The sequence below is a fragment of the Grus americana genome, chromosome 11, assembly GCF_028858705.1.
Source record: "Grus americana isolate bGruAme1 chromosome 11, bGruAme1.mat, whole genome shotgun sequence".
NCBI classification, from domain to species: Eukaryota; Metazoa; Chordata; class Aves; order Gruiformes; family Gruidae; genus Grus; species Grus americana.
In genome coordinates this window covers 11,773,939-11,827,684 of record NC_072862.1, presented here as the reverse complement: position 1 = coordinate 11,827,684, position 53,746 = coordinate 11,773,939, and the positions used below count along the sequence as shown (strand labels likewise).

Genomic DNA, 53,746 nt, shown 5'->3' with positions numbered 1-53,746 from the left:
TACAACAAATCCTACATCCACTTACCCTTCACATCATTGTTGTGGCATCTGCGTTAATCTGCGATGTGCAATCGCTACAGATCTTCCTGTGCTCTTTGTTTTGGCCATAACAGGCCCTATGAGCTGTCTGCTCATAGATATATCAATGTGAATTTGTAATAAGCTCTTTGTAAAACAAACCAACCAACCCCCCAAAAGAAACAGCAGCAAAAACACTGTTTGTTTTAGAGATTGCTCCCGCCCCCTGACCCCCCCAGCTACTGACTGTAGTTTATGCTAAGAACATAGAATTCATTGGAGGAAATACACACACACACAAAAATTAATAGAGGAAAAGTCCAAGGATTCTTGTGGAAAGTAAAGTCAGTAACAGACAGGAAAAAAATCACAGCCCTACATTAAGCAGCCATGGCCATACATTCCACTTCTGACACCACTGTGTGAAACTTTCCACCTCAAGTTTATTCTCCTTGAATTACAAAAAGGTTTTTTTGTATATCAAGCAGCAAACACTGCATTCTCCACAAGCAGGACAAAGTATTTAATAATTTCAATTAAATTAGCAAATGGCAGAAAAATAAGCAATATTCCAAGCATTTCAGTATGTTTTATAGGGCTACTTGCAGTGGATCTAAATGTATGAAAAGGCTGTTCCAGCTTGAACCACTGGATGAACGCACAGGGTACTCTCATCATAAACCCTTGTGCTTCTGGCAGTGATGAGCACAAGACCCATTGCAAGCTTTTACTAAATGCTATTAACACGTTAATAGCAGCAGTCTGAACTGCTCAGGGTGTCTTCGTAGAAAGAGTTATGTATTACATTTACTAGCATTTCAGTATTTTAGCAGTCTTTGACCTATTTCTTGGCCGTTATAGTATCAAGATATGTCAATATTTGAGAGAGATAAGCTGCTGCTTCTTCCATGTTCAGATACAAATCCCTAAGTCTTGAACTAGAATTCTAGTCATCTTACCCTATGCAGTCAGAACTAGCCTACAGTGAAGAACACTTAAAAAAAGCCTAACATCTTACTGTTTCAGGCCTTGAGAACCTCATGCTCTAGCTGTGAATTCACCACCAAATTAATAAGTTTGACATTTTAAATAACTTCACACTGATCCATGAACCATATCAGGTAATATCTTGCATTTATGGGAAATAATTCTAACACCAGTGTTATAATTATTGATGCACTTCTCCATTCTTCCCCTATTCTGTAGGTCTTCTCTCAAGTTCTCAGTATCACTAACAAAACGTCAGCTCCAGAGGGGTTAAAAGCAGTTGAAAAACAACTGCAGACAGGCTGGTGCTGTTCAACAAAATGAAGTCATGTCCAATGAATAGAGCTGATTAAGAATAAATGACAAACTGCTGGTAGCTTCTCAACACTGTCCCACACTAACACTGCCAGAATTTTAATGAGAAGTTAAACAAGAGTCTAAGAAGCATATAATATCCTTTTTTTCTTTCCTAGGAATAAGAAAGTAGGTTCTACCTATTTAGGTAACAACTTTCCTCAAAGAGATTCATTGACGCATGATCAGATAAGTGCCTTAGATGAACAGGAGACATCGCTGTAAGGTTTAACAAGGACGTTCTCAATAAGAACTGCATAGGATATAGATCTTCTTTCCAACATGGCCCTGCCAGATCCCCAGATCTAACAATCCTTAGAACAAACTGCAAGATACACATCTCCCTCTAGACACCCTTGTTTACATCATTCCTGTTGCAGGGAAGAAGGGGGGGAAAAAAGGTCATTTTCGCACTTGAAGCAAGTCGAGTCTCTAGGAAAATTACTAAACACGAGTTAAACCTGGGTCTTTGAAATGCAGGTAGGCTGTACTGCAGAGAAAAACAGAAAAAATGAGTAACTTTTAAACACATTTGGAAAATGCATTTTAATCTAATTTTAACAATTTTTCAATAGTTAACTACATTTTAGAACATATTTTATGTTAAAACATTCACCTGTAAGAGACGGGTTTTACTGGCAATCTTTATCCTCATCAGGAGATGTGACACATGCTGCACTGATTCGAATTTAATTTGATTGCAGGAACACCCTCATCCTAACGAGGAAGTTATTTATGAATTTGTGGCCTGTTGATAACAGTCGTACCTAGCCTTCAAAACTATGACTGTTTTCACCACTGCTTTAATTCCAGAATTACAAGGGTGTGCAACAACTGAAGAAGGACTAAAACTGAAAAAAATGAAGTATTACATAGCAATGTTGTACAAGGCAGTATATTAGGAGCAATGATAAAAGTCTGTATGACAAATACAATGAAGACCACCTTTTTTTATTCTAAAAACTAAATGGATAAAATCCAGTTGGGATTATATCTGTACATAACTATTTGGGCTAAGTAATTTGTATTAACATATTCTATTACATCTAGAAGCAATTAATGCCTCATTAAGAGTTCCTTTTAGCTAAACTGTAATAAACATTTAATCACACTCAGCACGTCAGGTTTTATGGGACAGAGATCAACTAAAAGGCACAGAATTAAATAAAGAGCATTATCACATAATGAAAGTCTTCCTTCTCCCCATCAATGACTACTTTTGACTTGACATACAAAAGCACCTAATACACCACGCATAAAATCATTACAAAATGACTGCATGCAAGCAATTTCTCAAAAGCATTTGAATCTACTACTTCCCCCCACCCCTGCAAAAAAAAGAATCAGTAGCTCACTGATGACAGATAGAGAACCAAGTCATTATTTATCCAGAAAATAACACATTAGAACATGACAGCAATATGCAGCTCTAAGTTTTGTATTCAGACAATAAAAATACAACTTATTATCATCTGCTTATTTCACAATAAGCTTGCCACATATTGCCAGGGATCATTTTATCATCTTCATTACATACTAAAATAACCACTGATTGATTTTAGATTTAAAATGGGAGCATGCAGCTTTAAGAGGAAAATCACGTACACAAAGCAATGCTGGGAAACATAATAGAAACAAGGAGTTAGACAAATGCATTAGTTTACATAGCAAAAAAAGAAATTCCAGACAATTTATTTTTTGCCATTCATCTAGAGTTAAAAACAAGTCTACTACTAGAGATGGAAAAGAAATCTCTACATAAGTTCTGCAATACTTTCAAGGGATATATAATGGTCAAGAAATACAACTTGACTCTAAAATTGCATCATCAAAATCAGCTGCAGAGTCTACGCTGAACTCTCTTTCTTTTCCCTAATGGGTCCAAGGAAGTGGCAATATGTATTTACTGTTGATCTGCTTTCTAATTCCTAATCTTTCACTGAAGTGCAAGCTATACAACTACATAGTTTTCGCAAACTTAAAATCCAGAAGGAATTCTGACTGCATTTTACTTCTCTTAACACAGCAAGACATAAATTCCATGGCAGGAAGTGTACTCTAAGAACTAAACCAGACAACAGGAGCTGTATCAACATACAACTCTAATTCTTTCTCATGCAAATCTTTATTACTGTTTTAAGTTTTTAATGGTGGGGAAAAAAAAAAATCAGTCAAAAATAGAACAGGCTGGCACTCACAGCAGTCACAGAAGCTGGGAGGTGGGGATGGAAGAGTAGGTGAGAAGAATGAGAGACTATTTTTTTTAGTCCAAGTTACATCACTTCCACTTTTAAGAGATTATCCAGAATGCAAATGCAGTGAATTGATGACAGTTATGCTAGTTTCTAATTTCACAAGGATAGGAAGACAAGAAAGCGATAATTTCCACAAAGGATTAGAGCTATGGCTTCCTTTCTCAAAGCACCTCAAACACATTACATAGTGGTTTTCAGTTTCTGATGTAAGGCCCTTACACATATTCCATATTTGTACTGGATCTAGCACAACAGGTTACCAAGCAACAGCAGAGTCAGAAACAAGTAACTCCATCCCAAACAAACCTTCAAATACATTAGATTATATGCTGCAAGTTCCCTCTGTCAGTATTAGGTTCAGGTCCCAAGCTACTGTAGGACCAGGATTCCTGCATTTTATGTTTTGTACACAGATGTCATAAATATTGTTATAGACAATAAATCCAAACCAACGTAGAGTATTGAGGCAACATGGGAAAGAAAAGCACAACAGAAAAAAATAGGAGGCAAACTGTTCCCAGAACAGAGCACCCCTTCACAAACAGCTCTTGCTTCTTCACGAATAACGCATTTGATTTCCATTTGAACAACCAAAAGCTTGGGTGCATGTGATTTTTTTTTTTTGTAATTTGGTGCCCAGTGTTTATCTGATTGCCTAAGATTTCATTTTCATGGTCCAATTGCTTAAGTGCCAAGGTTTATCACTGCTGCTTTTGTGCCCATTTACTCAGGTTAACTTGGCACTTGTCTTGCTATGCCTGAAAGAGTCACACTGAGAAGCTCTGTCACACTTTGTTTCCTTTAAAAGCAGAAAGATGCTGAGAGTACCTGCTATCCATGCCCAGAACTGAGTAGTTGTCAGCCACTTAATTGCTTACAATTTTTTTGAGGATCCAACAGCTGTACTGTAATGTAAACAGCTCAAACACATTGTAAAGTTTAACAGAAATTCCCCTCAAAACTTCAGAAGCATCATCACTAACACTGAAATAACTTACACAAACAAGATACTAAAACATTATATGGAAGCAATGTTGCTGAGCACTCAAGACTGCTGCCCACAGAGACAGGCAAGTGTTTACACATCATTACTCACTGGGCTGCATTATTGCCACTACAACTTTTTATGCTTTGGTTAAGTTAACCAACACATAAGGAGAGAGAAAAAAAAACCCAAACAACCCTGCAATGAACAGTTACTGAAGCCACAGGTAGAACTTATTTTGTAATACAATTCTCACAGCCTACATTTTGTTAGGAAAGAAAAAAACAATGTAGCATTCCCTTATCCCACAGGTATTGAACTCTAGTGAATTACTACTAAATTATTAGCACCTCCAAGTAATTTTCAAATATTTTAATAGCTGTTCAGGTCCTCTGTAGTGCTGGTTCATGAACCACAGTCTATTATAGCTACTGAAAATGCTTTACATTTTTTATGCCTTCCTGCCTGGGGCTGAGAAAGGAATGGGAAAAGAATAAAAATCTATCAAGCTGGAGCAACTGATCTTCACAACCCACAAATTCATTCAAAGTCTGCTTACAGCACAGAATAGTATCTCAAATCCAAAAAAACCACACCACACAGAAACAGGAGTTTTCAATGAAGGTAAAAAGTATTTGCTTTTTAATATGCACTTAAGTCACAGTATCCGTTTTGAGATCATTACACCAGGTAACATTTTCATTGTATTCTCAAAGTATTTTACAAGAGCCTGTCTATACACCAAAGGAGCAGGTACTAACTAAAGGATCCCAGAACCTGTGGTTTTAGAGCAAAAAATAAAGCCTGTGACCAACATTCTTTCCATTCATCTTTATCAATGGTTATACAACACATCTGTGTTTAAAAATGCAAAAGCCATCACAGTAAGTAAATGATATCAAAGGAGATACACATTTCAACATTTTTCAGACAGTCCTTACCTGATGCTGGTAGTAAAATGCAACCATAATCTAATAAGACCATTCAAAATTATTTTACAAATTCTAGATTTAGGCCATTTTCAGTGTCCTGTATCACTCTGGGAAAAAAAAAGTCTTTAAGGAAAAACAATCATTTAATGTAATTTCTATTAATAGAACAGAATACATTAAAAAAGAGCAGCTATTGATCAGAACATAGTGAAATGAAGACAGACCTGGTGTGCTAGTGGAATTTTAGTTGAAATCTATACATATTTAAAGACATTATTCAAGTCAAAACTCAAGGAAAACTTGAGAGTAAAAACCAGCTGTTAAAGCATTAACTCTGTCTGATAGCAGGTTACACAATACATACACATACTCGTTCTTTTTTCTGTATTTATTTGCAAGGCTGTAGTACCGAGATTTCTCCTTCAGCAATAAATTATTTACTATGATACAGTGTATAGAACAATGATGAAACATTTCTTGACGACTCAAAAGACAGACATACTGCAGAAGTCCATGTCTCTGAAAATGAGAAATGGAGACAATGGCCTCCTTGCATCTTCATTAGCTAGATCCCTTCTCCTCTTTGGCAGCAGAAGCCTCTAAAGGAGTAGCTTCCAAATCTTTGCTTGACTTCTCTTTTTCTTCATTTTCATCCTCTTGAGGGTAAAGATCTGGGTATTTTTGCATGCATTCCTGCATGGCACGGAATTGGTCCACACAGTCTGATCCCTTTATTTCTTCTGTGCTATAGTGGAAACAAGAAAAGGCTGACTTGAACTGTTCCCCACAGGGACCACTAGCCATTCCGCCCAGACATGGGCAATTCCAATTGATATCTCCATTGGGCAATATCAATCCTGAACAAACAAGAGAGAAGAAAAGTTAAGCGCTCCTTCCAAAAATTGATTTCCTTCAGTGAAAGCTGCTAGGTTGCAGGTCTAAGCTGAAGTACTAACAATGCTATATTAGTTCTGTAGCTTCAAGGGTGCTAAACACCTTTCACTTCCTGGCCAGTCTGTTTCTACCTCTGATGTGTATGATCCTTTACTAAGCAGAAGTGAGATTAGTTCTATATCCATGCCTGAATTAAGTCTTTCTCCCTGGACTACAGACCACTGAAAATAAGGGGAACAAGCAAGCAATAAGAGTCTTGTAAAATATCTGTAAAAATCATTGTACTGAGAAGATATATGTAGTCCAGTGCATCATGGCATCTCTAGCTGCCTGGAAGAAAAGCAGAACTTCCGAGACAAGGAAATGGATGGCTGGTGCCAGATTCCTTATTACCAAGGATGACATAAAGCAGAAAGATGTTGATCATACCGTGTAGAAGAAATATGGCTTGCTTTGTAAACCAAATTTTGAAGTCCTATATTCCTCTTCACTAACATCAACCAGTCATTTTAAAGCAGTCATTTTTCTAATACTTCAAAAAGAAAAAATATATTAAGAGTTTTGAAATGTTCCTGAAGACACCATCACAATAAAATTACTTGTAAATTAATTCTCTTAAAATAAATTGTTCCTTTTAGAACTAGAACTGCCTTGTAAGCACACAAGTTTTAACAATGTAAGAGTTATCGCATAAACAGTACATTCTGGTATATCACGAGCATTGATTTTCATCTATTTGATCACTGAAGTAGCATCAGTTTCAGATGTTATATGCACAGAAACCATGCTTTTAAAAAAACAAAACAAAAATACAGATTAAGAAGGCAAGCATTTCCTCACTGGTAACAACAGCAGAATGCACACTTCAATGAGTAAGTGCATCAGCTAGCTTAGAACACAATTAAAAGGGAAGCAGATTTCATCCATCAATCTCCCTGAACTGCAAGTCTGCAACAGACGGGATTACTATTTTTAATTAAAACTGAATTCAAACTACTTTTAAATGCAGTCTGAACCACACTATCTAGTGTGTTATAATCTACTTGACCCTGCACTTGGGTAAGAAAAAACCCAGTATACATCATAGCAGATCAAGGCTTGTGTTAGCAATGACTGCTGACATCACACAAGCTAATCTGTCTTAGCTCATGGGATCTGTTAACATCATGGATGAAGGCAGGCTCATCTGCATTTATGTCAACACCTATCTTTGTATTTGCTGTAATGAAGTCTCATTTTTGTTCTGAGAAAAGTTTCTTCCCTGTTTTATGACAAACATTCCAATAACAAGTTTGTCTGCCAATGATTCACAATGTAAGATGACAGACACACAGGAAGCAGGATTGAAAAGGACATCAGTCAAAAACAGTCCTGTACATCTGATCATTCATCAAGTTCTTTCTCAAAAGAATTAGAGGTTTTGCTACATCTATATAATAAATGTATTCTTTCCCAGAAATGACTGTTCTGTGCAATACACAGCAGAAAAGATGAAAAGAGTCATTATAGTTAATTATGCCACAGAAGTTGAACACTGGAAACCAAGTCTTCTATTCAACGTAGAGGCTAAATTAGAAAAACCTGCATGTTACTTTAAGTACAGCAAAGCCGTTTCCAATCACCTTTTAAACTAAAAACCACACAAGCCAGAGCTTCTGCACTTCAACATATTCCAAAACATTTTGCCCATGTTGTTCCATCTTCCATCCTGGTCAAGGCAGTAACAGGTATACATGCCATGTAGATTTTATTGCCTCTGAGAGTCTCTTATTGAAATCTTTAGGGGCTGAAGCACCACTCCCATGGTGAAGATGATGACAAAACCCAAAGTATAGATTGTTTCCACCAAATAGGCAGTTTGGGTATTGGATCTTAGCCAGCAAAACAACCTACCTGAAAGTATGAGGTAGAAGAATTCCTGATAGATACTAAATTGCAGTTTTTAAACATCTTTCTGAAACTGAAATTCTCTCATTGTTCTCATCTGAGTCATTATAAAACTGAATGGACTCATCACCACTGATGAGCAAAACTTTTAGATGTATCTACTGATTACATCCAATTGTAATGAAGCCAAGAGCAACTAAATGCAAAATCATTTCAACACAAATCTATGTATGAAAAAAGTTATTTCAACGACATAGGAAGATACAGTTCAAATTACACTACATACTATATCAGCTAACAAAGCCACCCTGTGTGCTCCAGCTGGTAAACAGTGCTTAAATACTGCCCTCTAAAGGTCACAGAGCCACTTGCATAACTTTTATTTTCTAACAAAATTTCAAAAAGGGTGAAGCATTTACTTCCATCTCAGCTGAGCTGAAAGCAATGAGATGACTTCACACAAAGTGAAGAGGCTAAAAGGCCTGTAAGCATAAAGGCAAACCCAAATTCACAGATGTTCATGATACTTTATTAGCCTAGGGTAAAATGTATTTAATCATCGTGATAGGAAGATTATTTCATTTACCCATTAGAAACAACCTAAAACACGCTCTGTGCAATCAGAATATTACAAGTCTTGATCTCAGAAATATTCTGCTCTCTTAAAATCTCCATTTGTAGGTTAGATCTATTTCATACAAGAACTGTAATCTTCAGTGAAAACTTTAATTTACATCTTTCCAAGGCAAGATGGTTACAGTTGAAAACTGAGTAATTTGAACTTACCTGTGTGCTGGTTTTGGCTGGGATAGAGTTAATTTTTTTTATAGTAGCTAATATGGGGGTCTGTTTTGGATTTATGCTAAAAACAGTGTTGATAACACAGGGATGTTTTCGTTACTGCTGAGCAGTGCTCACACAGAGTCAAGGCCTTTTCTGCCTCTAACACCCTCCACCAGTGAGTGGGCTGGGGGTGCACAAGGAGTTTGGAAGGGACACCATCAGGACAACTGACCAAAGGGATATTCCATACCATATGATGTCATGCTCAGCACATAAAGCTGAGGGAAGAAGGAGGAAAGGGGGGGTGGTGGGGTGGGGTGTGTGGGTGTGTTCAGAGTGATGGCGTTTGTTTTCCCAGTAACCATTATGCATGATGGAGCCCTGCTTTCCTGGAGATGGCTGAACACCTGCCTGCCGATGGGAAGTGGTGAATGAATTCCTTGTTTTGCTTTGCTTGCATGTGCAGCTTTTGCTTTACGTATTAAACTGTCTTTGTCTCAACCCACGAGTTTTTTCACTTTCACTTTCCCTACTCTCTCCCCCTTGGAAGATATTACTACTAGTTATTTACTATATTGCTACTAGTATAGTACAGGATTAGTGAGATAGAATTTATATTAAATCAAATATTCAGAGTTTGACAAATTAGGCAATTTCAGCTGCACACAGGCAGGTGAGCAACTCACATCAATGACAGCGGTATGTAACGCACTTCAGCTTCTCTAAAAATTACACTTCATTTAGAACAGTAAAGAAACAGCCATAATTTTCAGTAGTTAAGCTCTAACTTTGTTAATAAAAGAAAGGAAGGAAAAGTTTTTTCTGGATATCTGGCTATTAACTAAAACTATAAACCATCAAGTGATGTATTTGAACAGGCCACGTTGAAAGATCATTAAAAGCAGAGAAAAGCCACCACTATAAGGAAAACATCATTTGTGATGTTCTGTTTATCTACTGAATAACCAGCTGCCCTCAGTCTTTAAAAATGAATGAATAATTTGTCCTACTTCATACAACATTTGTTTTTTGTCGTTCTTGTGTTTTTAAGATTGATAGAATGTGATATATGTGATTAACTCCTTACTTCTGCCTACTACTGACCTTGTTCTTCGTAAGGGTCATCTGGGTCATCTGCAACCAGCTCAGCACTGCTTGGCGTCTCATGGTCCTCCTTGGTCGCAAATATAATTCTGTCTTTTCCTACCATATAGGAGACAACAAGCAAAATTTCAGAGAAAGCTGAGACAGAAGGAGTCATTTACGAAGCTGCTGAACACCACAAGGTAATGAGGTATTCAACATGATGTATTAATGTTAATAATGAATTAATTCTGTTGTACTTACCAATCACCTTCAATTAGAACAGTTGTTAGTTCAAGGAACACATACACAACTAAAATTCTGTTCTTCTAAAGTTACAATTTTCACAGCAACATACTGTAATGGCTGCAAATCACTGAACTGTGAAGTTAAAAAGCTGTTTTAAAACTGGCTCAAACTACTCTGTTACCAGGACTAACCCAGATGAAGGTGTTAGACACAAAAAAAAAAAAGGAAGTATGAAAGAAAAGCTATATTAAATTACAGGAAAGAGTTCAACAGGATACTTATTAATAACAGTAGTCTCCATTAAAGACTGGTGTAATATTTTACAGTAATAATCTAAATTAAATAATGAAGAGCATCTTAACAGTGTAGAACCAACTATATTGAAAAGGTGCTACAAACATTACCAAGGATAGAAAAACAACATAGCATACTTCCTACTCTTGATTTAACAAAAAGATTCTGTAGAGGGAGGCTTGGCTGGAAACCTGAGCAGAGTTTTCTAACAACTCTGTAAAATTATAAGAAACACTAAAGCAGACACAAGCAGAAAAGAACAGCTAGCTGAAACTCTTCTGAACACACAACTGAGTATCCATTGAGTGGAAAGAAAATGTTAAGTTCCCCAAAAAAACTTCCTTTCATTCTCCAAATTCATAAAGGCTACTACAGTGGCTCAGCATATTAGAATTAGTAACTTCTTGCCCCTCAATGTGACCTCACCTAGCAAATGTTTAGCAACTCCCTTTACTTTGCTCAATAACCAACATGCATTTAACCATGCCTGAGAAACAGATAAAACCAAACCCTTTTTAAGAGGGAAAGAGTTTTCTGTCAACTTGGCATTGTACTTCAGCAAACTTTATGATGTAGAATGGCCAGTCGTTTCTTATATAAAACAAACTAGAAACACATGAACTCTAACCCCGTCACTGTAATTTGGTAGGATGCCATAAGACAACTTACAGATCTTGCAAAGATCCAAGATGTTAAAATAAATTAAAGACATAAAGCAAAGAGGTCCATAGGTTATGACTACCTCACCAGTTTATAATCTGCGTTCAGTGTGCCAAAGTTTATAATTTCAAAATGGCATTTAGAACTACAGAATGGCACTTTTTTCCAGTTTGAAACTTTACATTTAGTCACTGCCCATTACTTAAAGGTGGAAGGGAAGAATATATCCCCCAGAATATGACGTGGCCAAGCCTCACAAATACCACAACCTGTACAGCATAATACCTTGTACAGATACAGAAACATAAAGCTCGCACTCTACCCACCTGTCCATCCCCCGTGTTTTCCTTAAAAAGATCCCACCTCTGGCCACTTTAGCTAAGCTGATAGGAATCTCACCCCTACGGGAGGACACCATTCCGCGCCGCGACAGGGAGCATGCCCACACGCCTCAGCCACTCCACAGCAAAGCCTGGCGAGCTAAAATAACAGCCCCGAGGCGCACACACGCCCAGCTCTGACCATTTCGCGGGTATGTTTCAACAACTAGCTGCATGGCGGCACCTTCTTACCGCTACCTGCCGCCGGGAAGCGCGTCCCGCACAGCGCCTCGCCCCGGGGCGCCGCCGGAGCCAGCCGGGTGTGGGTACTCGCCAGCCCGCAGAGGCCCCCGCAACGGAGGCCGGCCTACAGGGCGGCGGAGGCCCTCAGCGCCCTCTCCCGCCTCATGGCCAACCGCCCCGCCGCGGCTTCCCGCCTACCGTGAGGAGAAAGATCGGAAGAGGGAAGCGAAGCAACCCTGCCCCCGCCGCCACACACAGCCCACGGGCGGCTTTCGCGCCTCTTCTCTCCTCAGGCTTCCCTTCACGGGCTGAGGTGAGCGGACAGCCACCCCCCGGCCGCCTCAAGGCGAGCCCGCCCGGCCTGCCCCGGCGGCGTGACATTGGGATGACACCCGTGCGCACCTTCTTGCCGGCAGTAGGACATGGCGGAGCCGTCCTGTGTTTTCCCCTGCAGCGTGCGCGCAGACTGACCCCGCCGGCGCCCCGCCGCCCCGGCGCTCCCTCCGCTCCCCCTCTACCACCGCCACAGCAACGGGCAGCAGTTCGCTGCTCCACGCTATGACCTCCCGCCTCCGGAAGCGCCTTCCCTGCCCGCCGGCGGCCGCTGACGCACCTCCTGGCGACCGCAAACCGAGGGAGGGAGCAGCCGGCTCCGTCAGGCTCGGCCTCGGCGCCGGACTACATCTCCCAGCTTGCCCCGCGCCCGGCGGGAGGGAGTAATTTCATAGGCGGGAACTACGTGTCCCGGCATGCATTGTGGCGGCGCCCCGGGCGGGGAGCGGCCCGGAGGCGGGAGGGCCGGGTGAGCGCTGAGGGGGAGGAGGGCGCGGCTGTGTGTGGCTGTCGGTGCGCGGCTCTTGCGGCGGTGCCTGCGGCCTCTTCGGGTTGGTGCCCGGCGAGTGCAAGAGGCTCAAGATGTCGAGGAATGTAAGTGCTGCTTGGACCGGTCCTACCGTTACTTCGCGCTGCGTGGGGCGGCCGCTTCTCCGGGGTGGCCTGTCTGAGGTGAGGCGCCCTGTGTGGCGCCTGGTGCAGCGGAGGGGCCGCTGTCACATCCCGCCTGGCATCCCGAGATGAGCAAAAGCCTCACCTCCTCTCTTGGCTACGTGTGCTAATCTGAAGTTGCTTCTTGGTTATTCCCCAGAGCCAGCGTACATACAGATAAACCCCTGGGCTTTCATGCTTTCATGTGGCACTGGCTAGGACAGAAATAGCAATTTTGTTTTAAGCTATCTGTTTTTGTTGCTCTAGATGCAATTATTTTTAAGTATGCTGGCACTTAGCACTCGTGAGGTAAAATGTAGTGTTATTTATAGCTATGTTTTAGTTGGTCTGGAATTCAGGAGTATTACTCAATTTGTCATGGCCCGAATGCAGGGTGTGGACACCAAATAGGGAACATAGAGACAGACTGAAGAAAGCTTGAAGGAACATGTTGAACTGTTATAATAACAATTGTTCTTTCCATTAGTCTTGAGTTTTATTTATTGACTGTGTTTCTGATATCTAAAGTGTGATAAGGCATTTAATAAGTGTGGGAAAGTTTTGGTCCAAGGCGAGAAGTGCTATTCTGTAGAGCAGCAGTATTAACAAAGCTGAAAGACTTATTTTGAAACAGAATGCCTTCCCCTGTTACACCAATATTGCATTTTTTTGATTTATCTCCAACAGTTCTCTGACACAGGCAGCAGAAAAGAACATGTTAAAATCACAAGTGAGTCCAAACCGGGGTTCCTGGAGAGGCTCAGCGAGACTTCTGGAGGCATGTTGATGGGACTTGTGACATTTCTTCTGTCTTTCTACCTTCTTTTTACCAATGAAGTAAGTGAAATACCATCACTGTTTATACACAGCTTTAAAACATCACAGCTGAGGTGACATTTAACTAGTTTTGCATTTGCAGGCTTACTAAAATGATCATGTTAAAGCTTTATTCATCCATGAGAAGAGAACTTTATGTCTGGAGAGTCTGATGCTTATCCTTTGGGATATAACAGAAAAGTAAAATCACTGGACCACAGACAGTCTTTCTATAGAACTGAGTGTGGTAGAGACGATAGCAGTGTGTGATGAGAGATAAGAACCAAAACCTGTGAGCTGGTGCAGAAACAGGCTGTAATGTTATTGAAAGAGGGTTGTATGAGCCAGCCACGCTCCCCCTCCTTCTGCACTGACCTTGGTGTCTGCAAAGTGTCTCACATCTTCTCACTCCTCTCTCTCGCTGCAAAAGCTGGTGCTAGGTTGTTTTTTTCCTTCTTAAATATGTTATCACAGAGGCGCTACCACTGTCACTGATTGCCTTGGCCTTGGCCAGCGGCGGGTCCATCTTGGAGCCAGCTGGTATTGGCTCTGTTGGACCTAGGGGGAGATTCTAGCAACTTCTTCCAGAAGCCACCCCTGTAGCCCCCCCACCCGCTACCAAAATCTTGCCATGGAAACCAAATACACAGTCTTATCTCTTTTCTGGGGATAACATAAGGTCCTCACTTCTAATGTTGTTATAATTACGTTATTCTGTTATTTTATGTCTTGCTTTTATACTGAAAAAATAATTAAAGTAAGTAGGGAATCCTAACATCCTACCGCTGCAAACATACATGTTCTTGGCAGTTTGGGAGTGGGGAGCAGAATTCTGTGAATTTTCACCTAAGACTTCCTTTTGTACCTCTACAAGAGGAAAGAGAACTAGTCCAAATTTCAGTGGCTTTGCAGGAAAAAGCACACCGTAAGATGATAGTAAGATAAGGAAAACTTCTGCCAAGTAGTTGTATGGGCCTGTGGAAAAAGGACCATAATTGGCATAATTTTTGCAGTTATTTGTGAACCATGAACAACGTTAGAGGTGAAGAGCAATAACTTTGGACCCTTGTAGGAATAATCTGTGTTTGAGGAGTTTAGTCAATGTTAATGGTCCTGCTGCATGGGTAAGAAGTACTGTCCCAAACTGTGCCAGACACAGAGAAAGAGAGAGTGGAGAAGTACAAGTGTGTATTGAGAATATGCCTTTACGCTGAGTATACATCATTCTTTGTGGTCTTCAGATCACTCGTCTGCTAACCTTTTTCACAAAATACTACTGCACCATTGATTCTCCACAACTTGATTTTGGTTTTCTTGATTGCAGGGAAGAGCTTTAAGGACAGCCAGATCTCTTGATGAGGGACTTTCTCTTGTGATCCCTCTTGATAGCATCCACAGTGTGTCTCAGCAGAATGAAGGGAGATTGGTGCACTTAGCTGGCGCTCTGAGTACATCTAAGGTAAATAAAGTAGTATCTTGACATTTTCCGTGGTCAGGTTGCATTGCAGAAGGTAACATGTCACAGTAGCTTTCAGCAAAATAGAATCTCCCCCTGGTTTAAACACTTAAGCCTGCATATCATTAGTCGGCATTTCTGGTTTTCTTCTTCACTATGGCAATAAATTTTGATGATGATTCTTTAGGTCAGATTTATCAGTCATATAAAGCGATGCTCCTTTTTGTCCTTCATGACATTTATTCTATATTCACGTATGTAACATAGTACTAACTATGTACACTGAGGTACGTAAATGGGTTTGATAATAACAGTACGGTGTTTCAAGTTTGTGAGGTACAGCATTTATACTGACTTGTATTTTCTTTCATTTTTAAATAGCCTTTGTTTGATCCCAGCTATGGGCTCTCCATTCAGGCTGTCAAACTTAAGCGTAACGTGGAAATGTACCAATGGGTAGAATATGAAGATTCCACGTAAGTGAAAGAAATCTTTAAAAGTTGTTTATAAAGCTGTTGTATTAACAGGATCCCATCACATTCTTTTTTCTTTCTCCCCACCCCCAAAGGAAAAAACCCAACAAGCCTTTAGAGCAGGAGAATTATAGAGCTCTTGGGTTTTTTTTTAGAGAGTCACTTTAATTTCCTTGGGGATGCCAGGTCTTGTAGATGGTCAATGCTGCAGAATTTGCATCTGATAAAATTTGGGTAACATCCAAGGCCTTTTATCAAATGTTTTCACTTCCTGATTTTGTGTAAGTTCATATGGGGTTTCTTGACCTCCATGCTGAAGCTGTAGGTTTTTGTTTTCATTATTTTTGTTTGATGCTGGGCCACCTCAGACCCTGTTTTCTGTCATATGTGTTGTCAACAGAATTTAAAGATCTTTACCAATTCATGAAAAACACAAAACAAAACACTTGTGTTTTTCCCAAAGACTCAATTGATTTCTATCCTTTCTAATGTTCCTAAAGCTTCTTTTATTTATTCATGTACTTTCTGCCCATCAGGATTTCAGTAACTCCACCCCCATAATACTCCCTGCCTGCTAGTTGATTAGCAGAATCAAAACCATAGTGCCAAAATACTTGATCCTGAATTTTTTCAAATAAAACTTTATAATCCTCTTTTTCTATGCATCTGCTAGGCCTTTCCTGCTGCCATTCTCTAAAACTTGATCATGGACCCTCAAGCCAATTTTTTTTCCTGTCCTCAAAAAGGAAATACAAAAAGATTTTTGCTGAATCCAGAAACTTCATCATATTTTCCCTTGGCTTTCTTCCTTTCTTCCATAATGACAATTATTTACTTGTTGGGTTTTTTGGTTGGTTGGTTGTTGTGGGGTTTTTTAAATATCCCAGAGGGGTTTTAACTTCTGTTAGAAAAGTAAGTGAACCCAACAATTTCAGTTATGGATTCCAGAATAAACTCTGATGAACCCATTGACCCAAAACCTGCCTGGTTGATACCTGCAGCCTAAGATACACTAGAATATTTCAAAGCAATTAAAAAACCCCATTGTATCCAATTGAATCTAGCAGTCAGATTCATTTCTCAGACTTGTGGACACTTGAGACTTCTTAATTTCTTTGGTACTTCATATGTGTGCAAATTGAAGTACTTAATTAAAGCAAGACACAATTTCTTGATTTTTTAGAGAACTTTGCTACCCCTTATCTGTAATAATCAAAAGCCAACATTAATTTCTAGCTGTGAAAATAAACTGAAAATTTTAGTTGCTTGAGAGACCCTCCGATTAATTTATAACAGGCAATACTGCAGTCTAGGTACCTTTTCAAGGGGATTTACGAAACTGTAATGAGATGTTAGCTACTCTGCTAATAGTTGCAAGCAGAAGGGAAAAATGTTTCTGTTAATAATAATAAATCCACTGGCAATAGTATAAAAGTTATTTGCTATTATGTGGGTCTGACTCTACAGAACTCACGTTCCAAATGTCTTTTGTGTCATACAAAAAAAAATGTGTAAGAGGTTGTGAATAGATGGTTATGGTGCAGCATCTGTAAAACACTTGTTGATTTAGGTCAGCTTGTCTCACTGTCTTTAATACTGATTGTTCCACATCGATCTAGTCAACACCTTCTTGTTGGCAACATGGGAATAAAAAGGTTGTGGTTGTTTAGCATTTGTCTGTAGTTTTCTCCTTGTACAGAGAATCTATGTCTTCAGAATAGGTAGTTCAGAGAAGAGTTAGTTTACTTGTAAAGATAAGTTTGTGTTGCCAGCGAGTTGTCTGTGCATTTTATTTTGTAAAGTGTGTTCTGCCCTGGGCAGGGGTGTGTGTGCACTGTTTTGGTTCTCATCCTACTCCTTTACTCTGCAGGGAATATGAAGAGAATGGTGAGATTAAGAAAGAGACAAAGTATTCATATAGTAAGTTGGTCAACAGAAAGTCCCTGTTCTTTTATGCATTTAACTTTGGACTTTTATCTGTTTGTATTTTGATATTTGTTGTAAATCCTGTATTTTCTTCTTGGGAAAGAAAGGAAAGGAATGTGAAGAAATAAGCAAAAATTCTGTTTCCTAAACAAATGGCAGGACCTCCCTTTCTTGAGGTAACTGAAGTGAAAGGAGGTGTTGTATTAGCAATCATCGACTACAGAAAGTCTTGTCTTGGCATTCCTAAAGGTTCAGAGCAGCATCCAGGGATAGGATGCTCCAGAGATAGGACCCATAAGGTCCTCAGTGACAGGAGATGGGCAGAGATGGGAGTGTGTTAAAAGCTATGCCTGAGATTACTCTTTAGAAGTGGAGTAATTGGGCATATGTCAGGCTTGAGCAGAAGAGAATAGACAGGGAAGAACAGCATAGCTCCAGCCTGTAAGACAGCCTTTTGTGAGTCTGTCGAGGTGTTGATACCAGGTAATAAAAACCATCAGCACCTTCTGATGTGCACTGAGGCTTTTGCCAAATGCTTTTTTGGCAGGAGCAGAACTGAGAAGATTATTCTGAACTACCCAGCGGCAGAAAAATACTCTGAGTCATCATGTGTCTGGAGATTGGTCTCTGTGCTTCATTTATCTCTGATTAAAGCACATGGATATGTAACGTGGGTGTACAGTAGTTTCTGGGTGTGATCATAAAAGTAGCTCAGCTCAGTGAAGCATGGGACCCTGCAGCATGGAGATACAAAAGGAGCAAAGCTAGTGGTTGTGAGCTGTAAAAAAGCACTTTACATTGGCAGGGAACAAAAAGAAATGCCATTTAAAAAACCAGCTGCTCTCTCAAGATTGATGGATTCATCCAGGAAAAGTCTATATATTACTAGATGTGGTGGGTTAGCTTTGGCCAGCAGCCAAGGACCCACACAGCCGCTTGCATACTCTCCCCCTCAGTGGGACTGGCGAAGAGATTGGGAAGAACTGGAATGAGAGAGTTTGTGGGTGGAAATAAAGATAGGGAGATCGCTTACCAATTTTGCGATCGTGGGCAAAACAGACTTGGGGAAAATTAACTTAATTTATTGTCAATTAAAATAAATATTTAATTACCGATTTGGGTGTTGGGTAAACACATTTTGCTGTCACCCTTTCCCAGGCTCAACTTCTCTCCAGCCTCCTCTCCCCTTGCCCCACCCCCCCCTTGTTATTGCCACAGGTTCTGCTCACTCCCTTTAGTGAAGCAGCGAGCCGGGGGGGGGGGATAGTAGATTTTACAATCTGTACATAGTGGTTTCTCTCTGCCGCTCTTCCCTTCTTACACTTTTCCCATGGACTCTCCCCATGCCACAGTGAATATCTGCTCTGCTGTGGAGCACCTCCTCCTCTGACTTTGGTGTTCCCTCTGTTGTTTCTCACTCCCTTTTGTTCCCTCCCTTCCCTATTTGTTTTCTGCACTTTCTTTGCTGTTGATTGCACTGAAATTTGTTAGTTCCAGCAGAGCTCACAGCTCAGCTTTTCCTCGCAAAACCAGATTATTCCCAAAGAGGAGCCAGGAATCAAACCCAACAGCAAAGCTCCCACTGAGCAAAATTTATTAAAATCCCTTTTTTCTAAATCCTGCCATCCCTCATTAATATGCTAAGAAGATGGATTTAAGTATCAGTACAGACTATCACATACATACTTTTGATGTAAACACTATTACTGCAAGTGTAACTTAGAATTGATTCGTTGATTGAAAGGTGTCTTCAATAACTAAAATCTGTGGCAACTTTTTCCTGTTTTCTCCTCACTCTTCATATCATTTTCTTTAGATACCGAATGGAAATCAGAAGTTGTGAACAGCAGAAACTTTGATCGAGAAATTGGACACAAAAACCCTAGGTAATTTACCATCTAGCCCAGTCCCTCTAGATTCTGTCACTGTGTCTCATCAAAGATGAAAGCTAAATGACTAATCTTCGTGACACAGTGAAGTAGATGGAAATTGTTGGTCTTTTGGTAGTTGGGAGAACTAAGGCACAGAGAGATTAGAGAGCAGTTCAAAGCTGCCTGGTGGAACCATAATTAAGCTATTTATTAGTAATGGCTGGATGTCAGGCAATTATTATATTACCTCTGGACCATGTGGTCTGCATGTAGAAGAACTTGAATGGGTTCCTTTCTGACTTTTATTGTCTGTTAGTGCAGTCTATTACTAATTCTTTCCTCTATTACAAGTACAGGGTTAGAATAGCAGCATCCCATGAGCTTGTCATGCCACTTGCATACTGCTTTTTCTAAGCTAGCATGCATGAGCTCACCGGCTTATTTGTGGCAATCTTCTATATATAATTTGTTTCATATATCTCTCATCTGTGGCATTTTAGTTACACTACAATGTGCCATTTTTAATGCTAAGTTTTAGCTTGCTTGTCATTCTCACAGCACCTGCTTGGTTCCTTAGGATGCAGGATGCCATTTAGCAAAAACCATCATGTGTGAGTGAAAAATACAGCTGGAGAGATAGTAGGACCAGGATTTCAACAAAATTTTGAACTTTGCAAAATCTCTAGAACTTTGTTTTGGTTCTGTGGGCTCATCCAAATACACTGTACTTTATTTGGAAGTACTACTTCAGGAGGGAAAATTAAGATCTATGTGTTTTTGATATAAGTCCAAACTAGCAGACTTGTATAGATGAGAGATAATGGAAAAAAGGATGCACAGATGACACACCTTCTTTGTCTCTCTTCCCCATGCATACCTTTTTGTTAATGAAAATTCTCCAAGCATTCTCCAGTAAACACAAATCTCCAATTGAGAGTAAGAAACCCCATTTCAGCCCATTGTAGGTTTAGTACAGAGAAAAACTAGTGAAATCCTATAGTGTGAATGGAAGTTCAGGCCAGGGGATGAGACAGTCATATCTTGTCTTAACTTATTTTAATGGCTCCAGCACTATGAAGTCTGGACACAGTTTCTTGATGGATTTGTTTTCATATCATGACAGCCATTTAGCTATTTGAGTTTCTCCTGATGTTTGACATAGTACCTTTTATGTTCGGTATACTACATACTGCAAATCAAGAGTTTGATCATAATTCTGTGACTAATCAGAGACTGTCTCTGTTCCTCAGTGCCATGGCTGTGGAGTCTTTCACTGCTGTGTCTCCTAATGTCCAGGTTGGCAGCTTTGTTCTTTCCAAGGGTAAGGATTGCTTTGTCTCGGCTTTGTGTCTGCTGTTGCATCAGCAGTGGACTTTGGTTCTTTCCACAACGGCAGTAATTTCAAGTGATGATCAGGAAGCCAGCCAGCAAATTGGCTGTTCCAAGTTAGACACTGGACCTGAGCTTGTTTCTTTATTCTGCTTAGGTCTTGTGGATAAAATAGATGACTTCAAGCAGTTGAGCTTGTCAAACCTTGAGGATCCACATGCTGATGTTACCCGAGGAGGAGATTACTTTTACCACAGTGAGAACCCCAGGCGTCCAGAAGTAAGATGAGAAAGATAAACCAAAGCAGCGATTACTATTATGTGAAAAAGAAAGTCGGGGCATGTCCCATTTCTATTTAAATATGTAGATATTGGAGTGCAGGCCATCACATAGGATGACGCCCTTAGTACAGTCCTTCAGCATGAGTGCTTCTCTTGCAGGAAGCTTCTGATCCTGCTTCTTTGTCTTCTGTTTTCTTGAGTCTGCCATGCTTTTAAATGGAAAGACATGGGATGGTGCTGGGAGGTGGGTTCTACCTCTGCCTTGTACTGAACAGAGTACAATGAAATAGCTTGTTGTCAGCTTGTGCTGCCTGCCCTCCTCTGCCAAAAGATGAAATGACAAGGGATGAACATAGGATCTCATTGGTGTTAATGTGCTCATGCAGCTAAATCAGAGGGGGTATTGCAAAACAGCATTTGAGCTATCCTGTTTCGACTGTCAGCTAGGCCTGAAAAAAACTACAGCTTGGAAATCATTCTGGGTATCCTCTGGCTTGACATAAATGTTCAGAAAAAGTGTTGATACATGAAGGATGTTCCCATGCAGAGTAGTCTTTCCTGTGATTCTCCTTTGTAAAGAAATCTTTCTTGACTTCCAATATTCTCTTGTTTGTAGGTAGGAGACCTTCGTGTCTCATTCTTCTATGCAGGTCTGAGCGGAGATGACCCCCATTTGGGCTCTGCTGATAAGGTGAGTCTTCAGCTGTTTCTGTATTTTGCAAACTGTTCCCAATTCAGTATCCAGTAAATATTTTTCCCTTTCTTCCAAGGTGACTGTGATTGCTCGCCAGCGAGACAATCAACTGGTTGCATATCATACCAAGTCTGGAGATGTCCTGCAGATTTTGTACCCTGGGGATCTCTCTGTGGAGGTGAGATACCATGCTGGACTAGCGAAGGGGTAAAATTGGAGATGGTAGTGCTGCAGAAGCAGCAGGGGAGTAAGTTCTCATTCTCCTTCAGACCTGCTCTAGAGGAGACGGTCTATGTAAACATTGGCTTTTCTCTCTCCTTTTTCTAGGACAATGCATGTTTCCCCTCTAGATTTCTGCACGTTCTTTGTGTTGCAGCAAAATGCTGTGCTTTGCCCACTAGCAGTACATAATTTGGCTGCAGTTATTCCTGATGATTTTTTTATTTTAAAAAGGAACCGTGGCTAAAGTAGCTATATATTTATTTTTTTTAAAATCCCCTTGCGTTGCTGCTGAACATCCTTTGCTTTGAAGGCTGTTTCTGTGCCTTCTCATTTTGCTTTTATTTGCTCTTTGGTAGTTTCCCACTTATACATGCAAGCACATGCTTTTGAAAAGGTCGTATGTAAAAATAGTAAAAATCAGGCTTTAATTAAGCAAACCGTAGGAGCTATCCTTTCTGCAGCTTCTAATAACAGGCGTTTAGGCTTGTTTGAAATGTTTATTGCTATTCTGGCTGAGAAAGAACCTTCAGGCAGAGCATTATGCTCCAATAAATCCTGCATGCTCCAACAATTTGGTGATTCATTTACTCCTTTTAGTAGATTTGTTTCCATTAATGATTGTTTCATGCCCTGCTGCAAAAATCCCAGATGTCAAGAATTTCCAGGAGCTCCCAAAAGAAGTTAAAAAGGCTTTTGTTTTGAGTTGAAAGAGAGCAGCAGTAGAATCAGCTCTCTGTTGTGAGCTCTGAATCTTCATGAGACGAAATTTTAGTTTATTGGAAATTAATTCACTACAAATGAATAATTCGTAGAGTCCTCGTATGTACAAGTAGTCAATCAGTCATACACGTCTTTTCCCATTAAGTGCTTTATTATGTCTCAGTGATCTTCATGTGTATGTTTTATAGAGCCAGAGGGGCACACAACCCATTTTGAAAAAAAATCTTACTCAGAATTCTTGCAAATAGATGCTTTGCTTTGCCTGATGCAATATACACGTACCTTTTATCTTTTCTGCCCTGCATACTGCTTGCTTTCTTTCATATACCTTTCCTTTAGCCATTAGTGGATATTGTTGCCTTTTCTCTCTTCCTCCAACCATAGCGAAGTCAGATCATTCTTCCTTATTACATTTTCTTACTAGCATCTTATTTTCCACAGTAATGTTGAATGTATCCATTTGCAGCAAAACCCCTGTGCTTTCTGCCTGTGATTATAGTGTGTCGAACGGTGCTTGTTTAGCTGTCTTAATTTAGAAAAATGCTGGTTTCCCTTGTGCTGCACTTTGAAATCTATTGTAGCATGCAGCAGTACTGTGCAAAAAGACGCTACAGAATGAGCTGCAATATAACTTCTATGAGAGAATTTGTACTCCTAAACTGCTGTCAGCTCTGATTTGCTCATAATACACTGGAATCAAGAGGATCTCAAAAGAAATTGAGGTTGCATATAACGGTGTTTGCTTTCAGGAAGTGTTTCAGAAAGAGCATGAGAGTAACACCATGAAGACCTGGGCTCTCCGTGCAGCAGGCTGGCTGGCAATGTTTGTAGGCATCAGCCTAATGACCCGAATTTTTTACACTTTGGGTAAGTTTTTTACAAAAAGGTAAAATGATTTAGAAACAGGATCCTAATCCCTAGAGAGGGCCTCTCTTCCTGATGTGCAATTAATTAATTTGGAGGTCAGGAGGAATCAGATTGGATTTGATCTGAAAGTCACTGTAGGCAATTGCAGGGAAATGGGATCCCAGAACCAGATGGTTGCTTTGTGAACATTAAAAAAAATATGCAAACATCTAGTGCCAGTCTCAGAAGATCCAAGCCCAGGGCTTACCAAAATCAGAAGCTGAAGCACACGTTGAGCTGGTTCTTTCAAGTCTGACTCAAGGTGCTGCAATTCAAGTACTTTCTATACTCATACACAAGTCGTGTAGTTTTATAGTAATGTCTTTGTGTCTGGTTAATCTACACTACTGTGAACACACAGCAAAAAAAGGTTTTAGTTCATCCTTTTAGCATAGGAAAATGTTGGAATAAAAACTTAGAGAAAAGCAGGACGGTGCCTCCAACTTGTATAAACTTAAAACATCAAAACTATTATTTGCTATGTGGCGGTGTGCGCTCTTTTTTTTTTTTTCATATTTACTTACTCATATGTGTGCTACTGCAAGATTTATTGTTGCCAGAAATAATTTTTTGTGCTAGCATATTGTATCAGTTGCCCTAGACTTGTTCCATAGCTGCAAGGCTATCAGTCTACTCTGCCTCTCAATCCTTGGATGAGACTTCAGACTTAAATTTGGATTACTTCCTGTCTGAAGAGATGAGGATACCATTGTTGTAGATGTTTAGCTGTTGCTTAATTATTGAATGCCTTGAGGATACTCTGCTGGAATGCCTTATCCAGTGCTCTTATAAATAATTCGAGTCTGTCTTTTGATTGTAATAGTGTGCAAATCCTAGGCATGCATAAGACTTCCTTTTAAACTATCATCTTCTCAACTGCTTTATCACTTGTTTGATTCTTTCTGCAGTGGACTGGTTTCCTGTTGTGAGAGATCTGGTTAACATTGGATTAAAAGCATTTGCCTTCTGCGTAGCCAGTTCGCTGTCACTCCTGACCATCTCCGTGGGCTGGCTCTTCTACCGCCCTCTCTGGGCTTTGCTGATTGGGTTGCTTTCTGTAGTTCCAATTGTGGTTGCAAAATCTCATGTTCCCCCAAAGAAGCAGCAGTGAGAAGGAGGTGGCTGGGTTTTGTGCTGAATCCTGGGTAGAAATTTCTCAAGTGCATTTCTGTCCCAGTTACTGCAGCATGCTTACAGCATATCACAGTTCAGCAGTGTGCACCAAGAGTTGGAGAGGGGGCTCAAATGTGCTTGTTGAGACATGTTATCCATGAAAAATATGAGTATAGGTTGTTGTTGGTAGGAAGTCAATGCCATTGACTTTGGGGAAATTTTGGAGTGTCTGTATTGATTGTAAGTCAGTGAACAAGCAGATTTGTTCCTCTTACCACTTACTAATTGCCCCTGATCTGAGAAGTGGCAAGTCCTCACTGACAGGTGGGGCACCTTGTGTATTGCGGATAAAGTGCCATCTATATCATGTGGTCCATATCCTTAGGAAATACATGTGTGTACCTGTCTCTGACAAACCCTCCCTCTGCTGCCTTTTCCTGTATGCACAGTCACGTACACTTCTTTGGCTGATGCATTTCAAAGTGTATGTGTTCAAAGGAAAACCACAACTTCGTCAAATTTCACACAATACTCATGGAAAATGTATGCTTTTGGACTGAGGATTTTCAAAGTTACTTGAAATAATGAGTGGCCAGGTTAGCAGTGCTCTGAGGTAGGGCGGGTTTGTCAGAAAGCATTGATTTCCCACAACTTTTAAAAGTCTCTGAAGTTGTTCTTGGTTAAGCATCCAAAATGGTAGCATGGACTATACCATTGCATAACTATTTCAAAAATTTAACTTTGAATTGCACTTATTTAAGGGGAGACTCAGAGGTCACGAACCTTTAAAAATAAAACCTGCTGCCTTGAAACAAAATCAACTTTTATAATTGAATGTATATTCTTGAAAATATTTGGGGTTGTTTTGCCGTGTATACTGTGTCTTTCTTGAATTTCACATAGTAAGGACAATGAACATACTCCATGAAATTAAATAATGAAAACATTTTTGCCTGATTAGATTTAATAGAGTTTAGTAGCCTGAATTTTGAGCTTTTTATCATGTTAGAGGAGTGCCTTCTTGTAGTGTTGTGATGGCTCACGTTTACATATTTCTGCTGTAACTAGTACTTGAGATTACAGACTATCTGGTACTGTTTTTAAGTCTCTCTCCACCTAGCTAGTCTGGCTTCCAGATGTGCCCCCCTTACACTACAGTGGGTTTTTTCTCCTGTAAGTATACACAATTAAGTACAAAAATAATGTCTTCATTTATGAAATGCAGTTACAACCATCAGGAGAAACATGTTTCCCGTACCGAAGGAACTTAACTTGAACATACAGAGAAGCAAATGTTTGCTACAAATGGTACTGAAATAGAGTTCTGAGTTATAAATGGTTTGAGAAATAGCAATTACTTTATTAGTCTTAAATCTTTTCATTCTTCTGGTATTTTAATGTTATCAATTCAGTCTCCTGGCTCGGTCCCTCTGGTAAAAGCAGTAGCAGTGAATGAAAGGTTGTAGGAAGCGCAAGTAGTGTCATGCGTGCAGCTGGCAGGCGTTAGCCATGCTGTGCAGTCTTTCTGCTGCTCGCTAACACCAACTTTTGCTCCATCAATTAAGAATTGCACTCCACTGGGTAGAAGAACAGGTGTTGGACTGCTGTTTTACCAGTGATGCAGGAACTAACCAGCATTACTATATTGGAGATGAAGATACAATTTTCTACAGAAGTGCTGAGCTTTTGTACATTTAATAAAAGACAATTTTCAAAAGGTTGGTCTGTAGGCTGCTTTTTTATTTTCAGTATCGCACGTTTCACGTCCAGGAAGTGTCTGGGTACGTGGAGGATTAGTTCCACATGAACTAGTTTTCTGTTGTTGGTTGAGATAAATGTGCAGTGGGGTCTTGTTTAGCCTGCAAATATTTCCCCATTTTGGGAAGCAAGCTCCTAGTAACAGCACAGCTGCTCTCTGGTCTATACACTCTGTGTGATGAATGGCTGATTCCAGCCTACCCTGGCTTTACTCCCCATTGCTTACTACTTTAGTAACTTCCTTGCCTCCGTAAGATTATTTTAAAAACATGATGGTTCAAGCTGACTGGATCCAGCCTCTTGTACTTCTACAGAGGCTGGGGGTTTACGTATGCATTCACCAGCTTTAAATACTTTTGTCTTCCATACTAGTGCACAGGAATGATGCAAAATAAAGACTAAGAACTATCTTTCCCAGGCCATGTGTGCTGGGGAGCCAAGGCTCACTTTCATTGCACGTACACAAACAACGTTTCTATAGAAACAACTGCAGTGTGTTTCGCTTGCTTCCTTACCACCATCTGACAGACTGTGTACTGATCTGTCAGTCATCTTCCCTCTCTACTGTGGTCTCCCTTAAAGCAGATGTACTCCTTCACCCGTTGCACGCTTAAGTTAGGAGAGCTGGCTGCCTACGTGCCTGAACAGCAGGATCCTGACATCTGAAGATGTTCTCGTCCTTCCCTGCCGACTATAAATGTCACTGGACTCATAACTTCGTGTATCTCTGCTGAGCGTCCCAAGTTAGGACGTAGGGAGTCGCTTTGGCACAGCTGGCACCAGCTCCCTTTTTAAGCAGATGAAAAATGACAGATACCAGCTGGAGGTGGGCCCTCACGTCCGACGAGCTCATCCCAGGGTGTATCCTGCATGTTGGCACCATGACTAATGGGAGGAATTATGTCCTCTGTGCTCTCTGCAGTTTTACCAGTTCATGCAAGATGTAGAACTTTTCTTGAAGCCTTGTATACAGGTTGTATCTACTCTCCAAGCCTCCAACTTAGGTTGGTCTTTGTTTGGAATTTGGTAGTAAAAATGAAAGACTCAGAGTGAAGACCCTTAACACTAAAACAATTCACAAGCAGCCAGCTCTGGAACATCCTGGGACCCCATTTGTGACTTCTGGAAATACTACCATGTGCTCTTATCCTCGCGTGAGAGTCCCTCCAGGGAAACAGAAGAATGAGCTGGCTGGAGGGGAGGTGTAACGGGCAACATACTCTTTTTCCATACTTTATTTTCTTCTACAAATACAGTACAAAAATAGATTATTTTTTAACATAATTAAATGTAAGCCATTTTCTTGCATTTCAATCTTTCCTCTGTGACCACCAATGACTAGACTGTATTTCTCCCTATTTTTAAAGAGACAGTGTCAGTGTGATTTAATTATAAAGATACTGCAAAAGACAGATCAGCATTTCTATTACACAACTGCAGGAAAAGCTTGTGTAGATCTAACATTCCTCTCAACAGTTTTTAAATGCTTAGGTACCAGATAACATTTACAAGAGTTCTCTGCTTTCAGTGAATTTTGTCTCCGACAATGACACTCAGCCAGTTTTACATATTTTGCTGCAAAACATATCCACATGTCTTGATAAAACTGAAATATGTATAAATTCAAATTGCTTAGGAAGACATATTTAACCTTAAGTTTGAAATGAGGATGGGGCTTCTCCCTTCTAATGCACAAGATTTCTGAAAGTAAAGGAAGATTGGAGGCTGAAAAGCCAAAACTGAGTTTTCACACAAGGCAGGTATTCTTCAGAAAGTAAATTTTCAAATTCCTCTGAATCCTGATTGTGTGTTTCTTTACACCTTAGAGGAAGTATTTCCCCCTCTGTAACAATGAGACAGTAAGACCAGAACTCTACCTCACGGCTGGTTTGGATGAGCTATGAATCAAAGAGGGCATTAGCAGTCCTTTGGCCAGCTCACCACAGACTGTCACAGAGCAGCTGCGTGCTTTAGTTCTGGGCAAGCAGGAAAAATTGGAAAGGAGAAAAGTGGAAAAAAGAGAGTGCTAATGAAAGGAATGCCTCAGAAAACAGAATTATCAATGCTGAGTGATACAAAAGAGAGCAAAAACCCCAACAGCACAAAGTGATCTTCTCAGAAGGTACAACTACACATCTGCTTCTCATAAGTCGAAGGATAAAAGGATGAACCTAATTACCTGTGATAGCAAAAGAAACTCTTGATACTGCATTAGGTTGGTCCCTGATAGCTCAGAAACCGAAGAGCAGAGAAGACTAGGTTCTTAACTGGCAAAGGATACTTTTGTTGTGATTACTGTTCTTGCATCTGGAAAGAGCCAAGAAATGCTTGTTCTGATCACAGTTTCTCAAAAGGGAACAACTGTGCTGCTTCTCCTTTCTTTTCTCGCTTGCTCTTTCTGGTTGTCTTCTCTTCTTTTTTTTTCTCTAACTGGCGATTTTGGGGCCAAGAAACAGCCATATTCCCTACTGTAGTCTCTGAACTCGGACCTCCTTCTTCATCAGAAGAGAATCCTGCTCCTTTCTCTGTCACAGGTGCTGACAGCTCAGTCTGGAAAAAACAGGTGTGAAAACTGAAAAGTTGCTCTAGAAATCACTTGTAACTACCCCTTTCTAAAAGGGCTTGTCTTCCATAACAGTGACGGTGACATTACAAAAGTTGGCTGCTTTGGTTTGGGCCTCTCACCCAAAGCACTGTGTTTCTATTCTTGGATGTCGTTCTTTCAACACAAGCAAAATATTTTTGGCGGTGGAAGAATAAAATAAACATGCTTTAAAAAGATCATGCCTGTCACCTTTCTCAATGGGGAAATTATTAAGAACTAAACATCTGACGCTGTAACAAAAAAGCAGCCCCCTTCTCATCCTGTTAGCTTGGCTTGGAGGAATAAATCTAGGAAGGGGATCTGTAAAACAGAAAATACCAAAAAAACGATGCTTTGGGAAACATTAATCTCTTGTTAAATGATAATGAATCTTTCATGGACATGACCACATCGAATTTCTGTTGTAGTTTTTTCTACTAGTTGCTTGTCACATGCTAACAACAGGAAAGAAAAATATTTTTGAGCAACTACACTCTGGAAGTTCTATACTCTACAGCTGTAAACATAACACATTGGAAAGACTGGAAAAAAATGTCTTGGTAGAGAAATATCATCCTGAAAAAGATGTCACTAATAGAAATGCAGAATACCTTGACAGAGTAGCGTTGCTTCAGTCTCTCTCTGATGAGAAGTCCTTTTGTCAGCAGCTTCCAATTGCCCAGAGCTCTTTTCTCACGCTTCTGTGTGGGATTGTTATTGAAAAGAGAAAAATTTACTATTTTAAATTTCAATGTATTTACACCCACAGAAAATGGAAGTTTGAAGATTTTAAACTGCCATCAAAAAACCCATGCCAACTTACATGTGTCACATTAAAAGATTATTGGCCAGTAGGATTCTTAAGAGTAAAAAGTATTGGTGTCCAGTTATCTGCTAAATACATGAATTACCATCACTTACTAACATGGCACCCTGACTGTGTAAATTACACCAGAACCACCTCCAAAACTTTAACCTCATAGATGTATTTCTCATTTTTGTTTCCCAGCAGCTATGGAAAACTATTCCAGAGTATGCACTATCTCAGATATTGCTACCCAATTGTATTGCATCGCTGCAGTCCAGACAGCAAGCCCAAAATGGTGCATTTGGGGGATGCAACCAGCCACTCATGGTCACAGAACTCTGTGTCTGTTGCTTACACAGCCCACCCTTGTTTGACTGTCCACAGTTTAAATGAAATTTACTTAATAAATGTAACAATAAAGAAGCTGCAAGAATAATGCTCACCTCCTTCTCCTTCTTTTCTATTTCTGCTTGTTCATTCTCCCAGGCAGCAATGAGGACCTCTTTATACTCCTCGCAGACAACATAGCCATCGGTACTAGGAAGGAGAACACAATCCTCTGTCATCTACTAGAAGAAAAAAGAAAGGGAGCAAATGCCTGCTGACCCAGCCAAACCAAAAGCTACTGAATATTGACAGAGCTGTCTGTCTCACAGGATCTAAGTGTAACTCTTCACATGTACTCCTTAACACAGGGTGTACAACTTCTGCAGGACATCAACATCTGTCAGCTGCAACAAAGCAGCTTTACATACACTGGGTGCGAGTAGCCGCCATGAAAATCAAATCCAGTGATGGCTTGAGCACAGTCAATGTCCAACTTCCGTGCCAATCTGTTCAGATTTGGGAGTCTCAGCTGCACACAGCCAATGGGTAACATGGATGGCAGGAAGAGATAGACGTTTCCGTATTCATTCCGAGGAACCTGTTATTGCAAAATTAAAGAGAAATGGTGACACTCCTGCTCTCTGGAGAGAGGTGAAAATCCCTGCTGCAAGTCAGGGTCTCTCCCTTCCTTCTGACCTGCTACATTCCACTCCAGTATTTGATTAACATTCACATGATAAGGCACAAGCCTAGATTTTAGCTGCATGGTTATCTCCTAGCTATATCCTCTGCCCAGGCCTTGTTACTCAGGCTGTAATGTGGAGAATCAGCAAAACAAACATGGGCTAGAGAAACTAGATCAATTATATTACAATGTTAGCAGTCTGCACTGCTAGCACTCATTACTTGTACTCAGGGAAGAAAGGCCTCAGTTTTGACCATTTCCTCCTAGATGCAGTTACCTCTGAACTCTTAATCCTGAATCCAGATGTTATTAACTGATCTCACCTCTGAAACATGCAACTTCTGGAAAAATAAAGCCCACATCTCCATACAAAACACTTCCTTTAACACAGCTCTCTGCTCTTCTAGCTACCTTTCCATCCACTGCTATAGGCGGCTGATATTCCTCTGTCTGCCAGTGACCAAACAGTGCCAGGTCCTCTTTGTCCCGGTTTGCAGGCTCTGCAAGGCGTGCCTTCCTCGCCTGGTTGGAAAATCCTTTCACCATCTGTGCAAATACAATGACCGAGCCTGTACCACCACCACAAGCTGCCAGTGATTTCAGGCTTTTTCTAGGACACGAAAGGAGAAGGCTCTGGGAGACAAGAAATGCCTATTTCCTAGCTTCACTATCCATTGCTTATAAATGATAACGCACAGCACCCATATGCAGAAGGGAGCCTACAGTTCATATACAATGCTAGGATGCTTTTAAAGAAGATGAAAAGGGTGCAGTTCTACATACCCTCGCGGTGGGAAGAACAGATAGCAGGGCTTTGGGTGGTATATAGAAAACTATAGGTACAGTAGATGGACAGATTCACGATGCAACTACCACAAACCATGCAAGCAAGTGAGAAATCTACATCTGCTGACAGAGACAAGGCAAAAACCAAAACAGAATTGAGCTTGAACTTTAGAGGGCAAACGTGCTGCACAAGAGGAAGTCAAACCCTCTTACCTTGTAAGGCACTTCTCCAATCCTCACCACTCGGGCTTTCTTCAGCCAAGTGTCCTTGGAGTGCAGTGTGTGTACGCAGTCTCTAGAAAGGCCGTAAGGAAGCAACCATAAGAGCTTTGAAGTTTCTCCATAAGAGACTTCCAAACTGTTATTCACGTTAGGAATGGTAAAAAAACTGTATCTAATTGATACGCAGATGCTGTCTGAGCAGATAAATGCCTCACTCTGTCTATGCATGTGACCTGAGACTACTGCTGATACCATTGTGGTCTTCACATAAATTAGCTCTTAAATTTGTTACGAAGATCACACTTGCGCATGACAACATGTGCACCACTCACCTGGAGTAGACAGCCTCTCCCCTGCAGTAGCCCAGGATAGCAGCTGACTCAGGATAGATTGCCTGGTATTTCAAGAGGTGCCTCTTCAGTGCATAAAGAGGGTGGTTTTTGTACTCTCCAATTGCTGTTGGCAGAGGTTGATCTTGAAGCTTAACTTGAAACTGTAGGGGTTACACAAAGAGTGATTTCACAACTCTCTTGCACTACCCCGGTAAGAAAGTAATGATTATAGTATTGGTCAAAGGACAAAAACACCAGAAACTTAAATCAGATGAGCCAACGACCAAAGCATTCTTGCTGTGAACAGGTACTTAAATGTGTACCCAGACCTACATATTTTAAGGACTCTGAGAAGAGTAATGCTAAACTGTACAGAAACCTCATTCGTACGTTTGCAACATGGGCTGTGCAGTACTTCTGCTATCTGGATTTCTCTGAACAGTCTCCATTTGATACTATTTTAATTTATCATTGTACATTCCCTTTAAAACATGCTCAATCTGAACATTTAAAGCTCAAATACAAACTTCCCTCCTTATGGAAAGATTCCTAATGATTTTTGCCTGAATGAGAATCCAGAGACTGGTCTCCTGGCACTAAATGTCCTGAATAACCTACTGCAATTTACCTCATTTTCCTCCTTCTTGTCTCTTTCCACATAGGGACTTTTATACGGCTGCAGCGTGTCTTCCCACCACTCAGGGTCCACACGACTCTTCCTTGTCACGGTCATCCACACTGGGTCGTATCTTTGCGTCACATCCCTGACACTCCCATCATTGTCAAATCCCACAATATAGAAAAGCGGCTTTGTGGCATATGTAAAGCACAGCTGGGGCTGGCCAACGTTGCCATGAACACAGTCTACGCACACCCACTTGTCCTCACGTTCAAGGAAAACCTCCAGCCACTGGTCTGTGCCCATCACTTTCCTTACCTCCTGCTGTCCATCATCCTCATCACTAGAAATTATTTTGTTTCTCTTTCTCTGCGCATGAGGCAAGGCTGGAGCTGCACTTTTTGCTGGCTTAGGCTCAGCTCCGTATGAATTTTTGGATAGCCTTGATTCTGAAGTCTCAGGTTTCGGGCTTTTTATAGCTGTTACTTTTGACTTCTGGGAGCCTAGTTTGCTCTTCCGCCTTTTAGAGACATTTTCAAAATCCTCATCGGAGAGATCATTCTCCTCCTCTGAAAATTCAAAGTCTGAAGCACTGCCCTCATCACTTCCACTCTCTTCTTTGTAACACACTTTGGAGGCCACTCGTCTCCGGCGATCATTCTTGGGCCTGACTGGCACATCTTTTTCCACTATACTGCTCTCTTCTTTACTAGACTCCTGTTCCTGGCTGCCTGTAGTCAACTTTGACTTGCGTGTCCTTTTGGTCTGAGCAGTTTGGCATTTCTTTGGCTCCTTGGTGTCTTCTTCACTCTCTGAGGATTTTTCATCCTGTTTGGCTTTTCTGCAGGGGCATTTTTTTGCCACAGCTTTGGGTGCTGTGGCAGAACTCTCCTGCCCCTCGGAGGTACTGCTGAGAGACTGCCTCTTGGATGAGCTTTTTCCCTGCAAAGAAAGAGGCTAGGTCACTTTTATTACCATGGCTAAGAATATATTAAAAAAACCCAACCTGAAATCAGCTCAAGGTGCATGCAGACCAAAGGTTGGCCACCATGGTAACTCTGCATGTCTTAGGGAGTTGAAAACTTCAGGCAAATGGCTGAAGAGAGGTGTACTCAAGCAGCAAGTGTTTGCTGCCTCAGTTTTAAAGAAATGTAAAACCACTGAAGCATAAGAAGTCTTTGCTGACACACACAAAATGGGTGGTTCTTTTAAAGGAGAAACCTAAAAACTAAGGGGCTTCTTCTGCACTATAGACAGAACATGTCATCACCGTGGTTCATGCAGTAAGTGATTAACTTCAAGCTGCAGCAGCCAGAAAGTTCTTTTCAATCCTACTCACTAAACCAGTGACTTATTCCTTATTCCACACACCCAACAAACACTACCTTTGCTCTTGTCTCCTTGAGAGGAATAGGCTGAAAAGACAGCACGAGACGACACAGCAGCTGTAATGCTCGCAGAATAATTAAAAATATCTGCAAAAGAAAAAATAAAGCAAGTTTAACCTTTTTTCAAGGAATATAAAAAAATACTCTTGAAATTCTTTTACAATCTGGGTTCTTTCACAGATCATTTTCATTTCTACATTGTTACCCAGTGCTGTATACACTGACACAGATGTGTAGGTAGCCCAGTTGCTACAGTATTAAAGCACCACACAGTCTTCTCTGGCTCTTGTTTATGGTACTACAGTGACAGGGGTACTGCTGTTAACTCACAGATGAGGAACCAATTCCTAAGGAGGCCAAATGACCCATCCTTTTTGAGCAGATGCGCTATCACCCAAACCCCATGTACCCTATCACTCTCTCACTCTTGAGGAAAACTGAGTAAGATGACTCTAAATCCTGCCTCCCAAAGGTGGCCAAAGACAACCACACACCATCGGCAGAAGCCAGCAGAAACACCAGCCATTCAGAGGATGTCATTACAGGCACAACTGAGTGGTTAACACCTGTGACCCGGCAACTGCCTTCCTGCATGGGACTCAACTGAAGCTGCGCAGGCAAACTTGCTTTGTCTGTTCCTCCTGTCCCAGGAAGTGACATCTCTGCACTTCCACTGCAAGGCTGCAAAGCCACCAGAACAACTGCTTCCTGCTTTGCAGCAGAGAAGCTGCAACGTCCCACTTTATCAGCAACAGGGCAGAGCTGCAAGCTGTGCACCTGAAAAGCAGCAGCTCGTGTCTGCTCTTTCAAATGTCCCCTATCAATTTGATCTCCTGTGTTTCCTTCTCCCTCGGTTGTTTTACCAGAATCTCTGTGTGACTTGAAGCAACTGACTCCACTTCTTCCCTTAATCCAATTCCACCATAAAATGACTGTAGAGTTGAAGTCCTTTTGAAGCCTTGGGCTGCTCTAAATCAAAGCTCAATTCCTTTGGCCTTCAGTATTATTATTATTACTCATAGTAATAAACTACCAACTTTCTAACTCAAAGATCTGTAAAAAGTTTCTCTGGCTGCAAGTGAGCCCAAGAATTTCCTCACTCAAATTAGTATTTCAGAAGAAACCCATTAAGCTGGTTTTATTTGATCTATACTGCTAAAGCAATATAAAGAAGCCAAAGCACACTTAGGAACAAGTAGCTCTATACACTGTACCTAAAGTAATCCATAGCAGAACATGGAGCATGCAGTGACATCAACCAGAATTAGAGTGCTCCAGTTAGGCACAGTTCAAACTGAATAATTTAATCCCAGAAGAATCCAGATAAAAATACAACAAAAAGCCACAGAATCACCTAAGTCACCAATTTGTTTTCTCCAAGTCCATCCCTCAAACACCACTTTGTGTACGACCTGACAGCACTACAGCACTGATCTGGCAGCCAAACTCAGCAACCAACCCTGCACTTCCCAGTCACTTACATGAACCAACTCTTCATCATCCCGTGCAGCATAGATGGCAAAGCGCCTCTCCAAGGTCGATTGAAGGGGCTCTCCTTTTTCAGTGGAAAGCTCATCATTGACAGTGAAGGTTCCAACAAACCTGAAGTATGAGACACCTACTTATTGTCTAGTGTTTGTGATTGTAATCTTAAACTTCAGAGTTTATCCTTTCCTTCTGTAAAAAGGACAGACTCTCACCTCAGAAAAATCACTGAAAATTGGTAATTACATTTACCCCTCTCCCTGAACCCTGGCTCTACATTCTATGTGATAGCATGATTAGGAGAGAGAGTTTTACCATTTCACCAAGTTGGAAAGGTAGAGAAGGTCCACTTGGCCTGCAGACACTTTCGTGAAGTGGGTAGGGATGATGGATAGACCAATGGCATGAAGATCTGGCTGACTGCAGATCCTGTTCCTGTAGAAACCATTTCCTAGTAAACACAAGAGGTGAACCTGAGAGAAAAAAGTTTCTACAGTGAGTTCACAAGAGATTTTCTTTGCTGGAAGTATTGTCCATGGTAAAGATGAGGAAGGCTTTACTGCTCCTTTCAACAGAGACAGGCAACACTGAAGCCTCCCAAGCATACACAGTGGACACAGGGCTGTCTTCAGATCCATCAGAAGACAGAAAAGCCCCGAAGCCCCTGTCAGTGTTTCCTGCTCTATATGAGACAGTTTAACCCTGGCAGAATGAGCAGATACACACTCAATGGAGAAATACACACCCTACTCACATCTGCTTTGAGTTAGAATTTTACTAATGCAGTCACTGATGTTTCTAACTCACAGTTTAGGAGAAGTCTAATGAGCATTTGGACTACAGACTTTTTATTTTTTCACTTCTAGCCATGGCCCCAAATTATTTGATCGAAATTAGTTTCTTCTTCATTACGTATCAGTTCAGACATCTTTACGCCCAATTTTTTCTCTGCCAGGTTTCTCTGTGACCAATACCTTATGTGTGTCCTCACGAACCTCCTTGCTGAAACGTTTCATCATTCTCCGAAGATACATCTCAAACTCGGCTTTCCTCTTTTCTCTGCGTAAGATTACAAAAGAAATGGATGTTGTGGGTTTTCTAGGAACCTGCCTTTCTAGATTCCTGAATTGGATCAGTTCTCAAACAGAATCCATCCCAGAGGATCTTCCGTGCACACTTAACACAAGTTTAGTTACTGGCTACATGAATAGGCATGCAGCTGCACATGACTAATAAACTGTGAACTCCATGTACCCAACTACTGAGAGCTTGGGTATATTCAGATAGCCTAACTTCTACCTAACTTTACGTGCCTATAGTTTCCTACCAGACAGCTCTGGACAGCTCCAACTTAAACTTATAATTCACTGTCTGAATTGTTTGAGTTTTAGATGACTGCTAGCATTCCATTCAGATTCCTGGAAAAATGGTTTTCTCTTCATTGATGAAATCATTTAACTTAAAAGGCAACAGATATTCTGGCTGCTTTGTTATGAAGGGCTGGCCTGGCACAGTGCCACCCTGTAACAGCACGAAATATCATCAGGCCTCCAGCTGCCACACAAAGCAAGCCATCCTTGGTATAATGCTCCCAGATGCCAAGGGCATTCATTTGACCCACCTGCTCACACCTCGGGTATGGACATGCAGAGGCTTCCACCTGAGCTGCTAAGATATTTTCAGTACAACAATGGCATTCACCCACAGTTCTCCTTGAGGAGAGCTACTACTGTCCCTGGTTTGGAAATGCAGATATTAAAGCACAATGAAGTTACACGCTTGATTTTCAAGGAAGAAAAACCTCCACTCCACCAAAGATTTTTGGTAAAATTGTCAGTGTGTAAACCGTTCTCCATTCCATGACCTCGCATCATTCCAACTCAACAGTCTGCACAAAATGGGGATTTCCACCCAGAACAGAGCAAGTCAGTGACAGTCAAGACTTAGCGTATTTTTAACTTCATCCTTTAATGGCCCTCTGCTGCCTTCCCTGTTCTTACCTCCTCTGTCTTTTCTTCACCTGCTCTGGGGTTTCAATCTCTATCTCGACAGGGTTGCTTGGAAGCACCACAGCCGGAAGAGCAGCAGCTTCTTCTAACTTATCTGTGGCAGGTTCCTGGAGTTCTGGAAAAATAAAATATTACTAAATGATAAGTAACATGGAATAGATGCCCCAGAAAGGTCTGACAATGGGATAAGAACCTACCTATTCCTTCTCAAGTGTTCAAACAACCTACAAACAGAACATGTCCAGTAATTATCAGCTCCTGGATCTTCCATAACACTGTGTGTGCTCAGTTATTTCAAATAACTGTGGGATCCCAGCCACCTGTTGCTGAGGAATCAGCTCAGTGCAGTCTAATGGCAAGTGACTGCCACAGGCAAACTCGATCAGGAGAAAGGTGAATGAAGCAGATGTGACTTGAAGGGTACTTGTAGAGTAGCAAAGAAAAAACCTGACAACTGTTCACTTTGGAAGGCATAAAGCTGTAGCAGCAAAATACAAAGATTATGACAATTGTGATTCTTATCACAGTTTGTTGATGGCCACCTAATCAAACAGCTCAGTTGGTTTCATCTCCACTCTCCTGTACTAGGAAGTTGCAGGTTTGGTCTTCAAATCGACTCATTCTTAGCTGCTCAATATCATACAACACAAATGCTGATAAAGTGCTTTGTGCATGGTAGCATAATTTTAACGTAAGCCAACAAATAGTCAAATTCAAGCCACTAACATCAGTAGTTGTCTGTTTTTTTTCTACTTTGGAACCATTCTAAAAGCATTGTGAGACATGAGCTTTTAAAGATACAGATACGCATGAGGCACACTTTAGGTATACAGAGTACACGCATTTACCTGAATCCAAATGAGAAATGGTTCAAAAATCAAATTAGAAAAGAATATTTACTCCTTAAAATGAATAAACATGCAATTGTTACCTTCCACATCCTCCCACTCATCTTCACTTTCATCATCATCATTGCCAGTATTGTCTTCATCCATCTCTTTTTTAACAGGAGATTCACTCTTCAACTTCTTCTCCTGAGGGGGCTTCAGCAAGTCACTGTTAAAATTACCAAAATGGCTTTAGCATCAGGAAGTGTAGGTGCTTGTTTATTTAAGAAAAATAGAGAAAGAATGCACTATAAATAGGGAAATAAATGAAGCATGACTTCTGCATCAGTAACAACAGATTGAGAATTTGACAATTAAACCACAGTTACCTTCTCTGTAAAGCAAACCATCTTTGCCAGAAATAATCATGGGCTCAATGGAGCAACAGTTTTTCAGTGCAAACTTAGGTCCTGGTTCTGCAAGGATGTTTAGGAAGGAAGATGCCTGAAGCTACAAAAGGCCCCATCCTTTTCAACAGCTTGTACAAATGAGTCCTTGGAAAAATGGTTCACTGAATCATTTGTTCTTATTGAACCTTCAAAGCGTAATGAAAGTAGAACTGTTTATGCTTCACTACATCAATACCCAAGGCTCTGGCTGGTCAGTGAAATGAGACCAATCAGGTTAATTTCTTTTCATTAACTCATTTGCTATAGCAATCACGATGGGCAGAGCATGTTGGTATTATATCTGGATTCCAAAAAACACCAGAGAATGATATGTTTAGATTTCTGCTCATCATTTTAAATCCAAATCTCAGGCCAACATTTCTATTCATGCCGGATTCCATAGCACCTCCCTACTCCCATGAAAAAACTATAACAAGTGAAATAAAAATTTATATTTAAACCACTTAATTTGAAAAGGCTCACATATTTGCTTCCCATACAGTCTATTTTCCTCAGGACTGACTCTGCAATGACTAAGGCAGTACTTCTGTTCAGCTGTGTGATAGAAACGTACTAAAATGGACTGATAGCCTAAAATAAACCGCTCGCATGCACATATGCAGCACTGGGCCCTAAACAAATAACATGCAACCATGAAGATGGAGCTCCTATAGACTTGAATGATAAGTAAACTTACCTGCATGTCTCCTCTTTGGTAGGATTCCCTTTATTTCTAGTAATTTTTTTGTGTTCTTTTGTTAGTGATTTTGCCCCTTTTTGTTTCGAATGCCTATTTGCCGACTTGGAAACCCTAATATCACAATCTTCTTTCTTCTTCCTAGCCAGAGCTTTTGAGTCATTCTTCTTTATACTGGGCTGTTTCTCTTCAAAATCATCTGCATGGGACAGAAGAAAGGAAGGTATGTTAAAGGATGAAGTTTCATCTCTATGACAATCAGAAAAAACACCTCCACAGACTTCATTAGAGCCAGCTACGGAAGAAAGTGAGCACTCACAATGACGAGCATGCCATCGTTTCTGAATAAATAGGTAAGAAGTGAACAAGAAGACCTGTTTAAAGAAAATACTCATAATAATATAGTGGACAAGAAGTACATAAAGATTCCTATAGTCCTACCAGTGGGGTCAGCTGAAAAACAAGCATCGCACTCACCACTCACAAGAAATTATTACTCTCTGAAGCTGCTCTGGAGAACTTTTTCAGGGCACCTCCCGGGACACTGACCCGCACGTCGCTGCCGCCGCAGCCCCGCCACGGCCGAGGTAAGACAAGCCGCTCGCTGCCTGATTTTCAACCTTTGTCAGTGCCTCCAGACAGCCAGCGGGGCCCGCTCCAGGCCTGGATTTAAACCCCCGCTTTCTGTGTGCCAATCGTCCCGCCCCCGGCCACTGTGCACAACACTCATTCGCGCCTCCAGCCTGAGGTAACGGCCCTTTCCCTCACATGGGCTGCCGCGATCCAGCGCTGCGCTAAGAGCGAGCTGACACCCGCTGCTCCCCGACACCCCCGCCCCCGGAACACCAGAGGCCTGGAGCGGCCCCAAACCCCGGCGATGGCGCAGCGCCCGGCCCAGCTCGCCATGGCCTCCCTCCCTCCCACACTCACCCTCCTCCTCCTTCTCCTCCTCCTCCGGCTCGCCCCGCGGCCCCCCCAGCCCCCCGGAGCGTCTCTTGCTGGCAGCCGCTGGCCGGGGCGATGCTTTGCGCTTCCTGGCCATAGCGCTCCCCCGGCAGCGGGCAGGCTACCCCCCCACCGCAGTCCCCGCCGTGCCACCGCCCCGCCCCCGTCTGAGGGGAAGGGGAAGGGCCATAAAGTCTCGCGGGAGAGCGCGGGAGGCGGTTTGAAAGATGGCGGATGAGGTGGACCAGGTGAGTGGCTCCTTGCTTCCCTCAGGGCGAGAGGCAGCGCGAGGCTTTCTCCGCTGCGCCGGGTCTGCGCTCCTGCCCTCCCGGCGCCTCGGGAAATTTCCGTGGCTGGAGGGGTGTAAGATGGAGGCAGGCTTTCGGCTGCCTAGCTGGGGCTGGGCGTACCTCCGGCAAAGCCCCCCCACTTGGGCAGCCTTCCTGGGGGGCAGCCCCCGGGGGAGCGCTTTCCGTGTGAGATGAAGTTACTGCACGGCGCCTCCCGGTACCTGTGCTGCCGCTGTGGTGGTAAGGGGTGCGGGCAGGGCCCACTTCAGGCCTCAGGAACTGCCGGAGGAGGGAAACAGTAAAGCTACTGAGGAAAATATCCTTGTCTCTACCTCACTGGGAAGGAAATAGTGTGCTGCGGGATGTGCACAAAAACGTTCATACATTTTAGCCGTGATCCTGAAAGTATGCTTTTATCATAAAAAAAAAAAAAAGAGACCTCAGCCCAGTGTGTGATCAGGTTTCTAACCTGCCTTGAGGCCTGGTGTGACTGCTGCATTGTCGAGCTAGGCCTCGAGGAGAGGTGTGTGTTTGGGCAGGAGGGGCAGCATGTTACCCACGTGTGCTGGCAAAAATGACTGTATTTGGTGTTTGGTGCCACGAGATGGCACAGGTATGGTGCTGGTTCATGCAGATTAGGCTTTCTGCTGCTATATTGCCAATGGTTGCTAATAAGGAATACAGTTTATACAACAGTATGTGTGAGGCATGATTTGCTGCAAACTAAACTGAAGTCTTTTAACTCATTTTTGCTCAGGCTGGTGAATGCCCATAGACTGGTAACATCAAGTGCACTCAAGTTCAACAGGATGTGAAGGAATGATTTGGAATATTTGAATCCATGTTCTTACCTCTTTGTTTTCTGTGTCTCATAAACACAGGAGGAAATTCCACTGGAATGGAAAAGTTAACAGGCTTCTTCTGTACAAATAACTTTCAATTTTTTTTTAGCAACAAACAACAAATACTGTAGAGGAGCCACTTGATCTCATCAGACTTAGTCTAGATGAGCGAATCTATGTCAAAATGAGGAACGACAGAGAGCTTAGAGGCAGACTACATGTAAGTAAAACTTTCAGAACGCTACCATGCTTATTCAGCTAAGCACTGGGCAGCCTTTTTTATGTAAAACAGTCTAGTACACAGATGCCCCATCCCTGGAAACATTGAAGGTCAGGGCTCTGTGCAACCTGATCTAGTTGAAGATGTCCCTGCTCATTGCAGGGGGGTTGGACTAGATGGCCCTTAAAGGTCCCCTCCAACCCAGATAATTCTGTGATTCTTCCACTGATTGTTTAAAAATATTAGTTTAACAGTGCAAGTAATTGTGTCTCGTGGTTAGAGAAGGTAGGCTAAAAATCATCTTAATAACAAGGGCTGAATCCTTTCTCTTATCAAAAGTGTAATGTGATTAGTGGCAAAATGTAATTTATTCTGTACTTTGTTATTAAACACTTCTCTAGAGATTCAAGAGATGTATTTTGTTTTTCATCTCCTAAATGATACTAAGCAATTCATTCTACTGCTTTTGGCTTCTGTTTCTGTGTCAGTGAAATAAGCAATAATGCTGCAAGCCTCTTCTTGTGACGTACCCTGAGGTCTATTTAAGACTGAATTAAGAATGAGATTATCATTACCAAACAAGTATCTCTGAAGGCACACCCTGTGAGGGTATGATGGGTTATGTACTCAGCTGGATTCTCTGCAGATCTTATTTGTCTAAGTGCTTTCTTCTGAGAATGATATGTCTCTTGACAAGACAGATTTTTGCTTTCTGTTCAGTCAGTCATCCTTCCTGAGTACTGTACTGTGTTGGGGAAGAGATCCAGCTGCCTCATGTGTTAACTGGGCCTCAGCTCCTTTGGAAACACAAAGATGAGGAGAAATCTGAGGTGCACGTGTGGTTTGCAACATGCTTTTGTAAGGTGTTTGGAACACATGCTTATTTTAAGTTTTTGTAGCATTGTATGAATTACAGCTTTCATATCACTCAAGTTGGCCCCGGGCAATGGATTCCAGGAGGCTGGACTGGCAGCAGAGAATGTGTAGCTGGTTTAATGTTAATGAAGTGCATCTGTCTCTGAGTTCTTGCATGTGTTCTTGCTGAAAGCTTCAGAGCTATTTCCTGGAAGAGCATTTCAGTGAATAAAATTGTCTTCCTTTCTTTTTATGCTGCAGAGTACTGATTTGTTGGCATTTATGTTTGAAATTATAACTATAACTGATACTACTTTTTTTGACATAGTGGCACATTTTGGTTAAAATCAGGCTAAACTAATTATGTCTGAAACTCTTGCTATAATTCTCATTTTAATGAGCCTGTGTTTTAATTTTGGAAGAAATAATAAACTAATTTAATTCCTACAGGCATATGATCAGCACTTAAATATGATTTTGGGTGATGTGGAAGAAACCGTAACCACAATAGAGATTGATGAAGAAACCTATGAAGAGATTTATAAAGTAAGGACTTTAGTGTATTTATCCCCATAGAAAACTTTTTTAAAAACTAAACTATATTAGTGTTAAAGTAGTTTATTGCTGACTACTTTTTGAACGAAGATCTAAAAGAACTTTTGGGTAAATTGTTACAGCAGTACAAAAGATATCCAAGGAAGTGGTGTTAGTTGTATTGATCTCTACAGCATGCCAGAATGTTGTGTGTTTGAGCTTATGTTTGTTGGAGTTGTTTCTGGTGTTTTATGATTGAATTTGGTTGTATGCTTAGCAGATACGTTTTGTAAACTATGCTTTTGTAAATGTAAACTTTTCTTTCCTTCTTCATAGTCTACCAAAAGGAATATTCCGATGCTCTTTGTCAGAGGTGATGGCGTCGTGCTTGTAGCTCCCCCATTGAGGGTTGGTTGAAGCAACAAAGGATTTAACCTTTTTGGAAAGTTTCAAGCTTTTGGACAATGGTTTGTGTTTTGCTCATGTGTCTCAAAATTCTGTACATGTTTTTTATAGGATGTTTTTGTCTGTTTTTTGGGAAGGGGAGGGAAGGGGAACCAGTTTGTCTTGCAGAAAGTACATGTCGTCAATTGAAGCAGAGTAAACCCAACCTGATTTTTTGAGAATTCATGTAACTGCTATAAATTGACTGTCTTGTCACATCAGTAAAAGAATCCTTCATTTTTTTCAATCTTGGCAATAGCACTGTCTTAATTTTTTGTTTTAAATAAATTTGGTTTATCTTTCAGATTTGACTCGTCATGTTTTTGTTGAAGACATTATTTCAATGTTCTTCTATAGAGCTAGTGCTGTATTAGGTTGTAGTATGTAGCCTCACTTTCTGAGAAAATAGTAACTTTTGTGCATTGTGTTACTTTCTATCCTTGCTAATACCTGAGTTTTGCAGATTGATGTTTGCAGGGGGCAATACTACATGAATCTACTGTGCTATAATTAATGGCTTTTCTGTGTTCAAATTCTTGATGCATATCCTTGTAGCAGGGAAATAGTGTATATATATGCATCTTCCACTTAAGATATGTAAAGAAGATAGGCTTTACAATGTTTTCAGATGTTTTTATTGTGCCTTTAACAGAGCTATGGTTTGCAAGGCCATAAGTAGAGGATGAGGTTGTTGCCTTGCATGCTGTTGAGTTGCCTGCTGCATGCATTCATTTCCCACTGTCTGGAGCTTGTTTCAGTTCTTGAATATATTAAATTCTACTGGGTGCTCAAGGTGCTTATCTGCAGTGAAGGTGCACTAGAACCCTGAACAAACCTCTTTTTTAATATAAACTTTCTTAGACCCACCTTGTTTGCACTTTATTCTCCTTATTATATGAAAAAGAAGGCATTATGTTATGAAATGTTTTAATAAGTATGTTTGAAAGGCAAAAGAGGGATGTAGGTCTACACTGGGACTTGTGACAGTGGTGAGGAATGCAAGGTCTGCCTTGGTAAGCTCCAAGCCAGATTCTTCTTAAAGGAATACTAACTCTTTTGGCAGTAAAATATATACACTTAAAAGATGAATGTATATTTCATGCTCTTTGAAATAAGGAAAGCAAGGACTGATACAAAATCTGCTCTGGCTGCTAGGTGGCATCTGTACTCTGTTGTTCTCATGCAATGTCCTCTAGCTTTGGGATAGATTTAAAAAATAGGAGTGATAGCTGAAGCTGAAATAGTGAAGCTATTGCTGAGAACTAGTGTGTTAATAGTAATTATAAGCTTTAATTTTTAATCATGTGGAGGCTTCCTACCATATTCCTTGCACCTTCTTCTAGAAAGGACAAATCACTCCACTTGTACAGACATGCAAGAATTTGTTATCTTAAACCTGTGTATGATGATGGCTTTATATGTAGGTCCCTTGTATGTAAATGAAAGAAGAAAGCTCACTATACCATCTTTGCTTGAAGTTGGTCTGGGCTAGGATGAAAACAAATTTCTGTCATTCCTATCTCATCCATTCCTAGTATACCATCTCTGCAAGAGTTAGCTCGGCAAGCATCAACTCCTGTTCCATGCGTACACAACCCTTGATGTTGGAAGAAAGCTAGTGATGCTACAACTGATCCCCTTCTGGAAGGGGTACAAGGAAAACTGCACTGAGATGCTTTTCAGTCTATTTTGTTTCCTACTGCTCTAGGAGGCCAGAATAAATGCTTAGGGGTAGAGGGAGTAAGAAGAGGTGAACACAGTGATAGTCCTTCAGTTCCGAGGGATCTGTGCGTCTGGGAAAGAGAGAGTATGTCTCTCAGAGCCTGAGGAATTTCTCTTCCATTAACTAGTCTACAGAGTTATGGTATGTCACAGGCTGAGCATGTGTTCTCTGAAGAAATACTTCTGGTTTTGGCTTGGTCTGGTGTGGGCTTGGTTTTGAACTTGCTGCCTGTTGCTTTCATGTGTGTGACAGACAATGTTGGTTTGGTGGTATTCAGAGATAGCAGAGTATGTGTTTACCTTTCCATCCTACCTATTCTTAATTGTCCTTCAGTTTTCTTTTTTCCAGATTGCAAACAGATTTTTCTGTTTACCCATTTTTGATGAAAGCTGCTCCATTCCTTTTTGTACTATATGATTTTTATACTGGAGGACTGACGTGATGCACAAAGTGTTGGTACATCAGGAACTTCTGCCTTGATAAATTTTAGAATGAATATCTGTTAATAACACTTCTCAGGTCTCTGAGAATGATAATAGAGATGTGAGGTCTACATTTCCTTTACTTGAGCCATATTTGCCAGCATAACACATTTATCTATATGTCCAATTATTCTATGTTATAGAGTATCAGCATGGTTGAAAGAGGTCAGCTCACCTGATGCAGCTCACCTACATAGCTCCCCTGAATCCCTGTAGAACTTTTCAAAAAATTGTCTCATTTGTCACCACCTGCTGCTTCTGAAGTTTTACGTGAGAGATTATGCATGGTGGTTGCTAGCTCAATTATTGTCTAATTGATTTCTTGGGTATTTACTGCCTGATTATAAAGATCTGTTATTGTTTATGTCCCTGAAATATCCAGTAGCATCTTTTACTGACCCTCCAATTTGAAATGAGCTGTCCAGAGTGGGAGCCAGTCTAAGCTCCTCCATGATGAATGTCGATTAAAAAAACCAAAACAAACATTTAAAAAGCTTTTCTGCAGTCTTGTCTCTTACTATTCTGTTTTTTTGATCATCTGTTGGCTGTATTAACCATTTGTCAAGATTCCTGCTCCTGATATGTTTGAAAAAAAAATTATCATTAATTTTCCTCAGTTTCTCAAATGTCTTCTCATATTTCATGTTTTTAGCCTGCCAGAATTTTTAATATTACTCAGCTTCTTGAAGGTTGTCTTTTTATTTCTAGTAGCTTTTTATAGACAGCAGGAGCCTGTCCTGGTATCTTTTAGCCTTTGGACTGCATCTTTTTTGTTTGTGGTGGAGTAATTTCTCAGTTTATTGTCTTTAAAGAATTTCTGTTCTACCTGCAAACATTTGACTCTCAGCAGCTTTTTTTTAAACAAGATTTTTATTATGTAATACCCTTTTTCAAAGTGCTGGTATAGGTGGACCTCTGGTGTCTTACTGGTTTTGCAAGTGTGTCAGCTAGCTGTGAAGTTTCTGTGTGGACTCATTATAAAATTGATTTTTGAATCTCTGGACGCTAGATGGTGCTGCACTTCCTCAAATTCAGGCTTGGTTGGCTTTGCCTGACTGATGTACCATAGCCTGTGTCAACAGGCCCTGTTGTTGTACAATTAGTCATTTGTTTTTAATTAGGAAGGCACTTGCTGACAGTTTTAAATTAACTCTGCTGCTCACCCATAAGTAAAGATCAAAATATGTTTTGGTGTTTATGTAGGCACAGACCGAGCCCCTAGAAGACTTAAAGTAAAACAGTATGTGTGCCTTGCATTGTCAGATTTTAAAATGCATGAACACACCAGACTAGCAGCCTTGCTAGTAGCATTAGCTGAAGAATTATGCTGTATAGAATAAATTGTGGTTAACCACTTTGCTGCTGAGCGCTGCTTGGAGAGGAACAGCACATTGTTGTGTGTGGTATACAAGGCTGCTTCTGCACCCACTGATTCAAGTGCTAGTTGTATGGCTGTCCAATAACCTCATTGCAGTTAAAATTCAGCAGGGGGAACAGCCTGTACTTACGAATGTATGTACATTGAACTCCAAGTGACAAATATTTCAGTTTATTTCAAGTCGCCAATGCTGCTGACTTTTTGAACCCACAGAAATAGATTTTGATCCAGTCTATGAATTTGAACAAGACAGAATTTTGTTCTCGGTCATGCAGGGTTTGGGGGATGTTTTTTAAAGTTGAACAGAGATTACATTGTGTTTCATTCCTATTCCCCAGCACAGGATGATCCCAGGATTTGGTTAATAGGTTATAGTAAGACTTGAGCAGTGTGAGCAATGGCAGACTGCAGCAGGGACTCAGGGTTGGAAAAGCAGAACAGCATTGATAATGTTGTGAGTTCTGCAACAACACTGTCATCTTTTGGTGCTTCTGTCCTTGTTCTGTAAGCATTGGAAATCTGTAATTTGAAATATTTAAGAGAAGGAAGCTTGCAAGCCCATAGAATTCTTATTAGAACTGTAGCACTGGGAAGGGAGCTGATTCAGTGCAAAATGACAAACGTTGTGCATTGTTTTTTTTGGACTGATGATGACATGTACAGAAAATCCCATCAGGCTTATTAACGTTTAAGGCATTCATGCCAAGATCACTGATGGGCTGAATACATCATTACTGAGGGTGTAGGACTCCCATGTTTCTAAACAGGAAGCTGCTTTCATATACTAAACAAAAAGAATGGGAAAGAAAAATAGAAAGTTCTACAGAAAATTGAAGCACAGTGTCCAAGCCAGCCTTTTTTGGGGGGGAAGAATGGGTGGAAGGAAGAGAATAGATGATGTGGGTTGGAGCGGAAAACAAGAACCACTGACGGAAAAAGATGTAGTCAGAAACTCTGTTTGAGTGAATTTTTTCATTGTTACCCAAATTAGTTTGAATGGAAGAGAGGCCCACTCCCAAATTTTGGAAACTTAGGCCAAAAAGCCTATTTAATTTTACAATGGCATTTGATCAGTTTATGATGTGACTGCCTGCAACAGCAAGGGACTAGGCGTGCGGACTGTCTGTGTGGGTGGACAAACTATTGCAGAAAACACTGAGCCTTTGGAAGAGTTGAGTTATGACTGTTCGTGAAGGGGGTTTTAGCAATGTTTTCCTCTGTATGGTACATGGTAAACATGGAGATTTACTCAAGGTGCATATGGAAATCTTCGGAAGAGATCAGAGTATTTCAATGTAAGCACGTTTTGTGAATTAGAAGGATGTTATTTGATCTAGAGTATGTACAGTGTTCCTTAGTCTTATATGTTTTTGTATTCTGAAAGTAAGGGATAGCATAAACCTTAGATGAAAAGATAAATACTGTTACTTGTGAAGATAATAAAGCATTCATGTGGCAACATAAAATGGTTCTTGAAAACTGGTACAGTTTCAGAAATTTCAGTAAGCCTAATCTATGTTACATATTTAGAGCATAAAATGTCTGTAATACCTCAGGTAATTGATGCATTTCCAGTTTCTCTTTGGTTTTAATGATGAAAATTACCCTAGGTTTTTTAGAACCAGGTTTTTAATTAATTGTCTGATAAAGACCTGTGCTTTACACATCTGTGCGGGCTAAACATGATGCTCTTTGATCACAGTCTGTTGGGTCATGTCACCCATGTCAGTACATAGTTCCTCTCTGCAGTAGATGATCTAGTGTTTTGCCCAGCCTGTTTCCAGATGATTTGAGCAAGGAACTTTCACCAGTGTCTTTAAAACTGTTTGACAAGTGGAAGCCTCAATTCCATAAACTCTGTTGTGATAGTGGATCAATTTTAGCCTCTAAAGGAGACCTTAGTGCTGCAGCCTTCTTAGTCCTGTTCCTTTCTCACCGCACTCAGCTGTTGCACAGAAAGGTTTTCTGTGAAAAAAAAAGGCTGCAAAAACCTTTGCCAGCAATGGCACAGTTTGTTAATGATTCATAGTCTGATATGTCTACCTAATAGAACTCATACTTGTGGCACTTCTGCTACAGTAAATTTTCATTTGCTTTTCTCGAATCTGCTAAACTGTTGGGCAGTAAAACATCTAGTTTTATGTATATCATTGCATCAAATGTGTGTGTCACTGGAGCCTGTCACTTAACGCTAATCGGTGTGAAATGCTGTGTAAAATTTTGACCAAGGAAGTCACATAATCCCTTCCCTAATCTGTTCTATAGAAATCACAAAGAACTTTCATGAAAGCGAACTTACTCCCTTAAAAAAACAAGAAAGTATGCTGCTCTAAATTTAAACTTAAAATGTTGAATATTAAGTGTAAAGCCTGTGGTTGTCATAATTGAATGCATTACTGAATTCTTCCAGAGCCTTCAAATTTCAGTGGCAGGGGAAAAATTTGAAACAAGTAAATGGTGCTCCAAATCTTGATTTCTTTAAATAGCCTCTGCAACAGATGACTAATTTGTCACTCATCCTTAGCATATAATTGATCTAAGTTGGCTTTTTAATGCTGCAAAGGTGACACAGGCTAGGTAGACCTCATTACCTTTTTTGCAGCATGTGACTGTTACTAGTGTGTCCTGTGCTGTAGGTGGTAAAGCAGTGTGTTGTAATTTGTTCTATAGCACCTATATTAAGTACTTTTTAGTAAAACAGTTGCCTCCTCAAACTGCCCAGATGTTGCATTCCAGTGGTTAGCAGATCGAGAAGGAAGAAATGAGATATCAACAGATAACATCTGAGAGCTAATTTGATTTGTTCTACATTTGTAATGCATTCCTCCAAGCTACATTCTTGTTGACTGAGGTGCTGCTTATAAAAGGCAAGAGATCCAAAGCTCTGCTGCAGCCCAGGAGAATATGCTATTGTTAAATTGAACGCAACTCTTTTTATACCAAATCTTCTGATTGTTATTGCTGCCTGTTGGTATAATTCAAATATTCAAATATTTGGGGTTGTTTCTGTATTAATGTGGCCCTATCCATAGAGCACAGGCTCTAATCTCAGTACCAGCTAAAGGAGATTTTCCTTGTGATTAAACGTTAGGCATTTAGAACTTTTGTCCTGCATTCATTCCCTAAAAACCAACCTAAACCCAACATTGCTATATGTATGCATCTTCCAGATCAGCAACATCCTGTGGGTAGTGCAAGAGATCCCAGTCCACTGTACTCAATCCTAAAGCCAGCTGTCATAGCTATTTTTTTCTTTCTTGAGGCAATGTGATGGCTATACAATGATTTCACCCCCATCACCACCTTCATGTGCAGTCTCATGAGTTAAGGAGAAATATTTTACGTGTGGTGTTTCAGGTATTGAATATGAAGCTTACTGTGTAACTTTCCATTACTTCTGTTTTCCTCTGGATTTTCTTTTAGTAGTTGTACCACAGAAAGATTACAAGGTTTCATTCTTGTGACAGGCTCTGACATCTCAGGGTTAAAATTTCCTGGACAGGCATTTCTCCATCTTTTATCTTTCTGGTACTTTCTTGATACACAGGTCTGAACAGAGGGTGAGCACTGTTTGGCACAGCTGCACAGAGAAGACGGTCAGGCACACAGAGATACAGTAGTATCATCACACTTACAACAGAGATCTGCTGGTGCTTGATCCAGTGTCTCTTCTACTGTCTGGATTTTTTCAGTACAGTTCAGTCTCTTATCTTGATTTCTTTTTTGAAGAGGATGCAAGCTATACATCTGATTCAATACAAGTGACTCATTTGATCATGAAAAAGTAAATTTTAAGGACATAAACAAAACCACTGACCAAATCTCCCTTGCATTTTCCTTCTTTTGTGGCTTATAGCTAGTTGTCAGCTTCAAGAATGTATTCTAGTATGTTCTTTATTGTGACTGATAGTTTTTTCATTTCTATTCTCCTCTAACTAGTAATTAGGTTTTTTTAAAAGAAAAAAGCAACCTTAAACATCAGTGAACAGTTAAACATCTACATGTTGATGAAGCTTCTGTAGACACTGCATTGATCTCATGGAAGACATGTCAGTAAAGTTGGCATTAGTGGATATCTGCCACATCAAGTAAATATCAGAAGCTTTTTAAACTATAGTCACTGCAGTTGCAGTTTTGAGCTGACTGTAATCTCAACATATGAGTAGGAGAAATGTCAGGTATATGACTTCCTTTTCAAAAACACCTATTCTCATCATGTATTTCATAAAGAAGTGTAGCCATGTAAGGAAAGAATTAACTTTTGACCTTTTTAAAACATGCAGGTACATCTCTGAAGCATTTTTTTTCTGTTCAAGGTGTTTGTACCCTAGGAAGTCCTCTCCTTGTGCTGAAGGGAAGGTGTTAGGCTGAGTTGCAGAGCATCCTTTGAACTAATTGTCCACCCATTTGTTTTTTTGTTTAATGTAAGCCTCGCCTGTGGCATTAGCAATTGCATTGTGCTAATGTTAGTCATTAATCCCTAGGATTTTTATTTCTGGTGAGAGTTAAATGATGGCAGAATATCTAAAGCCATGGAGTTCTGCATGCAAAAAGTAAATCAAAATGTTTGAAAACTTTTTTGAGTCTGGCTACAAAAATTTCAATATCCAGAGACGTAACATATATGTGGTCTTTGTAGTATTTTCTCCTTCTTGCTGGAGAGCTCCCTTCTTCCTTGCATTGCTCTGCTCAGGGATATTCTAGTCTTGGAGGAAACTTGATTTTGCGTTTCTACTCTTGAAACCTGCTGTTACAGCACTGCTTGAGTTCTCATCTCCTGCACACCTAGCTGATAGGTGCAAGTCTGTGTGATGGATGAGGGAGAATTTCCAGGAATTTTTAAACTTATTTAGTGCTTGCTGATAAAAGTGCTTGCAGGGCATAAGTACAAATTGTTTGCAGTGTCTGAGCAGCTAGGGGAACAGGCACAGGTAGAAGAACATCTGTAGCTTTAACCTGAATCAGTTCTCTGGTCAGTTCAGGGAACAGGAGCTGCTTAAGCCAGCACTGCAATTGGGGAGAAATGTTCGTTAAGCTGCTGCTGAAAGTAATGTCAGAGTCCTCTTAGTGAAGAGTGGAGGGTCCCCTCTTTAGCTTGTTAGTACTGATAGGAAACAGCAATGTATACAAGAGAGTTCAGAAGAACTGAACATGGTGGGAATTGTCTCAAAAAAGAATTCCCAGGGGGTGTATGGAAGGTATCCCCAGTCATCATACTTAGCCTATTAAAGGTTTAGACATTTTAAAAACAAAAAACCCTCTCAGCTAAACACGTGACATTTAAGACTGTGTGCAATTGAAATTTGAGAAGAATGTTCAATAAGTTGTTTGTGTTTTTCTTATTTCATCAGAAGATATTCACCCACATCCTATACAGCAGAATTGTGAGATTCCTATACAGAGAGGTTGTAAACAGAGCATGAAAATATATGATGTAAGCAGCCAGTTTGCCTTGAGCAGTTTTTTCTCTTCCATGGGGTCCTGTTGCATAACTGTTCCCTTCAGTCTGGCTGTTGTGTTTATAGGCTGGATAGCTACGTGAGAAACTAATCAGAACATTTTATACTTCTAAGAACTAGGAATTTCTGGAGAAATCTGGAATTTCTGCATGTAGGAATAGCATCCAGAGAAGCAAAGCTTAATTTCCATAGGATTCCTTCCCAGAGTTTTCTCCAAATAAATATTCTTTATAAGTTAGGAATGAATTTAGTATTTTGTGTCCTTTGAGCAGCAAGCTTGGGACAAGAGGCTTTGTCTTATCTTTTTTTTTTTTTAACCATTCTGCTGTTCTAGGCAGTTGTGTAGGGTGACTGCTAAGCCTTGGTGTGTGTCTAAGAGCAGCAGAAGCAATTACTGCAGGTCATGCTGACCTCGGGCTAGGTTCCTTTTGTTTTTGGGTTGCTTATTAGTTACCCTTCTAACCCAATATCCTTTGTTTCAGACAGAAAGCCATTGCAGGAATGCAATAGCAAGGGAAGGAAGAATGCTTCATTCATAAATCTGAGAGCATTTACAAAGGAGGTAATAAATTATTATCTAATTTCTTTCATCTGAAGAAAGCAGGATATTGCAATTAAACATTTTGTTCAAGATTGCATGCTGAGACCCTGGCAGAGCTGCAAATAGGGTACATTGCTGTCCTCTGTAAAAGGTCTCTTAAATCCTAGAGCCCAGTAATGCAGGCTGCACCATGGAGCATTGTTTCCACTATTATACTGGTAACATGGAGCAAGCTGGTACCTCCAATACTGAAAGTATTGGAGAAGGAATTAAACTGAACCTACAGGGTAAAATTTAGTTTCCTTCAATACATAATGCAAAT

The 53,746-nt window shown here is 40.7% G+C and overlaps 4 protein-coding genes across 9 annotated transcripts; 2 read left to right on the top strand and 2 right to left on the bottom strand.

Annotated features, from left to right (window-relative positions):
• Window positions 1-5,211: 5,211 nt before the first annotated feature.
• Window positions 5,212-12,544, bottom strand: CHCHD4 (coiled-coil-helix-coiled-coil-helix domain containing 4). Of its 2 annotated transcripts, none has more exons than XM_054838529.1 (3): window positions 12,347-12,544; window positions 10,200-10,298; window positions 5,212-6,388 (listed from the first exon to the last, which is right to left on the bottom strand). In XM_054838529.1, the coding sequence occupies exons 1-3, from the start codon at window positions 12,366-12,368 to the stop codon at window positions 6,093-6,095; spliced, it is 417 nt and encodes a 138-aa protein (XP_054694504.1). In that variant the 5' UTR covers window positions 12,369-12,544; the 3' UTR covers window positions 5,212-6,092. The 2 variants fall into 2 exon arrangements, with proteins under 2 accessions (XP_054694504.1, XP_054694505.1); XM_054838530.1 differs by having other exon boundaries at window positions 6,141-6,276; window positions 12,143-12,538.
• Window positions 12,545-12,705: 161 nt separating this feature from the next.
• TMEM43 (transmembrane protein 43) lies at window positions 12,706-26,452 on the top strand. The gene is made up of 12 exons (XM_054838678.1): window positions 12,706-12,871; window positions 13,616-13,765; window positions 15,069-15,203; window positions 15,582-15,676; window positions 17,544-17,593; window positions 19,416-19,485; window positions 20,721-20,791; window positions 20,957-21,078; window positions 21,697-21,771; window positions 21,851-21,952; window positions 23,466-23,583; window positions 24,531-26,452. Exons 1-12 carry the CDS (start codon window positions 12,860-12,862, stop codon window positions 24,731-24,733), a joined length of 1,203 nt encoding a protein of 400 aa, XP_054694653.1. The 5' UTR covers window positions 12,706-12,859; the 3' UTR covers window positions 24,734-26,452.
• Window positions 26,453-27,713: 1,261 nt separating this feature from the next.
• XPC (XPC complex subunit, DNA damage recognition and repair factor) lies at window positions 27,714-40,820 on the bottom strand. 4 transcript variants are annotated; one of them, XM_054838675.1, is made up of 16 exons: window positions 40,642-40,820; window positions 39,712-39,910; window positions 38,670-38,794; window positions 37,730-37,853; window positions 36,704-36,788; window positions 36,045-36,202; window positions 35,726-35,846; window positions 34,242-34,331; window positions 32,866-33,798; window positions 32,238-32,398; window positions 31,897-31,978; window positions 31,309-31,443; window positions 30,641-30,810; window positions 30,329-30,422; window positions 29,689-29,778; window positions 27,714-29,043 (listed from the first exon to the last, which is right to left on the bottom strand). In XM_054838675.1, exons 1-16 carry the CDS (start codon window positions 40,751-40,753, stop codon window positions 28,831-28,833), a joined length of 2,892 nt encoding a protein of 963 aa, XP_054694650.1. In that variant the 5' UTR covers window positions 40,754-40,820; the 3' UTR covers window positions 27,714-28,830. The 4 variants fall into 4 exon arrangements, with proteins under 4 accessions (XP_054694650.1, XP_054694652.1, XP_054694651.1 ...); XM_054838677.1 differs by having other exon boundaries at window positions 33,175-33,798; window positions 40,642-40,803; XM_054838676.1 differs by having other exon boundaries at window positions 33,175-33,798; window positions 40,636-40,783.
• Window positions 40,819-53,440, top strand: LSM3 (LSM3 homolog, U6 small nuclear RNA and mRNA degradation associated). Of its 2 annotated transcripts, XR_008578850.1 has the most exons (5): window positions 40,819-40,904; window positions 41,898-42,008; window positions 43,314-43,409; window positions 43,734-43,864; window positions 53,370-53,440. XR_008578850.1 is itself a non-coding variant. In XM_054838679.1 (4 exons), exons 1-4 carry the CDS (start codon window positions 40,884-40,886, stop codon window positions 43,812-43,814), a joined length of 309 nt encoding a protein of 102 aa, XP_054694654.1. In that variant the 5' UTR covers window positions 40,819-40,883; the 3' UTR covers window positions 43,815-44,145. The 2 variants fall into 2 exon arrangements, 1 of the variants encoding a protein (XP_054694654.1); XM_054838679.1 differs by lacking the exon at window positions 53,370-53,440 and having other exon boundaries at window positions 43,734-44,145.
• Window positions 53,441-53,746: the final 306 nt, after the last annotated feature.

Coding starts and splice junctions, on each gene's coding strand:
- TMEM43 (XM_054838678.1), top strand. Junction 15,204..15,581: donor GCGCTCTGAGTACATCTAAG/GTAAATAAAGTA, acceptor ATTTTTAAATAG/CCTTTGTTTGATCCCAGCTA. Junction 21,772..21,850: donor ATTTGGGCTCTGCTGATAAG/GTGAGTCTTCAG, acceptor CTTTCTTCCAAG/GTGACTGTGATTGCTCGCCA.
- CHCHD4 (XM_054838529.1), bottom strand. CDS start 12,368: ATGTCCTACTGCCGGCAAGAAG. Junction 10,299..12,346: donor GTCCTACTGCCGGCAAGAAG/GTGCGCACGGGT, acceptor CCTATATGGTAG/GAAAAGACAGAATTATATTT. Junction 6,389..10,199: donor TGACCCTTACGAAGAACAAG/GTCAGTAGTAGG, acceptor TTGTTTGTTCAG/GATTGATATTGCCCAATGGA.
- LSM3 (XM_054838679.1), top strand. CDS start 40,884: ATGGCGGATGAGGTGGACCAG. Junction 42,009..43,313: donor AGCTTAGAGGCAGACTACAT/GTAAGTAAAACT, acceptor TAATTCCTACAG/GCATATGATCAGCACTTAAA. Junction 43,410..43,733: donor CCTATGAAGAGATTTATAAA/GTAAGGACTTTA, acceptor CCTTCTTCATAG/TCTACCAAAAGGAATATTCC.
- XPC (XM_054838674.1), bottom strand. CDS start 40,753: ATGGCCAGGAAGCGCAAAGCATCGCCCCGGCCAGCGGCTGCCAGCAAG. Junction 34,332..35,725: donor ATGATGAAGAGTTGGTTCAT/GTAAGTGACTGG, acceptor TTTCTTTTGCAG/ATATTTTTAATTATTCTGCG. Junction 32,399..32,865: donor ACAAGAAGGAGGAAAATGAG/GTAAATTGCAGT, acceptor TAACCCCTACAG/TTTCAAGTTAAGCTTCAAGA.